General features: G+C 33.4%; 3 protein-coding genes and 1 pseudogene across 8 annotated transcripts; 2 read left to right on the top strand and 2 right to left on the bottom strand.

Moving 5' to 3' along the window:
- Nucleotides 1-9147: 9147 nt before the first annotated feature.
- Nucleotides 9148-10230, bottom strand: LOC138348518 (arabinogalactan O-methyltransferase 1-like). The gene has a single exon (XM_069297930.1). The coding sequence runs from the start codon at nucleotides 10097-10099 to the stop codon at nucleotides 9236-9238; it is 864 nt and encodes a 287-aa protein (XP_069154031.1). The 5' UTR covers nucleotides 10100-10230; the 3' UTR covers nucleotides 9148-9235.
- An 11474-nt stretch (nucleotides 10231-21704) lies between these two features.
- Nucleotides 21705-25570, top strand: LOC138348647 (uncharacterized; annotated as a pseudogene).
- A 14531-nt stretch (nucleotides 25571-40101) lies between these two features.
- Nucleotides 40102-44988, top strand: LOC101245545 (Ran BP2/NZF zinc finger-like superfamily protein). Its single transcript, NM_001346731.1, has 10 exons — nucleotides 40102-40222; nucleotides 40740-40785; nucleotides 40957-41072; nucleotides 42583-42850; nucleotides 43089-43159; nucleotides 43448-43493; nucleotides 43594-43703; nucleotides 44014-44038; nucleotides 44114-44265; nucleotides 44572-44988. The coding sequence occupies exons 1-10, from the start codon at nucleotides 40214-40216 to the stop codon at nucleotides 44572-44574; spliced, it is 846 nt and encodes a 281-aa protein (NP_001333660.1). The 5' UTR covers nucleotides 40102-40213; the 3' UTR covers nucleotides 44575-44988.
- Nucleotides 44989-47206: 2218 nt separating this feature from the next.
- Nucleotides 47207-52431, bottom strand: LOC101246055 (squamosa promoter-binding-like protein 12). 6 transcript variants are annotated; one of them, XM_010322702.4, is made up of 6 exons: nucleotides 52172-52431; nucleotides 51021-51197; nucleotides 49660-50404; nucleotides 49382-49518; nucleotides 48737-49000; nucleotides 47207-47809 (listed from the first exon to the last, which is right to left on the bottom strand). In XM_010322702.4, the coding sequence occupies exons 3-6, from the start codon at nucleotides 50325-50327 to the stop codon at nucleotides 47487-47489; spliced, it is 1392 nt and encodes a 463-aa protein (XP_010321004.2). In that variant the 5' UTR covers nucleotides 50328-50404; nucleotides 51021-51197; nucleotides 52172-52431; the 3' UTR covers nucleotides 47207-47486. The 6 variants fall into 6 exon arrangements, with proteins under 6 accessions (XP_010321004.2, XP_010321006.2, XP_069154033.1 ...); XM_010322704.4 differs by having other exon boundaries at nucleotides 52050-52350; XM_069297932.1 differs by having other exon boundaries at nucleotides 51897-52312.
- Between the last annotated feature and the right edge of the window lie 19658 nt (nucleotides 52432-72089).

Consider the following 72089-nt stretch of genomic DNA (forward strand, 5'->3'; position numbering starts at 1 on the left):
ATATTATTTAATACTATTTATTTAATACTATCTGTTATTACTTTCTATTATCATTATTTTTTATAATAATATTTCACGATAATAATTAAATTCTCTTTCGAAACGACTTTTAAATTATGTTAGTAGTATGTTTTTTATAACAACACTTTGGGATAATGAAAAAAAAGTTTTTACTCTATATATTGTTTTAAATAATGATCACCTCTCTAGTCTTCTCTTCTCTGTCACTTTCTCAAGAAAGTTCACAGTCCAAAAAGGAAAATTTAAAAGGAAAAGTGAAGGACATTAGTGGAGAAACCAGGATAGAAAGCAAATATCTGAGAATTTGTTTTTTTTTTTTATTTTTCACTTTTTAATTTTTTGTCTAAGATTGAGTCCAAAGGATAAAGATAGAATTATTAGCAAGTTTATAATAATTAATTTTGAAAATTGTGAAGTAAGTGAGACCTCATTTGCTGTTTTATACAGAATATGATTATTAAAAAAAGAGAGAGAGAGAGAGAGAGAGAGAGCTTCACCCTTTAAATTAGAGGTCCAGAAAAAAGAGATCATTTTAATTTTTTGTGGCATTGGTTAATAATTATAAGAAAAAGCTTAATGATAGAAGAAAAAAGAATCCAAATAAATATCTTCTTTGACATTTATTATTTGATCATTTTAATTAGTGAAGCCTTATAACACTACAATAAAAAAAATATCTCTTAATTGTATTAAATATTGATATAAATAAAGAATGCTGAAAAATTTATCTATATTAATTAAGTTTCATTAGAATTAATATCGCTAAAAATTTTAGAAACATATACAAAAAATATTTATTATTGCTAAAAAATATATAAATTAATTATTGTTAATAATATTTTTTAGCTCAATATTATTATTGAATAAGGACATATAGCGTGTTAACATAGGCCACGTTACATATTGAATAGATAATTTTGTCGATGTTTATGCTTAGCTCATGGGAAGCTGTGTGAATACAAGTATTATTACTTAAAAGAAATACTCATATCAAGCCATAAGAATAAAACGTCTTTTTTAATTTTTTTTATTCGTTTGGCTCTTTAGGATTTCAAATGTATAGTCTATTTAGTGTAGTGTTATTTTAAGAATTCGAGAAGATAGTAAAAACACTCATATATGCAAATTTGTTTGAGTTTTATCATCAAAGACCTCAAATTTTAACCATAAGAAAGAATATTAGTGGGAGTTTTTTATTCAAAGTATTTTGAAAATTTTTGCAAGATTAGCTGAACAAGCACCATACTTACAAAATATATAATAGCTTAATACTATATAACTATGTTATTATATAATGGAAAATTTTTCAAAATGTCATTATTTTAACATTTAATAAGACCCCTTGTCAACACTTTCAGTATTTATTAATAATGTCAAAATTTTAATTTGTTATGTATCTTATTTATGTTTTTATTATTTGCTTTTATTGAAAGAATACAATTGTTAAGTAATAGAAAGGAGAAATTTAGGGGAGAGAATAATTTAAAAAAGGAACAATCACTAAATATTCTCATCAGTTTCAAAATAAAAGATAAATGACACAGGCATTCACATAATTGATTAAATTTCTCATTATGGATTTTCAATTGAAATCTGATCAATTCATTTGGATTAAAATCAATTTTTTCTTTTTGGTTAGAAAAATTGAAAGAAATAGTTCAAAAAATTGTTGGCAAGCAGCTTTCGAGAAGTAATTTTTTACTGGGAGTTCGATAGAAGTGATGAAATACAATTTGAATCAGTTATTAGTTAATTGCTGCATTCTTAATGTGTTTCTAACTGACTATAAATTTGATTTGAATTTTTTTTACATAATTGTACAACGTATTTATTCACATACAATATTGTATGTATTATGACCAAGTTAATAACAATGAGTTTTGACGAATTCGTTGAATTCTTTTTGTTGGTTGAATACGAAGATAATAATGAATTATTTGAGGTCTGACTTTTTTCTTTGGCTAATTCTTTTTGGTTTTTTGACCAAAATGGTATCCCAAAAATTAAATATTACGACAATTGTACTGTATTTTTATTTTTTCTTTGATTATTTATTTTCTATTTTTGTACTATTTTATATCGCTTATCGAAAAGAATATCCTAAATATAATGTATTTTGTAATTGTTTGACCTGAATACAATTTGATGTTACTTTAATATACATATATGTTGGCTGACATATTATAAAATTGTGATACACACAAAATAATTTGTTCAAAACAAGATAAGAGCCCCATTGTAAATAAATATTATTTTAACTTAGATACAAATAGAAAAAAAAATACAGTTTATTATGTTAGGATTTTTTTGGCGGTCGTAGGTTACAATTGAAGTAGGGATTATGCAGTTTTGTTCAAAAGATGATACAAGTACTATTGTAAATATATACATTTTAACTTGGATACCAAAATACAGTTTTGTAAAATATAATTTTGTTCAATTTTAATTTGAATAGTAATGTGAACATAATATACAAAAGTTGTTCGTATACAATTATGATGAAAAACATAATAACAAAGAAATACAGACTTGTTGGCATTGAAAATTGAGTTTCAAATAAAAAGTGAGATTGAAATACAAAATAGGCACATATAATACTCACTTCGATTGGAATACAAATGTGACTTTGTTGGCATATCATTATGATGAATATAAAATAAAAAGTAATAAAAACTTGTATGTTTACAATGTGACAATAAAATACAAAATGAGCAAAATAAAAATACAAAATTTGTTGTCATTTAATTTGTGTTCTGAGTGATCGATGATTGTGAGGTCGGTGACAAAGAATACCAACGATGCCACCATTCTGCCAACACTGGTTAATAGCAATGGTCAGCCATATATATGCTTGGATGTTGGATACCACTTATAATCCTCTTAGAGGGCCATTAGAGAGGATTCCTTGAGATTTTCATTATCCAAAACACTAAATAAATAAATTTTTTGAAAGATTTAAATAAAAATGAAATAGGTTAACAAATCTAAAAATCAAATAAAGATGCATACCTTAATCAATGAGATTCTTATGAATAGCTTATATTCTGTCATTAGAGAGTAATTTAGAATTTAGAATTTATCAAATCCTAAATATTATTTCAACTACAAACAACAATTTTGAACGATTTAAACAAAAATAAAATCATAAAACAAATCTTAAAAAACAAATAAAGATGCATACCTTAATATGTGAATATCTTTATAATATATATTATTCAATTTCTAAAACAAAAAAAAAAGGAAGAGAGAAGCGTACTTGAAATGAAGAATATGTGAAGAATTGGAAGATGAAAATAAGATAGAGAGAGAGAGAGAGAGAGAGAGAATATTCTATTTCTTAAAAAATATATGAGAGAGAATTAATTGAAAAATATGTGAGATAAAATAAAAAGTAAATTAAGATACATTATCTTTTTTAAATAATGACATTTTTGACATTTTTACAAATTATTTTAAAGTATGGAGGTTTTTTACTTAATATGTTTGATTTTTTTACTAGTTCGCTAATTTTTCCGTGTGAGAGAATGAGAAACGACAAAAAGAGAAACATATAATTTGGATAAAAAATTAGAGAGATAAAAATGGCTAATGAGGTCTTTTATTAGTGGGCCCAATTTGAGAAATAAAAGGAAGGTAAATGAATAATATAAGGATACAATTTATTTGCTAAAAATATTGACATTTTAATAATTATTTTAAAATATAGATATTTTTAACAATTATGTTAGAAATTTTGATTAGTTAACTAATTTATCCTTATATAATACTAAGGGAACGTAGCCCGTGTCAATACGGGCCCAATATGAAAAAATATTAAAATTTGATATCCAGTAAAAGTTAAATTATTGTTTCATATCATAATGTGCAAAACGTATTGAAGATAAACTTTGTACACATTACTTAATTGTTTGATGATATTTACTACGGACCCAAGTTTATAAAATAGGTATGCACATTTCATTTACATGTTAAAAAAATGAATGCTTCGTACGGGAGGATAACTAAGGTTTAGTCTTAGGTATATGTGGTCTTTTGATCCTAACATCGAGATATGTTACATTAGGTTAGAGAAGAGAGATTAGTATTCATGAAAATATTAGATTTAAAAAATGATTAAATTATGATTAGTTGTTACGCGCAAATATAAGTACAGATTTATCAATTTGATTTTTTTAAGTTTGTAAAAAAATACACATAAATCAATCATATTCTCGATAACGTAGCAAAATGTGTCTCTATCCATATTCCACGATGAAATTAAAATACAAAGAGTAAATAGTATTTGTAAGCAAAAAAGTGTTCTGTAAACAAAATAGTTATAAGTTAAAAATTAAATATTCCAACTTCATTTTGGAAAAGATTCGATATATAGCTTGAGAAGTACTTAACTATCGAATTTTCATTTAGCCACCTAAATTTTACTTAGCTGTATTGCAGTGCTAACTACCAATGCAAAGGATTTACTCAACCTTTGATGAGTCATTTTTTACTAAATTGTTAAATTCTTTTGGTGGTGTTTTATCTTCTAATGAGGTTCTTCCTCAAGTCATTAAGGTACTAATTAATTATTTTCTTTGAGTTTTAGCTTAAAATATGACAAGTATTTGAGACGATATAAAAGGACTAATGATTCGATCTCAAATTATACTTTCATTTTAATTTCCTAAAACTGTATTGTATCTTTTTTGAAGTCCCCAATCATTTTCCTTGCTTTAAGTCCTATTCAACTGAGCTTTATTTGTTTGTGCTTCAACAAAGAAAATCTTTTTATTATCGATCAGCTTGCATCGTATTATAGTTCACGACGTTTAGCTTGTTTCATCTTCACTGTTTTTTTTTTTGCAAGTTTTGATCTATTTATTTTGTTTTATTACACATTTTTTAACACCATCTTTTTACCACTGGTTAACATACAGAATTATAAACATACTATATATGTATGAAACCAATTTTGGTATGAAAATAGTACTTATTAATTGGAATATTATATAGTCACAAGAACAGAGAATTAGCCCGCAAAAACTACAATTGCCAAGAAAAAAAAGGGATAAACAACAAAATATCAATAATCAACTTCACAAATTCAAAATCGTAACAATAAAATAATTCTGAGATCAAATAAAAATTACATAGAAAAAAATCATCAAAAATATGTCAATAATATAATTCCGACATTATTCATTACGAAAGTCAAGGGATTCTTGTTCTCTAATGTAAAAGAGGGAAAAATAATTCGGTAGATTTGTATTTCAATCAAGCTTAATTAGAGACACAATAATCAAAGTGGGACTTCTTTCCTAAAAATTATCAAAGATGAAGAGAATCCAAAGAAAATAAAAGTAATTATACGAAAGAGAGAAAATGGAGATGAGAGCGCATTGAGACACACACAGAACACAAAAGTAATACAAATATAAAAAAAAGCTACGTATCCATTAAAAGGATACAATACATAACACGTAAGATAAATTAACACATTAATTATAGGTTAAATAACCAGTTTAAAAATAAATTACATTAAACATACATGTTGAAACTTTGAAACTGTCTCTTCTAAATAAGAGAAAAGAAATAGGTTCTTAGATTCCATGTTCCCCACCAACGCACCAACCCCCATTATAGCTCTTTTATTTTAATTTATATTTTTATTGATACTTTCAAATGCTATTTAAACAATTAGTTTCTCATGTGAAAGAGAAACAACCATTACAATATATATCAAATTAAATTAACCTAAAATAACAATTTATATATCTAGTGAAGGACTAAACCTTAGGCAATAATATAAACAAGTTTTTTTGAGATACTAGAATATTTCCAACACCTCTCAAATATCATCCAAAATTTTCTTAGAGGCCATTTGGATTGGCTTAAAAATTGATTAAACTTATTTTTAAGTCATTTTTTGATTTCTGAAAGTGTTCAACAAATATAAAAAATAATTTAAAATAAATAAAAAATGAGTTAAAATAAGTTATGGAGTGTTTGACAAGGTAAAAATTGACTTAAAGTTAATCAACAATGACTTTCAAATAAGTCATAAACCAAAAGTAGATTTCCTTTACTTTTTATTTTTGGGAAAATGATCTAAAATATCTTTGAAGTATTATAAATGGTACAAAAATACCCTCTATCCACCTATTGGATTCAAAATACCCTTCTCATCCACCTGTTGCCTCCAAAATACCCTTGTCATCCACATTTGGGTTCAAAATTGACTAATTCTTTAACGATTTTATATTTAACATTTAAATATTTTTAATACATGGCGCTCAATTATTTGTTATAATTTAATTTATCAATATAATTTATAAATAAATCTACTACACACCCATTACTAATTAAACAACACCCAATTAATAAACCCGCCTCATTACTAATGCAACAACAAAAAAAGCTATTGCCAATTAGTGTTTCTAAAAATTTGAGGCGAAAATGTCTATAAAAATACCTTATTATACATTCAAGTCCTCAATCAAAATATATTATAATTCAAGTGTTTAAAAAAATTATCGATAAAGTTAAAAGTCTGACTATGTTCATCTTACTTATTCATTCCTCTCAATTATGTGATGTTACTTAATAAATAACTTTTTTAAAAGAAGAACATATTAAAGTTTTAATATTTAAAAGAAATAATAAATATTTATAAAATTATATTCAAAAAGTGCATGAATTAACTCAGGATGTACTACTTCTTTACCTTTAATCATAAAATTCTAATTCAAGTTTGAAAGGGAATCCTATTGAAAGTGTCCTCCTAAATAAGCGGCTCAACCTAAATTTAAGGGTTTCAACTTGGACTGAATAAATTTGGATGTCATTTTCAGGAATCTCTAATTTTTAGTGTTTTAGTAGTGTTTAGGGCGATTTTGATATTAGAATTGGTTTATTAATTGAGTGGGGTTTAATTAGTAATGGGTGGGTAGTGGGTTGGTTTATAAATGATATTAGTATATCAAATTATATTCAATAATTGAGCGCCAACTATTTAAAAAATACTTAAATAGTTTAAATTTGAAACCGTTAAACAAATGATCAATTTTGAATTCAAAGGTGAATGACAAGGATATTTTGGAGATTATAGATGGGTGAAAAGAGCACTTTGAAGCCAATAGGTGGATGGATGGTAGTTTTATACCATTTCAATACTTTTAGGTATTTTAGATCGGTTTCCATTTATTTTTTAACTTAAAAGTTATTTCAGTTTGACTTTCTATTTTTGACTTAATAGCTACAAGGAAGAACTACATGCTAAGTTCAAGATCAAAGACAGGCATTTTGAAAATTTTCTTAGGGATTGAATTAAGCATATCATCTAAAGAAATTTCGATGAATCAGAGAAAGCATGCCTTAGAGATGATGGAAGAATTGAGACTAACTGGTGCCAAACCATCATGGACACCATTAAATCCTAATCTGAAGCTAACTACAACATAACTACAAAATTTTAAGAAATAATTTTCAATGCCACAAATAATTTTTAATTTGCCTTATTTTTTATTTCAAAATTTTGACAAAGTCATAAATTAATAGAACAAGAGATAAAGAGATAGAACCAAAAATAATTCAGACTTTAAAAAGCAAATAAAATTAGTTAATTAACAAGATAACTATGAACTAATTTTGGTTAGAGAAGAAAAGTGGACTCAACTTTTATTTACTAGATTTTGCCGTGAATATAATTATATTCAAAAATATTTTTTTCGTCCGAAATTATTTGTCATATTACCTTATCTAAAGTTAATTCGGTAATTTTCTTTTCAAAGGTAAATTAGTTCATATTAATTTGATATTTTAAACAAAAAAGTTAGATATTCTAAAACTATTTGAAAAATATATAAATTATATTAATATGATGAAAAATACATCATAAAATGTTAGTCAAAATTTTTGTAGTTTAACTCTAAAAATAGAAATCATGACAAACAATATCGAACGAAGAAAGTATTTATCTTAAAAAGTATCTGATATTGTAAAAAATCTTATATACTGACAATGCACTATACTTAAAATCTAATTATAATTCTTGAGATTTTCGTTTACGGTAAATTAATATAGTGCTAGTATAACTTGATATTAACCTCTAAATAGCAATACTTATTGGTTTAAGTAAAGAAGACTCCATGGTAAAAAAGAAATTCCAAACTAAATGAGCGTATATACTTCATTTATATTTCTCATTTTTTAAAAAGATAATGTTTATGCTTTTATGAAATATTTGTTACACGACTTCAAAAACAATAAACTATCATGATTTTCTAAAAAAAATTGTAAATAAAAGGATAGAACTACATTTAAAGATTTAATTAGAGTAAATGTGGAATTTAATTTTTAAAGGAAAATTGAGGGGAAGAAAATTTTGAGTGGTTTAACACTTCATTTCTCTCTAATTTCTTGTTCACTTTTCTTTCTTTTATATCATTCTAGTTGTCCATTTTTCCTTTTCTTGTTGCCCGTAATTACTTCTTTATTTTTTCTTTTTGTTCCTATTACTTGTTATTTTGACAAATCAAAAAAGAATAATTTTTACCTATTATATCATCGGCTAATTACTTTAAAAAAAATAGAACTTTTTACAAAAATTTAATATTTTTTAAATTAATATACGTTATAATTAATAAGAATAAAATAAAAAACTTATTAGGTTAATATTTATTTTCTTTTTGATGTGTCAATTTAAAAACGATTAAGAGCCTGTTTGGCTCAGCTTAAAAGCTGGTCAAACTGACTTAAAAGCTGATTTTTGACTTATTTAGCTGTTTGGCAATACTCAAAACAGCTTATTTTATGTTAAAAAAAACTTATTTTAAGCCAAAAGTTAAAAGCTGGGGTTGCTTTTTTTTTTTAGCTTATAAGCTGTTTTAAGTTGACCACATTTTTATCTTTTTGTGCTTAATATTTTTATACAATCTCCAAATTATCCATATAACCCTAACATTTCTTTCTTCCATTTTTCCCTTTTCACGGTTGACATAACAACTTCAGCGCTTTTATCCAAACGCGTAACTGCTTATTTTAAAAATAAGTTTCAGCACTTCTAAAAGTACTTTTTTAAAGCTGCTTTTACTAAGCACGTCCAAATGGACCCTAAGTAGAATAGTCTAAAACAAAGAAAACTTGGAATTTGTAAAAAAATCAATGCCATTATATAAATAACATTGGGAATGGAAAGAAAGTGAAGAAAATTATAAAGTAAAAGCTTAGATGCATTCTAACAAAAACTATCTCCCACATTAGACGCTGGTGGAATCTCAAAATGCCAAAGCCTTCCTACCCCTTTGACCAAATATTTTCTACACAAGAATAGTTCTGCATAAACTTTCTCTACTTTCCGTTCCACATCATGTAAAAACACATGGGTAACGCCTTTTCCTTTTCTGTTTCTCGCCATAACCGCCGCCGAATAGATGGCTGCCATTCTACCTGGTGCTTCTGCAAAATACCCTCGAGGTGCATCGATCATAATCAAATCCCATTCCTTATCGTAAACCTCATTCGATAGCATATCTAGTGCTAATTTACATTCATGATTGCCGCGTAGAAAAGATTTCTTCGCTGAACAATCTGGCTCTTTACGGTAATGCTCAACTAAATCATCTGCCTCTGATAACATCGTTCGATATTTCACTGTCTCCGCGTGCAGAAACGGGGCGTCTTTTACGATTGTTTCCACCCATTTCGGATCTTCCTCTAAAAACAATGTGTTCCCACGGGAATTAAATGAGGCCCACATCTGTGAATCATGACCCAAACCAAATACAAGGAAATTACAAGGAGTGCGATTTTTCAAAACGTCAAACGATATTCGGATTTCGTTGATGTTTTGTTGAGGTATCACTCGCGATGTGGCATAGTGTAAAATTGCATCAAGCAAGATTTGCTGTGAATTCAAATTTTTGGCATGATCATCAACCAGAAATTTCTCTTGAGATTTATTGTTGTTGCAACCGATCCAATTATTTGATGTTTTGAGAAAAAGAGAAATGAAAAGTGCACTTCCTAATAAACCTACTAATGATATAACAAGGCACCATGATCTCTCTGGCTTGAAATGGCTATGGTTTTGTTTTTGCATAATTTTTTTTTTTTTTTGAAGAGATGAAAATTGATATGTGATTTTGAAGTATGATCTCTATGGAGAAAAAACAAGGCTTTTATAAGAGTAATTTTATGAGACTAGTGACTTGCACGTTATAGACGTGAATAGTCATGGATTATATAGATATATCCTATAATTATTGGCACCCATTATTTTAATATACAACTATCTATATGTATTATTTGTAGGTACAAACCAAATTATATATTAGGCATAATTTGTGGGCAATTAATGAACGCATGGTAAACTTATTCTGATCTTGGTTATTGAAGGGACATTAATAACAGTCAATGTTTTAGTTTATTCATATTTATACGTTACTAATTGTATTTATTTTTTATATCTCAATTTTAATTATTAACTGTCCTTATAATTTTTTTTATAATCAGTCAAAGCAAATTAATTTTTAGAAACAGTCATAAACATTTATGACTATTTCTTAAAAACTAATTTGGTTTGACTGATTATAAAAATTATAAAGACATTTAATATAAAAAGACATTTAGTATAAATGTCCCTTTCTGAAAAACTAATTTGCATGGACTGATATAAAAATTATAAAGACATTTATATTAAATGCCTTTTAACATATATATAATATGTATATCTATATAATATTATAAAAGATGCATTTAATTAAATGATTATTTTCTTTGTCCATTTTTGATAGTTATGTTGCGATTTCAAAGTCAATTTGGTTATTTTTCAAAATTAAATTAGATTACACTATTTTGATATTTTATGAAAAATAAAATTAGATATTTAAAAACTATACAAAAATTACCATAAATTTCAGTTATGTATATTAATATGATGAAATACATTGTAAAACGTTAGTCAAAGTTATTATTGTTTAAATATTAAAATAAAAACATGACAATTAAAAATAGATAAAATAATATTTTTCAAAAACCAATTTGCATTGACTAATTATAAAAAGTCAAAATGGTCTAATTGACCCTTGAATTTACAGGAGCTTATATTACAGACACTTCTACTTAATTTTTCATCAACTAAGTCCTTAAACTAAGTCAAAAAAAGATTATTAAGCCCTCCTACTATGTGTGTAGTTTACTCACCCTTAAATAGATGATATGCCATATAAATCGGTAAAACTTCACTAAATTAATCTAGGTAAAACTATGAAGTATTATTATGTTGTAGAGATATTATTTAATCGATAAATTGATATTATGGATTTAAAGAGTTTTTGAGATTCAATGAAGGTTAATTTTAATTAAATCAAAAGCATTGTATCTTACTAATTTATGTATTGTATTTACTAATTAACATAGAAAATAAATTTATTATATATAAAGAGTACAATGAATACATCAAAGTTGATAATAAAGTTGAAGATGATACAATACCTTTGAAATCAGTTATGCGTAAAGAACATTGTATCTAGAACTCTTCACAATCTTATGGTGTAGTTCAAAAAGCAACACCAGAGCTTTTGGATATAATAAGAAAAGTGATGAGTTTCAACTATATTTAATTTTAATTGAGAACAAAACGCAATAAAATTATATTTCACTAAATTATCTTAGATATATTTGTCTTTTGAATTATTAATTTATAATATTAATGAGACCATATATTTATATAAGGCTCTTTTGAAAATATATTATCTTGTTATTTTATAAAATTGGATTGTTTTTTTCATTAGCCCAAATCTGACCGGAGATAAATATTATCTTAAAAAAATTATTAATTTACAAAATAATAATTTAGTGAGATTTTTCGTAATAACATGTCATAATTATATTCATTAACTAATTCAAAAAAAAATATTAACTAAATATATTAGTAAATATTAATCTTTTAACTCCACACAACCGCACAAAACTTAAGCAGCAGTAGCCCCTCCTCTTCTCCTCTCTCTATTGTGGGGTCCATTCCGATGTGTCAAACTTGATAAATCTCACAATATCAAAGATTGACAGATTTGGAAGAAATTGGATATACATGTGTTTAATTTGCTTGGCTGATTTCTCTTTCGCTTTTCTTAAAGTCAAATGTTGGTAAAATGTGAAGAAGAAGAAGAAGAAAATATTTTTCTTCTGTAGCATATCTGGAGGCTACTACATTTGTTCTCTATAAAAGGGGGGATCACTCTTCATTCTCATATGCACCAAAAAAACAAACAAAGGGAGAAATAGAGAGTGAAGAATCACCGAAAAATGGTTTGTAAGGAAAAATAGAGAGTGTGAGCGATATTGTAGTGAGGTGGGTTCTCATACCAACAAGTGTAAAAATTCTTACTATAGTGATATCAGTTGCTCCTCACGGGTCGTGATTTTTTCCTTATTCAGGAGGAGTTTCATGAAAATTTTGGTGTCATTATTACTCTTTTTGTTCTTGTTGATTAATTGTATTGTTATTTTTCGCTTTTATAGCTTTTATTAAAGCAAATATTATTTCTGTTGCGGGTTTATTCCCAACAATTTGTATCAGAGCACAACTCATTCACAAAAATGTATTTTTGCAACCTATTCAGTACTCAGTGACAAAAAAATATCTGGAGTAAAGTACAAGGTAAGAAAAATCAATGGTGACAATGATTTCTCAATGTGACAGAGAAGGATGAGGTATTTACTCATACAACATGGTTTGCACAAGGCATTAGGCGGCAAATTCAAAAAGCCTGAATTCATGAAACTCAAGGATTGGGAAGAATGAATGAAAAAAGTGCTAGTGCATCAAGTTGCACTAAACTGATGATGTGGTTAATAACATCATTGATAAAGCTAGTGCATGTGAAATTTGGACAAAGTTAAAAAATCTATACATGTCCAAGACGTTGACAAATAAATTTACCTAAAGAAACAATTATACGTCCTACATATGAGTGAAGGTATAATTTTCTTTGTCCCATTTAAATGAGTAAAGATCAGGGAGGAAGACAAAGTCATAATGCTTCTAAACTCATTGCCATCTTCCTACAATAATTTGGCAATAACCATTTTAAATGGTAAGTTTTCTATTGAGTTAAGGGATGTCACAACATCCCTTATGCTTAAAATAAAGATGAGATAAAAGCCTGAAAAATCACGACCACACTCTCATCTCAAAAAGCAGAGGGAAGAGTTATCGAAGAGCACAAGCAACTATGGTAGAGCAGGAGCTCGTGAAAAGTCAAAGAACAAAGCAACTACCAGAAAAATGAGGACAACACAATTGTCATGGTGTAAAATAATGACAATGTTGTTCTCCTCATTAACAAAGAAGTGAAATGCATATGCTTTGCAGGTGTAGAGTCAACACATCAATATCTTACCCTACCACACCGGTAAAAGTTCTTTTAGATATGTAGCAAGTGATTTTGACAATGTAAAAATGGATAACACAAGTTTCTCAAAGATTTCGGGGATCGGAGAAGTTTACATAAAGACAAATGTCTATGCACACTAATTTTGAAAGATGTGTGACATATACCTAATTTGCAAATGAACTTGATCTCAAGAGTTGCTTTGGATCGAGATGGATATGAGAGCTACTTCACAAATAAAAAATGAAATCTCACCAAAGTATCAATGGTTATTACAAAAGGAGTTGCTCATGGTACGCTGTACGGGATAAATGTAAAAATATGCCAAGGTGAATTCAATGCGATTCATGAAGGAATTTCTGCAGAAAAGGATTGCAAATTCTTGTAAAAAAATTACACGTCTCTTTTTCCAAATGTATAACGATAAAACCTTGTAACTATTATTTATTTGATAATAAACATAGCGTCTCATTTCAAACATCATCTAAAAGAAAGTTGAATATATTTGATTTGGTATATTCTGATGTTTGTGGTTCAATGGAGATAGTTACAATGAGCGGTAATAAATCTTTTGTTACTTTCAACAGTTTCATGTTTTGGTATAAAGGGAGACATGTCGAAAGTTAAAACTTCTCTGAACTGACAACCAAGAAGAGTACACTTCAAGAGAATTTGAAGAGTACTGGTTAGACCATGGAATCATACATGAAAATACAGTTCTTGTAACCCCAAAACACAATGGTGTTGCTGAGAGAATGAATCGCTGAGAGAAGAAATGACACAATTATTGAGAAGGTGGAAATCATTCTCATAATGGATCAATTACCTAAGTCATCTTATCAATCGTAGTCCATTTGCTTAATTGGAGTTTGACATTCCGAAGAGAGTTTGGACAAACAAGGTGGTGTCTTACTCGCATCTAAAAGTGTTTGATTGCAAATCTTTTGCACATATATCGAAGGATTAAAGAATCAAGCTAGATCATATATTAGTTCTCTGCATATTCATCAAATTTGGAGATGAAGAGTTTGAGTACAGACTATGGGATCCTCTAAAGAAGAAGGTCATCAAAAGGAGAAATATAATCTTCCAAGAAAGTGAAGTTGGAATTGCTGACAAGAAAAAAAATGGTACAATCTCTAATCTTGTCATCATTCCCTTTACTACTAACCATCTCATAACTACATAAAGTACTATCAATGAAGTTGCTCAGCAAGAAGAGCAACCTAATGAGATTGTTGAGCAGGTGGAGAAACTTGATGACAATACCGAGCAATTGGAGTAGCCGTAAGAACAAGAAAAATATCAACCTCTAAGGAGATCATAAAGACAAAGGGTAGAGTCATCCAAGTAACCTTCCTCGGAGAATGTCTTCATCAATGATGAGGGTGAGCGAGAAAGTCTTAAAGAGATGTTTTCCTATCCAGAAAAGAGTCAATGGATGAAAGCCATACAAGAATAGATGGAATCTCTACAGAAAAATGACATATACAAGCTAGTTGAACTTCAAACGACAAAAGACCACCTAAGTACAAGTGGGTCTTTAAACTGTCGAAAGATGGAAATGATAAGTTGGTCGGATATAAAACTCGATCGACTATAAAAGGCTTTGATAAAAAGAAAGGTATTTATTTTGATGATATATTTTCACCTGTTGTCAGAATGACTTCTATTATAACTATTTTGAGCCTAACAGCTAGCCTTGATATTGAAATTTAGCAATTAGACGTGAAAATTGCATTTTTTTAAAATTATTTATATGGAGCAACCAGAGAGATTTGAAGTATCTGAAAAGAAACACATGGTGTGCAAATTGGTATAGGTGGAAACAGGCACTAGGGCAATGGTACAAAAAGTTTGACTCTTTGATAAAAAGGCAAACATACACAAAGACCTGTTCTGATCCATGTGTATACTTCAAAAGATTTTCTAACAACAATTTTACAATTTTATTGTTGTATGTTGATGAAATGTTAATTTTAGGACAAGACAAAGAGTTGATTGAAAGGTTGAAGAGAGATTTGTCTAAGTCATTTGACAAGAAAGACTTGGGTCCGTCACAATAAATTCTAAGGATGAAAATCGTTCGAGAACGAATAAAAAAATTATAATTATGTCAAGAGAAGTACGTTGAATGTGTACTAGAATGCTTCAACATTAAGAGTGATAAACCTGTTAGCACACCTCTTCTAGTCATCTAAAGTTGAGCAAACCTGTTAGTTGCTCCTTTAGGCTGTAGTTTTTCCCTATTCATTCATGAGGATTTCCACATAAAATTTGGATGTCATTATTGCTTTTTTTATTCTTGTTAATTAATCGTACTATTGTATCGCTTTTATTGCTTTTATTATCACAAATATTATTTCTGTTGCGGTTCATTCCCTACACATATTCTCGTAGTAAATCAGTCAAAAGCCACCAGAAAAAGTTATACCACCATTTGTCTTGCAGGCAGGACCATCTATACTCTCTCCCTCGCCCGTATCCATTTCCGCTACACACACCTCCACCATTTTTCTTTCTTCCTTCTCCAATATTCACATAATCAACACCCTTAATTAGTTGTTGCACCACCAGCTTTTATTGACAAACCTCTTCACACCATTACCTGCCTCGTTCTCCTCTCTACTATCTTTATTTCTCTACACCATCAACGACCCCTACTAACTACCAATAACCGCATACATACCAGCATGCCACTTGCAAATTCCTTTCTCGCCTGGCGAAAAAGAGACTTGCACTGCTTCTTTCTCTCATTTCACTGAGATTTAGTAGACTCCAATGAGCATCATCATGAAACCAACCTCGTTATTCCCCTTCATTGATAATAATCGTGATGTGAAGGAGGTGTCAACGTCAAGGTCTACTAAAGAAAATGACAGTTGGTGTGGAGAAAGAGGAAAAAGTGTTGGACAGGGATAGGGATAACTGCAAAAAATGGGAGTGGTGGAAGAAGACGTTTTTTTTCAAATTTATTCGTTTATAATTTTAATATTTGTAAAATTCAATATGGTATTAGTTGCCTTTGAAATATGTGTAGTCACACACTCTCGCGTACTCATCCATATTAATGTTATATAAGCTTGGTCCATCAGAAGGAGTTTGATATATTGTGTTTTATTGAGTTATAAAGAGTTAAATAAAAGAGTTCATAATACAAACTAGTACAAATAAATGGCCTATTAGATTATTTCTTCTTATGAAAAGGATAAATATATTCTCAAAATATGGTAAATGGTAAGTAGATGTCATTCATCATATTTTTGGGACATTGGTGCCTCTACCATTCAAAACTCGAGCATACATGTTATTCACTGTGACGGAAGACTAAATAGGAATACGTGACACAATCTTATTCGTCTATCCGATATTAAATAAATATTGAATATGTGGATAAGATCATGACACGTGTATCTCTGTTAGTAGAAAGGGTATATATGCTCTAGTTCTCAATAACTGCATTTGCATTGATTGATTATAAAATTAGGGATAATGCACAAGTACCCGTCAACCTATGTCTAAAATCTCAGAGACACTTATATTATACTAAAGTCCTATTACCCCTTGAACTTATTTTATTAATAATTTTCTACCCCTTTTCGGCCTACGTGACATTATCTTGTGGGCCCAACACTAGTTGACTTTTTTTTTTCAAGCTAGTGCCTCGTAGGCCAAAAAGGGGTAGAAAATTACTTATAAAATAAGTTCAGGGAGGTAATAGGACCTTAGTTTAGTATAAGTGTTTCTCTGAGATTTCGAGCATAGATTGAGGGGGTACTTGTGCATTTTTCCTAAAAATTATAAAGACATTTGTATAAAATATCTTTTTCACATCATATATATATATATATATATATATATATATATATATATATATATATATATATATATATATATATATATATATATATATATATATATATAACGTATCATATTTATCACATTTCGTATTAAAAAAAACAATGGCTATTTAATCTATGAAAAGACCCCATATATATATATATATACAACGTATCATATTTATCATATTTCGGAAGTATAATTTATTAAAAAAAAAACAATGGCTATTTAATCTATGAAAAGACCCTAAATTTTTTATGAAACTTTGAATATGAGAAATTGAAAATAACGTCTTCCTTTTTGATAAAAATGTATTCCGTTATATATCAAATAGAAAAATCTTCTTTTCCCGATATAGAAAAAATCTCTCACTTAAATTGTGGACGGATTCCTATAAATTTATAATGAAAAAACTTGTATTCGCTATAACATTACTAAAAAAAGATTAGTAATAAATTTAAAGATTTTACATTCACATGAAAACAAAAATTTGTGAAAGCAAATATTAAAAATAGGAAAATGACATCTCCACGAAAATTATTTTTCCTAAAAAGTGATTTTTCCACCTATCGAAAACCCTCATAAATTTTGCTTTTCTGTAGCCTAATAGCAAATTGAAGTTGTTACAAAACTTTCTCAAATGGGTCTTGTGGGGTAGGAATTTTGTTTGGTAATCTGAAGTTCATAAAAACAAAAAAAAGATCTCAAAGTTTAGTATTTTCTTGAAAAATAATATTTGCATCTTAAGTCATCAAAAAAGTATATAAAATAAAAATGACTACTTACCATGTATATTGTTTTCTTATCATGTATAGTTTTCTTGTAACCTTATCATCTTCATTATAAGAACAAAGAAATCAATGGTTTTCCCTTTATTCATAAACACAAGATCTTTATACTACATTTTGGATAATTGATTAGATATAAGTTTTGTGATCGAGAAATAAAAATTGGAAATTTGGAATTGCGTTTAAATAAAGAGAAGGAGAAAATCAATCTCTTGAGTAAACATCAAGAAATGTAGAGAAAAGAAAAATGGTTACTGATGACAATATAGGACAATAAGAAGATTCTCATATTCCCACCGTTTTAATACATGCGAGATATATAGATTGTAGTTATAAATCTGTCCCCCAAATAAAATAAACACAAATTTTTGCAAATAACTATTATTATAAACTTAATTATATTTCGTAACTCTAATTGCATATAAACGAGCTGTAGTTACTGTTTCATTTGCATAATTTATGAATTTATATAGTTCACGTATATATTTATATAATTAGTTATTTTTGTAATAAATTTATATAATTATAAACATTAAACTATATAAATTATATTATACAAATTTTTTGCGTGAGAAATATAATCCGATAAATATTTTATTTTTTTACTTATATTTATTGAAGAGAAGAGAGTTTCAAAAAATTTAAACATGGCTTCTTCTCTGTAAAAATTATGGGTATTATGGTCATTTCCTTTATCAAACTAATCTAAATGTGTCTTGCCTCTAATTTGGAGTAAACACGTAACAATGCTTATTTTTCTTTTTTTTACCTCAGCCGGGAAGTGTGGGGTCCTGTTTCTCCTTGTTCCATGTTTCCAATTCTTTTTTTATTAATTATTCATCTGCCTTTTAATATATGATCTCACTTCATTAATCTCATTTCCTTCTATTAATTTGTGCCTCACAGCTTCTTCATTAAATTTTCCCATTTTATTTATTTTGCAGTAGATTTGTTATAAACATTGTATTATAGTGAATGTCTAATTATGTAGAGTCCTAGTAGGATATGGTTATGAATCCTACTTGGGGACCAAGTAAGGTTTTCCTTCTAAATAAATAAAGGGTTTTCCTTCATTGTATAAAAAATTGATAAAAGATCTATGAATCCTGAATATACTTCAAGAGAAATAAGAACTCTTTTCTCTTCTCCCTACTTTCTTCTTCTTCTAAATTTATATAATTTCATAACACGTTATCAGCACGATTGTTCTATTCTTTAAAAATGATGAAAAAGCGGAAAAAGTGCAAAAGACATCTTGCATAAGTTATGCAATAAGGTTCTTATATCTTTAAGGTATGGTTTATCTTTATGTTCTAATTATTTATGTAACAGATCTGGAGGTACCATCTAAAATAAGTATTTAAAGAGACTTGTCAACTTTCTATACATTTAATTTTAATCGACTAGGAAGAAAATTCTTTAATTTTTTTTAATAATTAAATAAGCACAATTTAGTGAAAGATATGTTTTCAATCTTTATGTGAGGTACGTGATCTATTAAACTATATCTATTAAATGCTAGTGTTGATTATAAGAAATCAATATTCTCAATTTTGTGTGTAATTATGATATGTGATCATATTAATGGTCATCAAAAGTGATAAATTTGCAATTATTTTAAAGGCTTGAGGTTGAGCCTCATTGAGGGTAAGACGATAAATTTAAGTTTTATCGCACCAAAAAAGATAAGACGATGGATTCAAGTCCAATTGCACCAAGATGGTAAGACGATAGATTCATGTCTAATCGCACCAAGAGGGTAAGACATCAGAATTCTTGATGCTTTGTGATGAAAGATGTTGGATTCAAGTCCCTCATTGATTTATGGCATAAGACGTTGAGTTTGAGTCTCAATGCACCATATTGATGATATTATGATGACTAAGGGAAATAATGAGTTTTTGATAAAATTAGTCATGAAATATATCTCGTTAAGCAGATCCATTCCCTAAAGTGAATGTAGCAGTGCATAAATGTCTAAAAGAAGACAATTGATTGAATGATGCACATGAATATTGAATGAGGTACTAAGTTATCAGAATTTGATGTACTTAGATGATTGTGTTCCATTCATGAAGAATGAGAGCCTTTGATAAATGGTAAAAATACAGCTCCATTCTTTAGAGTGAATGAGGTGATAAGCCACCATGCTAGACGTGAATTTTCTTGTACTCCTTGTTAACAAGGCAAGTTAATTGTGAGACCATCATAAATGAAAGTTGAGATTGAATTCTCTGCGTTCTAGGAACGTATACATATATTTGTGGACCTAGTCATCCACCTAGTAGATTGTTTAATATTTAATGGTCCTAATAAATGTTTCTTCTATATGGTCTCATGTGTGCCTATTATTATCTCGTAACTTGATGTTTGCAAAAATGTTGGCACGAATAATATGTTACATGCACAATTTTCTTCAGTTAGTTCATTCAATGATAGAATCACGACTCACCTAAAGGGTAAAGTAATTGAGAAGAAATAAATCTAAAAATTACTCTTGGAGTAATAATGTAACGACCTGTTAGTTGTTTTGAGCAGTAGAGTTTATTTCTGGTAATAAATGTCGGGGTCGACGGATCCCACGACGGACCGTCATGAGCACGACGGACCGTCGAGGGGGTCTCGTTCCAAAACACTTAGATTCTAAAAATTTAGGTACTGAGAACAACTCGCTGAACTTCGCGACGACATGAAAGGACGGACCGTCATGGGCACGACGGACCGTCACAGACCCTTTGATGAAATTTAGTCTTTGAACTTTGTGACGGAAGCAGCAGGACGGACCATCGCAGGCACGATGGGCCGTCACAGGTTGCGTAACCCTGACTGGGTCGGATTTCTGTTAAAAGTTTTAAGAGGCATTTTGGACTATTCCTGCTTATAATTATAAAGTTAGTGGGTTAAGGTTAATAATTCAATTACTTGGGGGTTATAGGAGATAACCTTGGAATAAATAGTGGGTTACTTTTAGCATCTTTTATACTTAATTATATGGTAATTAGGGTAAAAGAAAAAGGGTTGGAATAAGGAGAAAATTAAAAAGAAAAGAAGAGAGAACGAGCGAGAGAGAAAGAAGAACGAAGAGAAAGCAAAAAGCATTGGAAAAGTAGATTGCTTGATCACGAATCTTCGGTGGAGGTAGGTTATGGTTTATGCTATTTCATAGTAAAACTCTTAATAGCGAATGATATGTATTGGGTAGTATTGTAAAGTCTTCTATATGCTTAATTGTATGCTTGCATGATGTGATTATGTAATTGTAATGGGTTGGAAAGATAAGGTTGTGAAGCTTAAACCTAAAACCCTCTCTGTTAATGATGATGCCTTGGTATAAAAGAAGGCTTGATGAACTCAAAGATTGAGGTTAATGGATCGGGTGTCACGAACCAACACGGAGTATTTGGGGATCGGGTGTCACGAACCGACACGTAGTATTAGGGGATCGGGTGTCACGAACCGACACGTAGTATTAGGGGATCGGGTGTCACGAATCGACACGTAGTATTAGGGGATCGGAGTATCACGTTTCGACACCAGGATAGTAAAAAGAATGGATCTTGAATTATGTTAATGTACTCAATTTAAAGAACCTATTTCCCAAACGAGTATGATGTGGAGGCGTGAGTCCTCATAGATGTGCTTGGGTTGTGGCCAATGGTTATGGTACTTGCTGTTGTTATCTGTTGAGTATTGTAGTTGATTTTATGATATTATTTGATGTATATTGCTTTCTATTTTGAGTTGGCCGATGATACCTACTCAGTACTTGTGCCTTGTACTGACCCCTACTTGTATGTTTCTTTCTTTGTCATTTGTGGAGTGCAGCAAACGTGTCATCGATTCCGACTCAACCGCAACTCTAGCCAGACTTCAGCATAATCAGATTTCAGGGTGAGCTATTGTTCCTAGCTCAGACTGGATTCTTTCCTCGCGTCTTGATGTCTTGAAGTTCGGACATAGACCATTTCTTTTACTTATTTTAGCTTCTTAGATACTCTTAGATTTAGTAATTTGAGGATAGATGTTCTTGTGATAATGACTTCCAGATTTTGGGGGAATGATAAGTATTGAATTTAAGAAGTTATTAATTGATTTCATTAATGAGTTTTAAGTCTTCCGCATTATACTCTGTTTATTATGGTTTAAATGTTGGGGTTTAGATTGGTTGGTTCGCACACATAGGAGGGTAAGTGTGGGTGCCACTCGCGGTTCGTTTTGGGTCGTGACAAACTTGGTATCAAAGCATTAGGTTCGTTGGTCTCATCACACAAGAACAAGTCTAGTAGAGTCTTGAGGAACGGTAGGGGGACGCCTTTACTTTTCTTTGAGAGACTACAATACTTTAGGAAAATTCCATTCTTTCTTTCTTTCATGCTATTACTTGGGTCCAATTGGTATCTAGGTGATACAAATTGGTATCTGACCATCTTCACTCTATTTCGCAGATGGTTAGAACTAGAGCAACAACCGCGCCAACACCAACACCGGCAAGACAAGATGCGTCTGAGCCAGCCACTGGGGCTGTAGCTCAAAGAGGGGCAGTGACAAGAGGCCGTGGCAGAGGTCGCGGGAGGACGTCCTCTAGAGGAAGAGGACAAGCACCTGGCCCATCTAGTACTAGGGCGGTGACTCCTCCACCGACTGAGGAAGTAGTAAGAGAGGGGGAGGAAAGGGAGAACGAGCAAGTGCAGAATGAGGAATTACCACCCCAACCTACCCCAGAGATGATTAATCAGGTTCTTGCTTATCTTAGCGGGTTATCTGATCAGGGCCAGACACCTCCAGTGTTTTCTGCACCAGCACCTCAGGTTCCGTGAGTAAAACATGCAGCTGCTGTGGCTCCCCGCATGGATGACTCATTGGAAATAGGCACGTTTCCTCGGTTGACTACAGGGCCTATAATGACAAGTGATCAGCATGAACTTTTCAGTAAGTTCTTGAAATTGAAACCTCCAGTCTTCAAGGGTACTGAATCTGAGGATGCCTATGATTTTCTGGTTGATTGTCATGAGCTACTACACAAGATGGGCATAGTAGAACGATTTGGCGTCGAGTTTGTGACCTATCAATTTCAGGGGAACGCCAAAATGTGGTGGCGATCGTATGTTGAGTGTCAACCAGCACAAGCACCACCTATGACTTGGGCATCGTTCTCTAGCTTGTTTATGGAGAAGTATATACCCCGAACTTTGAGGGATAGGAGGAGAGATGAGTTCCTGAGCCTAGAGCAAGGCAGGATGTCGGTTACTGCGTATGAGGCTAAGTTTCGTGCATTATCCAGGTATGCCACCCAGCTTTGCTTCAGTCCACAAGAGCGGATTCGCCGTTTCGTGAAAGGGTTGAGGTCAGATTTACAGATCTCAGCTTTACAGGTAGCTGCTGCAGCAAAATCCTTTCAGGAGGTGGTAGATTTCGTGATAGAAGTGGAGGGAGTGAAGCCAAATGACTTCACCATGGCATCAGCAACTAAGAAGTTTCGTAAGGAAGGAGAGTTTAATGGTTCTTATTCTAGAGGGCAGAGTTCAGGAGGTTATCCAGCCCGACCCATTCAATCTTCACTACAGACTGTAGCTGGGGGTCCACCGCAGACCGGTCAACATTTCTCTGAGTTTGGAGGTTATCCCCAGACTCCGTCGTTCTCACAAAGACCTATGCTTGAATCTAGAGATTGTTATGGATGTGGAGAGACTGGACATATTAGGAGAAATTGTCCAAAATCGAGTTACAGACCCCCAATAATTAGAGGTAGAGGTGGTCATGGAAGAGGCCATTATTCGGGAGGACGTGGTGGCCGAGGTAATGGTGGTTATCAAAACGGCCGGGGTAATGGGCAGACAGGTGATAGGGCCCATTGTTATGCTTTCCCTGGGAGGTCTGAAGCGGAGACATCTGATACTGTTATCACAGGTAATCTTTTGATTTGTGATTGCATGGCTTCTGTATTATTTGATCCTGGATCCACATTTTCATATGTATCTTCCTCATTTGCTACTGGTCTTAATTTACATTGTGAATTGCTTGACATGCCTATTCGTGTTTCTACTCCGGTGGGTGAGTCTGTGATAGTTAAAAAGGTGTATAGGTTTTGTCCTGTGACTTTTATGGAGAGCAATACTCATGTAGACTTGGTTATCTTAGAAATGGTTGACTTCGATGTAATTCTGGGTATGACTTGGGTTTCTCCAAATTTTGCAATCTTAGATTGTAATGCTAAAACTGTAACGTTGGCCAAGCCTGGGACAGATCCGTTAGTGTGGGAGGGTGACTACACTTCCACTCCAGTTCGTATCATCTCCTTCCTTCGCGCTAAGAGAATGGTTAGAAAGGGTTGTTTAGCTTTCTTGGCATACCTCAGGGATGATACTACCCAAGTACCTTCAATTGAGTCGGTTTCAATAGTCCGTGAGTTTCTGGATGTGTTTCCTGCAGACCTTCCTGGTATGCCACCGGATAGGGATATCGACTTTTGCATTGATCTGGAGCCGGGTACTCGTCCCATTTCCATACCCCCTTATAGGATGGCTCCCGCTGAGTTAAGAGAGTTAAAGCCCCAACTTCAAGAGTTGTTAAGCAAAGGCTTTATTAGACCAAGTGCATCCCCTTGGGGTGCTCCTGTTTTGTTTGTGAAGAAGAAGGATGGAAGTTTTCGGATGTGCATTGACTACAAACAACTGAATAAGGTAACTATTAAGAACAAGTTCCTCTTTCTCGCATCGATGATTTGTTCGATCAGTTACAAGGTGCTTGTACCTTCTCAAAAATCAATTTGAGATCTGGGTATCATCATTTGAAAATACGGGCAACGGATGTGCCCAAGACTGCTTTTCGGACCAGGTATGGGCATTATGAGTTCTTAGTAATGTCTTTTGGGCTTACGAATGCCCCGGCTGCTTTCATGAGCTTGATGAATAGGATTTTTAAGCCATGCCTGGATCTCTTTGTCATTGTATTCATTGATGATATACTGGTATACTCAAAGAGCAAGAAAGAACACGAGGAGCACTTGAGAATGGTATTGGAAATGTTGAGGGAGAAAAAGCTTTATGCTAAATTCTCTATGTGTGAGTTTTGGCTAGATTTAGTGTCCTTCTTGGGGCATGTGGTTTCTAAGGATGGAGTGATGATGGATCCTTCTAAGATCGAAGCAGTGAAGAGTTGGGTAAGACCTACTAATGTTACAGAGGTAAGGAGCTTCGTTGGTTTAGCTAGCTACTATCGTCGATTTGTCAAGGGATTTTCTTCCGTTGCTTCCCAATTGACAAACTTGACTAAGCAGAGTGTTCCATTTGTATGGTCGGACGAGTGTGAAGAAAGCTTTCAGAAGCTCAAGAATGGTCGGACGAGTGTGAAGAAAGCTTTCAGAAGCTCAAGACTTTGTTGACTACTGCACCGATTCTTACCCTGCCAGTGGAAGGTAAGAATTTCATTGTTTACTGTGATGCATCCTATTCTGGTTTGGGTGCAGTGCTAATGCAAGAGAAGAATGTAATTGCTTATGCCTCGAGGCAATTAAAGGTGCATGGACGTAATTATCCAACCCACGATTAGGAGTTAGCGGCAGTAGTGTTTGCATTAAAGCAATGAAGACATTATCTATATGGGGTTAAATGTGAAGTCTATACGGATCATCGTAGTTTACAGTATGTCTTTACTCAGAAAGATTTGAATTTGAGACAGAGGAGATGGATGGAACTACTGAAGGACTATGATATCACTATCTTGTATCATCCGGGAAAAGCTAATGTTGTGGCAGATGCTTTAAGTAGAAAGGCAGGGAGCATGGGAAGTCTAGCCCACTTGCAGGTTTCTAGACGCCCATTGGCTAGAGAGGTTCAGACTCTAGCTAATGACTTTATGAGGCTAGAAATAAATGAGAAGGGAGGATTCGTGGCCTGTGTGGAGGCAAGATCTTCCTTTCTTGATAAGATTAAAGGAAAGCAGTTTACCGATGAGAAACTGATCCGGATCCGAGATAAGGTGTTGCGAGGAGAGGCTAAAGAAGCAAAAATCGACGAGAAAGGTTTATTGAGAATTAAGGGAAGGGTATGTGTACCCCGCGTCGATGATTTAATTCACATTATTCTTACAGAGGCTCATAGTTCAAGGTATTCTATACATCCTGGTGCAACCAAGATGTATCGTGACCTAAAACAACATTTTTGGTAGAGTAGGATGAAGCGTGACATTGTTGATTTTGTTGCTCAATGCCCGAATTGTCAGCAAGTAAAATATGAACACCAGAAGCCTGGAGGGACACTTCAGAGAATGCCCATTTCTGAATGGAAGTGGGAGAGAATTGCAATGGACTTCGTGGTTGGTCTTCCAAAGACGATAGGTAAGTATGACTCTATTTGGGTGATTGTTGACAGATTAACTAAGTCTGCTCACTTTATTCCGGTTAAGGTGACTTACAATGCAGAGAAGTTAGCCAAACTTTACATCTCAAAAATTGTTCGATTGCGCGGACTTCCACTTTCCATCATATCAGATAGAGGTACGCAGTTTACTTCTAAGTTTTGGAAAACATTGCATGCCGAGTTAGGTACTAGGTTGGATCTTAGTACTGCATTTCACCCTCAGACTGATGATCAGTCTGAGCGAACGATTCAAGTTTTAGAGGATATGCTTCGTGCATGTGTGATAGAGTTTTGTGGTCATTGGGATAACTTCTTACCCTTAGCAGAGTTCTCATACAACAATAGCTATCACTCAAGTATTGATATGACCCCATTTGAGGCACTGTATGGGAGAAGATGTAGGTCGCCCATTGGGTGGTTTGATGCATTTGAGGTTAGACCTTGGGGTACTGACCTTCTGAGGGAATCGTTAGATAAAGTGAAATGCATTCAAGAAAAGCTTTTAGCGGCTCAAAGTAGGCAGAAAGAATATGCAGATCGAAAGGTTAGAGACTTAGAGTTTATGGAGGGTGAACAAGTCCTACTGAAGGTTTCACCCATGAAAGGGGTGATGCGGTTTGGTAAGCGAGGTAAGCTTAGTCCGAGGTACATTGGTCCATTTGAAGTTCTGAAGCGCGTGGGGGAGGTAGCTTATGAATTAGCTTTGCCCCCAGGACTCTCAGGAGTGCACCCGGTATTTCATGTGTCTATGCTGAAAAGATACCATGGGGATGGAAACTACATCATTCGTTGGGATTCAGTTCTTCTTGATGAAAATTTGTCTTATGAAGAGGAGCCTGTTGCCATTTTAGATAGAGAAGTCCGCAAGTTGAGGTCAAGGGAGATTGCATCCATCAAGGTCCAATGGAAGAATCGACCAATTGAAGAGTCCACTTGGGAGAAGGAGGCTGATATGCAAGAAAAATACCCACACCTGTTTACAGATTCAGATACTCCTTTTTGCCCTTGTTTTTCTTCTTGTGATAGTTCGGGGATGAACAATGGGTAAATTGGTATCTATTGTAACGACCTGTTAGTCGTTTTGAGCAGTAGAGTTTATTTCTGGTAATAACTGTCTGGGTCGACGGATCCCACGATGGACCGTCATGAGCACGACAGACCGTCCAGGGGGTCTCGTTCCAAAACACTTAGATTCTAAAAATTTGGGTACTGAGAACAACTCTCTGAACTTCGCGACGACATGGAAGGACGGACCGTCGTGGGCACGACGGACCGTCACAGACCCTTTGATGAAATTTAGTCTCTGAACTTTGTGACGAAAGCAGCAGGACGGACCGTCGCAGGCACGATGGGCCGTCACAGGTTGCGTAACCCTGACTGGGTCGGATTTCTGTTAAAAGTTTTAAGGGGCGTTTTGGACTATTCCTGCTTATAATTATAAAGTTAGTGGGTTAAGGTTAATAATTCAATTACTTGGGGGTTAAAGGAGATAACCTTGGAATAAATAGTGGGTTACTTTTAGCCTATTTTATACTTAATTATATGGTAATTAGGGTAAAAGAAAAAGGGTTGGAATAAGGAGAAAATTAAAAAGAAAAGAAGAGAGAACGAGCGAGAGAGAAAGAAGAACGAAGAGAAAGCAAAAAGCATTGGAAAAGTAGATTGCTTGATCACGAATCTTCGGTGGAAGTAGGTTATGGTTTATGCTATTTCATAGTAAAACTCTTAATAGCGAATGATATGTATTGGGTAGTATTGTAAAGTCTTCTATATGCTTAATTGTATGCTTGCATGATGTGATTATGTAATTGTAATGGGTTGGAAAGATAAGGTTGTGAAGCTTAAACCTAAAACCCTCTCTGTTAATGATGATGCCTTGGTATAAAAGAAGGCTTGATGAACTCAAAGATTGAGGTTAATGGATCGGGTGTCACGAACCGACACGGAGTATTAGGGGATCGGGTGTCACGAACCGACATGTAGTATTAGGGGATCGGGTGTCACGAACCGACACGTAGTATTAGGGGATCGGGTGTCACGAACCGACACGTAGTATTAGGAGATCGGGTGTCACGAACCGACACGTAGTATTAGGGGATCGGGTGTCACGAACCGACACATAGTATTAGGGGATCGGAGTGTCACGTTCCGACAACAGGATAGTAAAAAGAATGAATCTTGAATTATGTTAATGTACTCAATTTAAAGAACCTATTTCCCAAACGAGTATGGTGTGGAGGCGTGAGTCCTCATAGATGTGCTTGGGTTGTGGCCAATGGTTATGGTACTTGCTGTTGTTATCTGTTGAGTATTGTAGTTGATTTTATGATATTATTTGATGTATATTGCTTTCTATTTTGAGTTGGCCGATGATACCTACTCAGTACTTGTGCCTTGTACTGACCCCTACTTATATGTTTCTTTCTTTGTCATTTGTGGAGTGCAGCAAACGTGCCATCGATTCCGACTCAACCGCAACTCTAGCCAAACTTCAGCATAATCAGATTTCAGGGTGAGCTATTGTTCCTAGCTCGGACTAGATTCTTTCCTTCGCGTCTTGATGTCTTGAAGTTTGGACATAGACCATTTCTTTTACTTATTTTAGCTTCTTAGATACTCTTAGATTTAGTAATTTGAGGATAGATGTTCTTGTGATGATGACTTCCAGATTTTGGGGGAATGATAAGTATTGAATTTAAGAAGTTATTAATTGATTTCGTTAATGAGTTTTAAGTCTTCCGCATTATACTCTATTTATTATGGTTGAAATGTTGGGGTTTAGATTGGTTGGTTCGCACACATAGGAGGGTAAGTGTGGTTGCCACTCGCGGCTCGTTTTGGGTCGTGACAAATAAAATTGAAATTTACTCATAAAATAGTAAATCATAAATTTACTAAAGCAAAACGCACATGCATAGTAAACTTGGAGTTTACGAAAACTACTAATTTTATTAGTTGGCATGAATAATTTGGTCATCCCAAAGATGTGCATACTGAGTAATGGACATATATTGAAAAAATGAAGATTCTTTCAGAATTCTTTACGCTGCTTGTTCTCGTGATAAAGTTGATTGGATCAATTAAAGTTGGGACTAAATCCCTAAATTCTGAAAAGTAGAAAAGGTGAATATGAGTCCATTTACCTATCATGTGATATCATAAAAAGATGCATCAATAAGATAATCACATGTGCCTTTGTTGTCAACCAGTAGTTTGACATTCACAAAATTGTTTGTGCAAAAATAATTGAGTTAAGAGCACAATTTCAAAATATGTAATCAAGACAATTTATCTTGGTAATATTGATAAATACTCAAGATGATGTGACACTAAATGTCTCACATAGTGAATCATTGCTTATGAAAATAAAGTTTCATGTGTTGATCTGAAATATGATATTACATACAAACATAATTGTATGAATCAAACCAATAAGTTATGATCAATTTTTCTGTTAATTGGTTTATGGTCAGGGACCAAATAGTTTTCATCTGATAATTTTGATGTGCAATATATGATTAATGAATATACTATGATGCACAAAGATAGATTCTCCAAAAGATTTAGATATATGTTAGGTTGTCTAACATAAGGGGGAGATTAGAAGCAACACAAAAGTTGTAAATACTCCTATTGAATGTCCCTTAAGGATAAAGTCTATGACATACATGAAGCATGATAGACTAATCAATTCTAAATAAAATAATCCTTGAAAAAAGAGGAGGATCAAAGAATTAAAATGATTATAATAAGGAGACAATGTGCTCTTGGAGAGCCTACGACATAACACTTTATGAAACCTCATGAGAGGGGTAGCTACCTAAAAATAATGAAGTGATGAGATCTCAATAAGTTTTGTCGTATTGTGAATCGATACAAAATGATATATCGTTGACGATATCTTTGATACAATAGCGCGCAATATTGTAAAAGATTATGAGGATATGAATTCTACATCTATTAAAGCATACTTATATAGAAATAACTATCAAGTGAAAAGTGGAATGATGCATCTTGGTAAGCGTAAGCTTATTTGACTTGCAATCTAGTCACTATAATATATCATACATTTAATATTGAATGTTATCACTTGACAAAATTAATATGAAAAGTCATGAAGGATTCAAAATCTAAAGTATGTGCAAGTTTTTGGAGAACTTGTTTATAATCTTTATAAGAATTAAATCGATTCAAAACGCATGAAGCATATACAAATATTGTTGTGCAAGTTGATAACTAGAATTGAAACTCTTGAAGAGTTTTCAAAAGGCAATAGATTATTTGCTTAAAGAAGTTAAAGTAAGGGACTTGCAGAAATCTTTGATCTTGAAGAAAAGATTCATAAAAGTAGATAGAAGAAAACATATTTCGTCAAGATTTTTCTACTCATGAGCTCCCAAGAATGGTGATATCAACATGCAAGAGGTATATTCAAGTAACATTATTGTTGATTTATTCACCAAGTCTCTATCAACTACAACTTTCAAGAAGATGATGCACAAGCTTGGAAAACGAAGATTCTAGTCTCTGAATTGATGTTCTCATAAGGGGGAGTTAATACGCGATGTACTCTTTTTCTCTCGCAAGGTTTTGTCCTATTGGGTTTTCCTTGTAAGATTTTTAATGAGGCATCCATAATGCGTATTATTAGATATGTGTACTCTTTTTCTTTCACTAGATTTTTTTCCCACTGGGTTTTATCTAGTAAGGTTTTAACGAGGCACATAATCTATCGACATTCAAGGGGAGTGTTATAAACAATTTGTATTATAGTGAATGTAATTATGTGGAGTCCTAGTAGGATATGGTTAGGAATCGTACTTGGGGACCAAGTAAGGTTTTTCCTATAAATAAAGGGTTTTCCTTCATTGTAAAGAAGATTGATAAAAGATCTATGAATCCTGAATATACTTCAAGAAAAATAAGAAGTCTTTTCTCTTCTCCCTACTTTCTTCTTCTTCTAAATTTATATAGTTTCGTAACAAGATTAACTTTTTCAAAATTTGAATACTCCATTTATTTAATTATTCCAAATAATATGAATTTTCAAATTAAAAATCATAGATTAAATAAGTTGCATAAATTTAAAAATATTATATAGTAATTAAATTATAGTAAAACAAAAGAAATATTTTTTATTTTTTAAAAAAATATACTGAAGCAGAACACGTTAAAAAAGATGTATTGCTTTAGTGTGAATTCTCTTTTATATAATAAAAGAGGATATATATTTAAGAATAGAAAAAAATGCCTTATATATTTTATTAATTATATTTTGAAAATTTTAATTTGACTATTAGTATCTTATATAATTTACCTAACGATAAAGTCAGACAAAAATAATTAATGTTCTTAATTATATTAAAATGAAAAAGTTGAACATGTTGTAAAGAAAGCTCAGAATATAAGAAGAAAAAGACAAGAAGTATAAGATAGAGGAGATAATTTTCTTATTCAAGTATGTATTACAAAAGGTGAATGATATCTCTATTTATAGAGTTGAGATATCACCCCAAAAGCCCCCATGATAAATGTCCAATTAGTAGGTACATAGTTATCCAAATGATTCTTATCACCTTGGGAACATGTATACATGAATACAATTAAGTCTTGAGTAAATCTAAAGGACAATCCACACAATTCAATGGATTTATAACACTCCCCCTTGGATGTCCATAGATTATGTGCCTCGTTAAAACCTTACTAGGAAAAACCCAGTGGGAAAAAGCCTAGTGAAGGAAAAAGAGTACACATATCTCATAATACGCTTTGAATGTTGCCTCATTAAAAACCTTACCAGGAAAACCCAACTTGGGACAAAACCATAGTTAAGGAAAAGAGTACAACGCGTATTTCGCTCCCCCTGATGAAAACTTTACTTGATATCTCGGAGACGGCGCATTCCAATCTTGTATTTCAACTTCTCAAATGTTGATGTTGGCAATGCCTTAGTGAATAAATCAGCAAGATTATCACTTGAACGAATTTGTTGAACTTCTATCTCACCATTTTGTTGAAGATCATGCGTGAAAAAGAACTTTGGTGAGATATGCTTTGTCCGGTCTCCTTTGATGTATCCTCCTTTCAATTGAGCTATACATGCAGCATTATCTTTGTACATTGTGGTTGGTATATTCTTTTTCAAAGAAAAACCACACATTTTCTGAATATAATGGGTCATTGATCTCAACCAGACGCACTCTCGACTTGCTTCATGGATGGCTATTATTTCTGCATGATTTGAAGAAGTGGCTACCAATGTTTGCTTCATTGATCGCCAAGATATTGTCGTGTCTCCACATGTAAACAAATAGCCTGTTTGTGATCGAGCTTTATGCGGATCTGATAAATACCCTGCATCTGCGTAACCAATCAGTTCTGATTTGGATTCATTGGAATAGAATAAACCCATGTCCATGGTCCCTCGAAGATATCGAAGTATGTGTTTAACACCATTCCAATGTCTTTTTTGTTGGGGAGGAACTGAATCTTGCCAGTAGACTTACTGCAAAACAGATATCTGGTCGAGTATTGTTAGCAAGGTACATTAGTGCCCCGATCGTACTAAGATAAGGAGTTTCATCACCAAGAAGCTCTTCATCATTCTCTTAAGGTCGAAATGGATCTGTATTGATGTCAAGAGATCTTACCACCATTGGAGTACTCAATGGATGTGAGTTATCCATGTAAAAACGCTTTAGTATCTTTTCTGTGTACGTTGATTGATGAACAAGTATTCCATTTGACAAATTCTCAATCTGTAGACCAAGACAAAATTTTGTCTTGCCGAGATCTTTCATTTCAAATTCTCTTTTCAGACACTCAACAGCTTCTAAAAGCTCTTTACGAGTTCCAATGATGTTCAAATCATCAACATACACAGCTATTATTACAAATTCAGACCCCAACCGTTTAATGAAAATGCAGGGACAAATCGGGTCATTTTTGTACCCTTTCTTTAACAAATATTCACTCAAACGATTGTACCACATCCTTCTTGATTGTTTCAGTCCATACAGAGATTTCTGAAGCTTTATTGAACAAGTTTCTCTTGAATCTTTGTATGTTTCAGGCACTTTAAATGCTTCAGGAATTTTCATGAAAATGTTGTGGTCCAATGAGCCATATAGATAGGCTGTGACAACGTCCATTAGACGCATTTCAAGTTTTTCATGAACTGCCAGATTTATGAGATATCTAAAGGTGATTGCATCTACCACTGGAGAATATGTCTCCATATAATCAATGCCAGGTCTTTGAGAAAAACCTTGAGCAACGAGTCGGGCCTTATATCTCATGACTTCACCTTTCTCATTTCTTTTTCGTACAAAAACCCATTTGTACCCCACTGGCTTGATACCTTCAGGTGTTCGGATTATTGGTCCAAAAACTTCACGTTTTTCTAGTGAAGCCAATTCAACTTGAATTGCATCCTTCCATTTTGGCCAATCATTTCTCTGTCTACATTCGTGAACAGATTTTGGCTCAAAATCTTCATCTTGTTGCATTATTTCAATAGCAACATTATAGGCAAATATGTTGTCAATCACAACATTATTTCGGTTCCACAACTTTCTCGTCGAGACATAATTCATTGAAATTTCATTATTTTCAGAAGTTCGAACCTCCTCATCATCATGTGTTATGACTTGGGTCTCATCTTGAGAAATTTCTTTCAACCCATGATCATCTTGATCATTTATTCCTTTTCTCTTTCGAGGATTTTTATCCTTGGAACCAATTGGTCTACCACGCTTCAAATGTGGTCTAGACTCATTTGCCTTAACAATTTGTCCCGTCGGGATATCAACTCGAACTGGAGCATTAACAGCTGGAATATGCGATTTAGTAATCCTTGGAAGATTCGTAAATGCATCTGGTAGCTGATTTGCAATGTTCTGCAAATAAATTATTCTTTGAACTTCTTGCTCACATTGGTTTGTTCGAGGATCCAGATGAGATAGAGATGATGAATTCCAATCTATCTCTTTTCCCAATGACTTATGTTCTCCCCCTAATGTTGGGTATACTGATTCATCAAAATGACAATCAGCAAATCTTGCCTTAAATAAATCTCCAGTCATAGGCTCCAAATATTTTATGATTGAAGGAGATTCATACCCAACATATATCCCCAACCTTCTTTGCGGCCCCATCTTTGTGCGTTGTGGTGGAGCAATTGGGACATACACCGCACATCCAAAAACTCTAAGATGGGAAATGTTTGGCTCTTGACCAAAAGTCAATTGTAATGGGGAGAATTCATGATAATTGGTTGGCCTTATGCGCACAAGTGTTGCTGCATGCAAAATAGCATGCCCCCACATAGACACAGATAACTTTGTTCTCATTAGTAATGGTCTAGCTATCAATTGCAGACGTTTAATCAATGATTCTGCTAGACCGTTTTGAGTGTGAACATGCGCAACTGGATGTTCAACAGTTATACCAGTAGACATACAATAATCATTAAATGCCTGAGATGTAAACTCACCAGCATTATCTAGACGGATTGTCTTTATTGTATAGTCTGGAAATTGTGCTTTCAATCTTATTATTTGAGCCAGCAATCTCGCAAAAGCCATGTTGCGAGTTGATAATAAACACACATGTGACCATCTTGTAGAAGCATCTATCAAGACCATATAATATTTAAAGGGTCCACATGCAGGTTGAATTGGTCCACATATATCACCCTGTATACGTTCCAGAAACGCAGGGGATTCAATTCCAACCTTAACTGTTGATGGTTTAATGATCAACTTTCCTTGAGAACAAGTAGCACAAGAGAATTCCTTTGATTGAAGGATATTTGGGCTCTTTAAGGTGTGTCCATGTGAATTCTCAATGATTTTGCGCATCATATTAAATCCAGGATGGCCCAACCGGTCATGCCAAATGATAAAATCATTAAAATTAGTAAACCTTTTGTTTACTACGGCATGTGATTCAACTGTACTTATACTTGTATAGTACAACCCAGAAGAAAATGCAGGTAATTTTTCATGCACAATTTTCTTCTCAACATTAATTGTAGTAATGTAAAGGTATTCAACCTTTCCTTCATTAGCCGTCTCAACATGATAGCCATTTTGGCGAATAACTTTGAAACTTAATAAGTTTCTTTGAGACTTACTACAATATAATGCATTATCAATGCTTAATATTGTCCCTCCAGGTAGTAATAAGGTCGCTCTTCCAGAGCCCTCAATTAATTTTGTACTACCTGATATTGTGTTGACATATGCCATTTTCATAACCAAATTAGAAAAGTATTTCTTTTCTTTTAATATTGTATGCGTTGTAGCACTATCAAGAAGGCATACATCTCCATTACTCATCTTGAATCCAACTGACAACTGGGGATTTCTATTAATTTTCATTAAAATAAAATACATCAAAAGAAGGAAGAAACAAAATTAACAACGAAAATTTAAATACTTCAACATAAATAACATGATAATTAAAAATACATAAGTAAAATATTAACAGACTTCATTCCCCAGCTAAAAGATCAAAATCAGTTTCGATCTCTAAAGAAGTCATCAACTTCCATATGAGTAATGTCACCAAGGCCATCAAAAACATCATCCTTTAAAGCCAAATTTGCTTCAATATCCTTATCATATTTTTGAGATGTTCCCGGCTTATCATCATCTTTAAGAGTCATATGTGACTCAGCTCGAGCATTGGAAGAGGAAGCACCACTTTTATTTCCTTTCTTTTTAAAGGAATTTTGATAGAGCCTTACAAAATGTTCATGTGTGCGACATTCATTCTTCCAATGACCTTTCATGCCACAACGACGACAATTACTTTTTGAGGGGTTATTTTGAGAACTCATGTTGTTCTCCCTTTTATTATGACCACCACCTTGACGATTAGTGTATCGTCTTTTATCTTTGCCACGTCCCCGTGCATTATTATAGCCCCGATGATCATCTCTTTTTACTTCAGATTGATCACGTGCTTCCACCACATTTGCCTCCGGTAATGGAGCAGCTCCAGTGGGACGAGCTTCATGATTTTTCATTAAAAGAGCATTATGTTGCTCAGCCACCAAAAGACATGAAATTAGTTCAGAATATTTCTGAAAACCCTTTTCACGATATTGTTGCTGCAATATCACATTTGAGGCATGGAAAGTAGTAAGTGTCTTTTCCAACATGTCCTCATCTTTTATAGTCTCCCCACATAATTTTAACTGGGAGGTTATCCTGAATACAGCAGAGTTGTATTCAATTACGGTCTTAAAATCTTGAAACCGTAAATGCATCCACTCATAACGGGCTCTTGGCAACACTGTTGCCTTTAGGTGGTCATATCTCCCCTTTAAGTCAGTCCACAATTCAAGTGGATCTTTCACCGTCAGATATTCAATCTTCAGGCCCTCATCAAGATGATGACGAAGGAAAATCATAGCTTTCGCCTTATCTTGACTCGATGCTTCATTTCCCTGAGTAATAGTGGCATCAAGACCTTTAGCAGCCAAGTGAATCTCAGCATCGAGTACCCATGAAAGATAATTCTTTCCAGAAATATCTAATGCCACAAACTCAAGTTTGGATAAATTCGACATAATGAAATTATGAGAGAATATGTGAATCAAATAAAAATATTTATATAATACCTTTGCAAGTAGCAACTTCGTGCTGATAACGTGTTGTAAAGAAAGCTCAGAATATAAGAAGAAAAAGACAAGAAGTATAAGATAGAGGAGATAATTTTCTTATTCAAGTATGTATTACAAAAGGTGAATGATATCTCTATTTATAGAGTTGAGATATCACCCCAAAAGCCCCCATGATAAATGTCCAATTAGTAGGTACATAGTTATCCAAATGATTCTTATCACCTTGGGAACATGTATACATGAATACAATTAAGTCTTGAGTAAATCTAAAGGACAATCCACACAATTCAATGGATTTATAACAGAACAGAGATACTACTTTTTAAAGAAATTATTTTTGCAAAAAAAAAGTTAGTTAACACTTAAAATTTTACCAATATCACGTGAATTTGAATAAATAAAATAACGTATATTATTAAAAATTACGTAAAAAATATTAAAAATATTTTTAAACCATATAAAAAATTTAATAGACTCTCTAATTTCCTATATATCATGTTATATTTGAATAGAATAAGTAACATCGATTTTTAAAAATAAAAATTACACCCAAAGTAGAGTTCCAAATAAATTAATAATTAAAAATATTTGTGATTATTCATGTGAATTGAAATAAAAATAACATATATTATTTAATATAAAAAATAGTAAATCACAGATAAATTAATAATATTAATTATTTCTTTTTTAAAAAAATTCAAAAAACTAATTAATTCTTTAAAATTTATTGAGAAAAAAAATAAATGTGTTGGACACATGCTAGCACAAGCTTATGTTTTCTAGTTTTCCTTAAATATGCTATAATGAAAAAAAATGTTTATCATTTATAACAATAACATTTTTTTCATTTAATTACTTTTAATTCATTCATAATACAAGTTTAATATATATTACAAAGAACAATTTATTATTCACATGTAATACAAGTTTTAATGATGGATAATGAATTTACCATGTATTCTAATACACTTATAATACAATGTGACAATTTTTTACCAAACAAACATAAGATATTTCAAAAACAATTATAATTCAAATATATTGCATACATAATTCACTTTTAATATATATTATAGATTTATCACAATATTATTATAAATGATAATAAACAGAAAAATATAGCTAAAATTAATAATTATTTTTAAAAATATATTAGTTCATGTAATTTTTCCTTTTTTTTAAGGGAAAATTGTATATAATAGCAAACTAATAACTTAAAATAAATGGAATAGCTAGGGTTTGATTTAATTGTGTTCCATAGCAAACGTTGGCTAAAATTTGGCAGCGTCTCTCTCCCAGAAATCTCGCTCGCCACTCTCCATTCTCGCTCGCCTCTCTCGCTTTATACACAGAAGTGTATAATTCTGTTTCTGTTTTGTATAAAGCGAGAGAAAATTGTATTTATACATGCAAAAATATATATCTTCGTGTTATACACTTAGCACAATTCACAAACATTTTACTTCAAATATTGCAGAGAAAAAGGTCAACGAATTATACAATTGCAGTGAAATACAATTTTCTCTGGCTTTATACAACAGCAGTGTATATATTGTGTTTCTGTTTTTGTATAAAGCGAGAGAAAAACATATATCTTCTTTCTATACACTTAATATTGCAGCGAAATAGATAGTGAATTATACAATTGCAGTGAAATAGGATAGCGAATTATACAATTGCAGCGAAATATGCCAGCGAATTATACACTTGTATATGTATAGCGAATTATACAGTTTTTATGTTTGCTATGGAGCGCAATTATGCAAAGTTTGCTATAGCATACAAATATGAATTTTTTGTTTGCTATATGTGAAAGTTGCCCTAACTTTCACATATAGCAAACAAAAAATTCATATTTGTACGCTATAGTAAACTTTGCATAATTGCGCTCCATAGCAAACATAAAAACTGTATAATTCGCTATATATATACAAGTGTATAATTCGCTGGCATATTTCGCTGCAATTGTATAATGCACAACTGTATAATTCACTGCCTATTTCGCTGCAATATTAAGTGTATAGCAAGAAGATATATGTTTTTCTCTCGCTTTACACAAAAACAGAAACACAATATAAAGCTAGAGAAAATTGTATTTCACTGCAATTGTATAATTCCATTATTACGTGATTTAATGAAAAAAATCATATTTGTATGTTATAGCAAAGTTTGCATAATTGCACTCCATAGCAAACATATAAATGTATAATTTGCTATACATATACAATTAAAGCGAATTGTATAAAATGAAGTGTATAAAACGAGAAATAGAAAGAGACTTGGGCAGAGAATTGTATAAAACAAAGTGTATAAGATGAATTGTATGTGTAATTATAAGTGTATATAACGATTATATGCAATTTGAATTTGTATAAAATGAGGAAGAGAGAGACAAAAGAGATTTGGGCAAAAAATATACAATTGAATCTAATTGTATAAAACGAAAAAGAGAGAAACTATATACAATTTAAATTTGTATAAAACAAGAAAGAGAGAAAGACAAAAGCTAACAAAAAATATATGTATTTATACAATTTCCTTTCGCTTTATACAAACACAAACACATTTTATACATTTGTATTTGTATAAGATATATAATTATTTAAAAAAAATCGAATTTGGAGAAAGATTTTAGGAAAAATTGAAAGAAATTGGAAGAGTAAAAATAGCTAACAAATTTGTATTGAGATAGAGGGTGGGCCACAACCAATTAAAAATAATTGATTTGGGAAGAAATTTTAGGGATAGCTAAAGAAAATGGGAGAGAAAAGATAGGGAATGAATTTGAATAAAAATAAATCTTCTGCTTGATGACTGGGTCCGAACCAAATGGCAAAGTTTGTGCAAATTTGCTACGGAGTACAAATGTTTCAAACAGTAGCTATAGGATTTATTTAATTTAAATGTTTGCTATTACGTACAATTTTCCCTTTTTTTAATCGATAAGTGGGAGTATTTCACTCGTTTTATTGGGTTTCATCGATGGGCTTGAAGAGATAACTAAGTGGGCATAGATAGGCCCATCCCATCGCATCGGCTTGACTTCCTTGACTCATTTTACTTATTTAATTCTTACCACAAAACCACCTCTCCTCTCTTGCTCCGCCGTTTCTCCGACAAAATTTTGTAGCTCCGGCAGAAGAGCAAAGCGATTTATCGCCGTCTTTCCTCTCTTTTCGCTACCTCTAATTTGCAGCTGCTATGTCTCAGGTATTGATTTTTCTCATCTTTCAATAATCTTACCTTTCTTATTTTATAATTGATTTGATGAAATTTCAATTTTTTCTGTAAAATTCTCTGTTTCGCGGCGTAGGATCTCTGTCTCTGTGCCTGTCTATTAGATTCCAAATGGTTTTCCTAGATTGTCGGCAACTTTTGCTTCTATTATTGGGTCGATGTATAGGAGCTAGGGTTTTACTTTCTTTTTTTTTGGCGTTTGGGTCTGTATTATCTCAATTTTGTTTGTTGTATGAGTTGTACCCTTATTCTATCTACCTAGAGGTTTTTAACTAATTAAGCTTTTGTATTTTCTACTTGTGATTGGCTTATTTACTAGTGTTGGAATGGAATGTGCTTGAATAGAGTGATGGGATTTAGAGGATTGATTCGTATAGGAGACCCCCCCCCCCCCCCCCCCCCCGGATTAGTTTGAATATATGAGTAGTTTAGTCATTGACTTATAATAGGCTTTAAGGCGCGTATTGATATGCTGTTTGAATGTTTTCAGGTTGATAACAGAAATTCTTCTGCTGCCAAACGTGCCCGAACTGATGGTATGTATGCTGGTTCCTGAAGAGGAGGGAACAATATGGGATCTTTAATATTCTTATAGTCTGTACTTCTTTGTTGCATTCTGTTTTTTTCTGTTTTATATACTCAATGGAGAGGGTCCCTGGGTTTTTCTTCTTATCTGTTAAACAGCTTCTAATTTGTTGACATTGTAGGTGGCCGTAGGGAAGATGACTGGACTTGCCCTAGCTGTGGGAATGTCAACTTCTCCTTCAGAACTACGTGCAATATGCGCAACTGTACTCAGTCCAGGCCTGCAGATCACAACTCAGTAAGATATCAACTACTTTCTTAATTTAGTTTGATGTGTATACTGTTACATTTTGTTAGTAACTTGTGCTGTTTGTTTCTGTAATTTAGCCTCCACCCATGTAGTAAATTGTTGTGCAAAGCTTGTTTGTGTATGTACAGACATCAGTTATCTGATTTCTTTTGAAAGATGGTTTTATATTTATAGCATTGTGGAATTTAGGACAGGGTTTGGCAGTGCCCATAATAGTATTATGAAGTTTGTGCCTCTCCTTATGCTTTCAGTACTGTGCTCAAGACGTTGGATTTATTGAATTTGATTTTTCTCTTGCTAATGAAAGATGAAAATCCTTTTTTTTTAACTAGTATCAAGAAACAACGTCAGAAATGAGTGAAATTCACTGTAGGCTTGGTTTAAAAGGATTGTTACTTCTCCAAAGAGTTGGGCTGGGCAGGCTCAGTTAAAAGTCATATTTCCCAGTCCAAGTTATCATGGGCCCAACTTTTGCTTGAACCGTTCCAACCCTCACATTTGACACCTGCCCTCAGCAAGATGAAAATCCTTTTTTCTAACAAGTATCAAGAGAAAACGCCAGAAATGAGTGAAATTCACTGTAGGCTTGGTTTAAAAGGATTGTTACTTCTCCAAAGAGTTGGGCTGGGCAGGCTCAGTTAAAAGTCATATTTCCCAGTCCAAGTTATCATGGGCCCAACTTTTGCTTGAACTGTTCCAACCCTCACATTTGACACCTACCCTCAGCAAGATGAAAATCCTTTTTTCTAACAAGTATCAAGAAAAAACGTCAGAAATGAGTGAAATTCACTGTAGGCTTGGTTTAAAAGGATTGTTACTTTCTCCAAAGAGTTGGGCTGGGCAGGCTCAGTTAAAAGTCATATTTCCCAGCCCAAGTTATCATGGGCCCAACTTTTGCTTGAACCGTTCCAACCCTCACATTTGACACCTACCTCTTAGTATAAATATTAGCTTATAAGAATCATGCTAGAATTGCTATGTGATTGAACAGGTGAAACTATTGTTGTTACTTTCTTCAGTTGTTGACATTAACTAGAGGTGTTTCAACTTTAATTATGCATGCAGTTACGGTCTTACGGAGTGCTGGAGTATAATTTTAAGATGTATCTTGGGTTATCCTGGAATAGTTTTATTGTGGATGCATAGAATATGATGTAATGAATAAAAGTGGTGTCGAGGATGGAGATATAATTTGAAATTTTACATGACCACACAATCATAATATCTAAGAGGATATATTCCTCAACTCATGTTGACCGAACATATTTATATGGTGTTTGTGTCCTTAAATCTTAATTAGGTGAAATATTCCTCTAGTATGATCTCGTTGACAGTTTAACTTTCTAGTCTGACTGTATCATGTGTGCTCATTGCCCATCAATTGTCTTGAAATTATAGTGCTACGAGATTTTGACAAATCTGCAAATCTTCTATCCTTTTACTGGTATTCCGTAGCCTTGATTTAGTTTCTCTTGCTAATAGCGCTCTGCTTTTGTAGAAATCTGCAGTTAGGCCCATGCATGCTCCACAGAGCTATTCACCCTCAGCTGCATATGTTGGGTCTGGTGCTCCCTCTTCAATGTATATGGGTGTAGCACCATATGGTGGTTCTTTGTTCAATGGACCATCCATGCCAGCCTATGACGTTCCCTTTGCTGGAGGTTCTGCTTATCATTACAATTTTGGGAGCCGCCTTTCTGGGGGGAGCCCGTACCGCCCGGTACATCTCTCCGCTCCACCTCCTTACACTGGTGGGATGGGAAATGGTATGTATTCTTAATCTCAACCAATTTTAAGTTTTAAAAAAATGAAGAATGCTGCTTGCATGTTTATATTTTGGTAATGTAGTGCAGTTTCCAGGTCATTAACATATTGCATAATATAGTGTTCATTTTGTCCATTCCTATTTTGTGTTAATGTCATCCATCCAAACAGCAGTATTCAGTCAAATATAGTTTCAGTTGTTCCATAATGATGTTGTGACTGTACCTTTCTGGCTTACAGGTGGGATGTATGGTGTGCCACCACTAATGGACCGATATGGTGTAGCATTGCCAATGGCCCCTGCTGCCATGGTAGGGTTAAGTTTCAGCTTTTCCTTGGACATAATTGTCTTGTTTTAGTATACTAGACAGTCGGCATTAAGTTTTAGTTTTTTACATTTTAACTGGCTACTTTGTGTTTCTTTAAACACCACCTAAAATTTCTCCCTTCCCCATCATCTTTGACTCAATAGACTCATTTTTTAAATCTCTCTCAATAAAGATAGATGTGATCACCCTTGCAGACATGCTTATCACACTATGCATAATGGTTTTCTGCTCAGTCACGAAGTACTTGGGTAATTTTAATTCTTATTGCAGGCACCGAGGCCAGGATTTTATCCTGATGATAATTCTCAAAAGAAAGGTGAGAGTTCTGCAGTATATATATATATATTCTATTTGTGTATTCTGAATTAATTTCATGGCATCTGTACTTATTACCTTCTTTTCTATAAATTTCCCAGATGGAACACGTGATAATGACTGGACATGTCCCAAGTGTGGCAATGTCAACTTTTCGTTTAGAACAGTTTGTAACATGAGGAAGTGCAACACTCCAAAGCCTGGTTCTCAGGTTTGACTTGCTGACACGTCCCCCAGGATTTACACTTAATAATAATAGATGATTTGTTTCCTTTCTAATATCCAGCACCAACTTTCTAACTATTTTGAATGAAGCTCAGTTTATCTTGGATTTAAAATGTTGGGAGTGTCTCATTTTTTTAAAAAAGATTTGCTATTAAGAGTCTCTGTATGTGCTAAGTTTACATTAGATTTGATTTTGAAATTCAAGTTGGCCTCTTCATTGTCTTCCTGCTTTTTAAAAATCTCGAAGTTATTTTGAAACTACATTCTGATTTCTTGATGTATTTGTATTTAAGCAGGTTCCCAAACCGGTGAAGAACACTAGTAAGTTTTCAGTCTCTAGCATGCTGCTGCCTTTTACTAATTATCATTAACATTCTAACAACTTCCTTTTATCAGAACCAGATACGCCAGATGGAAGCTGGAAATGTGAGAAGTGCAACAACATAAACTATCCTTTTCGGACCAAGTGTAACAGACAGAATTGTGGTGCGGAGAAACCATCTGAAGCCAAGAAGTCTCCTTCACAATCAGCTGATGAGAATGATCAGGTCTGTTGTGTGACAAGTTTGATTTGTATGATGATTTGGTGCGTAAAGTTGTCAATAGCTTGCGAGTCATCTATGTATTTATCGCACAGTTCATGCATAAGAAACTTTCTTAGTATGAAATTCTGTGTTGGAATTATACCTTCTAGCACCCAAAGGGTACTATCTTGTCTAGTTTTCTCTCTTTTTTCCTGTTTGGGTATTTTATATGTTACTTGTTCTTCTTGTTTACTTTATCCTTTTGTCTTTGTGATTGTTTGCATCCATTTTATCCGGCATCTATTAATTCAAAGTTGTCTACTGTTCCAGTGAGTACTAGGGCTTGTTTAAGGGTTGAGAAGGTCCAGAGTTGTCGTCCAGCATTGCTCAGTGTGGGTGTCTGAAAGTCAGTCATGTCATCTTCCTGTTGCAGCGGTTGTCAAGTTACTGTGCCTTCTTAATGTGGTGTCAAAGTTGTACTTAAACTGAAATTGGTATTTTCTGGTCCTTGTGGATACTTGTCGAGTTACATCAGGTGTCTACCAGCTCATTCTGGCTAGATGCTATTGAGGTTGATTTGGTTACAATATTCAATAGGATTTCTTCTGGTTTTTTTGCTTGCATGAAATGTTAGACGGGTTGTTGGTATCCATTGGTGTTGGGTGGTAATATAAAAAAGCCTAATGCAGCCTGTTTATCCTGGTCTGTTATCTTTGTTTCAAATGTATTCAGTATGTGTCTTGACTGTCAAAGTAACATGTCTGGGTTGTACCACATCAAGTTCCATGGTGAAGGATCTTTTGGTTCTCTCCCAAAACAGTATGAGGCAGAGATTTGTTGGATTAGGAGTTGCTGCAGGTAAGTTTAATATGAGCAGTCTTATTGCTCATGAGCGCCTAATGTAGCTTGTCACATCACATTGATGTACTGTTTAAGAATTTAAAAGATCCTAGGTTATGGTTTCACATAGGGGTGAAATTATAAGCGAGTGCGGGTTGTTCTGAGGTACATATTCGTGAGAGGGTCATCCCTATCGTATAGATTTTATAATCCCAGCACAACAAATAAATTATAAAAGAAGAAATAAAATGATTTATTTTGAGTTGAGTGGGGTAGAGTCATGGTCAACTGTTTATTCTAGATATATCAACTCATTTTGATCAAACAATAGGATTTGGGCACTCAAATGCACCTATATTATGCTCCCTTTAATCATGCGTCGCTATTAGAAGTGCTTGTTAAATTAGCTTATCGTAACTGTATTATGAAAATTTTGTTTCCAACTCAAGTTATGAGTTTCAACCAACTTTTTTGAAGTCGTTTTATTCCTTCCTGCTTGAAGGGATGCGACAGATTCATCACCATGGTTGGTTTGTTTAGACCGTCAGTTGAGTGGCATAACTTTTTCTTCTCCCTTTTATGCGTTGCTTTTTTTTTTTTATAAAAAAAATGGCAATCGGTTTACAGGATTTTATTCATTCATATTTGTGTCATATCTATGGGGAGCCATTTTTATTTTCTTCATTCTAATGGTTTAACACATCTATGACCAATTTATTGGTAATTGTCCTTCCCCTATTTGAAACATTTCTTTTGTGGGGTCTTTTGAATAAAAGAAGGGCATCAGTACATGATAAAACAAAAGCAAAGCTCAAGGGTGACACATATTCTATATTTGATGATTGAGATTCAAATTAATTAAAATAAAATCTTAATCAAGACTAGAATGATTAATTATTTTCTTATATTTTACGATCGCACAATCTTAGATCAACTATATTTTAGATCTAGAATATAGCTTTCTTAATTATGTAAACACACTTCTCAATATCTATATCTTGTACCAGATATGCTCACATTTACAGTTCGACAAAAAATATTAAATATTGAAAATCACATTAACAAATTGAAATTGAAATATTTGGTAACTTGGTATTCGGTAGCAGGGTATTTAGTAAAATTTTAAAATTATGGTATTCGGGTTTGGATTTGGTATGAGATCTTAGTACCCGTTTGGTATTTGATATTTCCACAATATTAAATTATTTATTACTTAATGTAGATCATGTATCCCACTCATTAGTGTAAGTTTAAAGAAGAAAAAGAATAAACATTAACTATTCAAATACATGTCTATGGTTTGATCAATCTAATTTTCTTGATCTTTTATTTCTGACTCCACATGAAAAATAAAATAAAAATAGAAATGATTGAACAAATAGTATTAGCTTGTAATATAGTCAGCTATATAATACGGAGTCATATCAAATTGAAATTTAATTTACTTATTTCAAATTCTGATATTTGATATCTACTTTTAATTATTAATTATCAAATTTTAAAATTTGGAATTTGATAATCCCAAACCAAATACCGACATCTCTACTCGCATTCATTCAAAGATGGAAATATTACAAGCGATCATACTACAAATTAAGGAAAGTAATACAATATTATCTGCTAAATAAAACTCAAAAGTATCAAATCTTAATATGTACCTGTTTTTAGTTTTAGAAGCTAAATTTAAGCAATCAACCTAAAACTTTCTGTTAGTCCCAAGATCTATCTTTTGCCTTACATAAGTTGTGGTTCTCTAGATTACTCGATTGGGGAAAATAATTTTTTTAACCTATATCAAGAAAAAAAAAAGTAAAAAGGATTCTTTGTGTACGACTAAAATTTACTCAAGGCAAAAAAGTTTTTTTTTTAAAAAAACATAAACAAAAACAGATCTACAATTATGAAATTGTAACTAACTTCTGAAAGCAAATATATAAAAACAATCAATTATTTAAATCATACTTGCGTTTTCTTTTAATTAATTAGTTATCGATTATGACAATGTGCGCAAAATTTAGAAAGAATGAAGAGGAGAAATAAAATGACGTAAAACATAAGTTTATATAGTCACACATGTGGACTAATAATGTAAACAGAAACTAATGTTAAAATAATAAGTCAAACATTTGATTTTTTAAAAAAAGGATAAACTGTGCAGTTATATTCCAAGTTGCAGAATCAAGAAATTACAATTCTTGGGAATTCATGTCTCACTGCTTAAATAAAGCAAACAAAAATTTAGTGCATAATTCATAATATTAGACTTTCATAATAGTTTAAAAGCCCGACCTATATTATATATAATATATACCAGAACTAATTTGCTTCAAGATCATCATCATACTAACAGACCTGCTTCATCTCGCCAAGTCCTGAAAATACACAAAAGTCATCAGTTGTTGGCTTCAGTTCAATGCATTGAGATAAAAGTCCGTGTCGAAAGGAGCTTTGAACACTCCCATTTCCTGAAAGCTACCACCACTGTTACTATTTGCAGCAGCCAATGTATGGTAACGAGGATCGGATGAATGTTGTCCAGCCTGCCAGTATTGACTGGACATATGCGGTGGAATTGCCTGCATCATCTGCTCGGGCATGCTGGTCTGATTTGCATGGTTGAGTGAAACACTCTCAGGCTCGGATGAACCCCACGAATTAGTTGACAGAAGAGAGAGAGCACGAGGAAATTCCGGTCCTGTAACCATATTGAACATGGATTCCTTGGCACCTGATAGAGAAAAGAAAAACTAACGTACTTTCACAAAACTTTAAGATGTAATTCTACTATCTTGCACTTCCAATCCATACTTCTCCAAAACTTTTCAGTATTCTACAATTCTTTGTAGTGAACATATTAAAGAGCAACTTCCCAAAATTCTAGAGGACACATATAGCATTTTCAACTTTTCAATTCTACTGATACTACTATCAGTTATATATCGGATATGATACTTTTTGTATCTTCCATATCTAACGAAGTATTTCAATTTAGGTATGGGCTGTATGTGGTCAGCTTAGTCTTTCAATTTATTCAATTATGAAACAAGAAGAGAAACTAAGCTATAATATCCAACCCCCCAATGCATAGTTAGTATAGCAAGTCTAGTTCTGCTTCAACCACTTTGAAGTCTCATTTGATAGCACACTTGCAAAATTTCATAATCGACTCCTGGATGAAAACGCCTTTAAAGTCTAAGTCACAAGTACAGAACATCTAACATCAAGCAAAATAAAGGTCTCCTAGATGTAAAAGTGGAGTTTTCAACCAAAATTCTTGCTAGCATCTTCATCACACACGGGCCAGATGCAGAAAAGGCAAAAGTAGACTATGGCACGTTTATTGTTGGGTTATAGATAAGATTGTACTCTGTAGTTCATAATGCAAATACAACGCAGCTATTGTTAACTACGAATTAGCCTTGTCAAAAGAAAAGGATGAGTACTAATTAGGAGGAAGATATACTTTGATAAGAACTGCTGCATTTGGGGGTCTGTATCTACTGATTAATCCAGTAAGCAACTAAATTGATATAACTGCTTTTAAGAGAGAAACAGATAGAGGCAGGCAACAGTAGAGATCTTCTTTGCACAGACACAGAAAATCAAAAAATTGCAATAAACAACAGCTTTGCATTCACAAAAGAGTGAAACAAACCTCGATTAAAAACCTCGGCTGTGGTGCCCTTGGAGGGCAAGAGCAAGCTAGATGCGTTACTGTGTGCACCCACAGCCCGTGAAAACTGGTTCCTCTCCAGTAATGACTTCCCATTTGTGCTGCCAGTTCTTTCAGGCTTTGGAGTAAACTCTCTTGTTATACTGAACTTAGAGTCTTGAGTGCTCTCCCAGGTAGCGTTTGCAGCAGCTCTGGAGTGAATGAGTTGTGCTTCGTTGAGCACAAGATTCATAGGTTGCCTGCTATCTGTAACACAAACCACATAAGATGATACTTAGTAAATTCACACCGACGCCTTTATGGATAAGCAGATGGTCCAACAAAAAATCCACTTCCTAGAAAACAATTTGCTCAATCACAACTAATTCTTATCAACTTTATGTACACGTTATTGTTTTAGATAATAGTGATGTTGCATCTTAAATGTATATGGATTATTAAAATTAATGCCAGTACACAACTGGCGTACACCAGCAAAGAAACATTAGGAATATATATTTGTCAATTAGTCAGACAATATGTTAACTTATTCTGAAATCTCAATAACTATTACTGAAGCATGTCATTTGAGCACTCAAAGCCACATTGCAAAAGGGGGAAGGACAATTCCCAATAAAGACAACATACCATAAAACAACGACGAAAGCCTCGCTGAATTGAACTGGATAGTTTCCTGGTGAGGTTTGCGGCGCCGTGCATTGTGATCAGAGAGCCTCCTACGACAGCTTCGCTTCTTGTCATCAAATTCAGACACGCTATGGAACCTGAAATCAAAGATTACAAATAGAAAGAATGAGAGATGAACTAGTCTACGTATTAGAAGTTATTGCTAAAGGGATAGATGGTGCATTCTAAGGACATCAAAGATCTAATATAAAGAAACCTTAGATTCATTTAACACTTACCTGCTACACTGTTGACAAAAGCGGCGTGCTACACCTGCTACAATAACCTTTGGGCTTTTGGAATGACTGTCACAAACTCTATGCTTACGATAATATTCTTTAGCTGAAGAAAGATCAAGGTTGCAACCTTCAACCTGACAGTGAGGAATTGGTGCATTCTGAGTAGATGATTTTGCTTTCTTTGTTGCAGCAGCAGATGATGTGGGGTTCGGGGGGAAGGATGAAACCTTAGCACTGCTTCCACCACCAAAGGTTTCACATGTCCGCTTACCAATTTTTAGACCTATCACTGGTTCAACAGAGCCTACTGAAGCCTCCATGGGTGGTGAATTTCTAGAGACCTCGGCTTTGGAGGATTCCAATTTCTTACTAGGATCCTCAGGAGAGGCATTAAATGTCTCAAAAGCAAAGTTGGATACTTTAAAGCCATCCTTTGGTGAAGAGTCAGTAGAAGCTGATATTGAGCTTTTGATGGAAGAACCACACTTCAGATCAGAACCATAGCCACCCGTGCCACTACCACCACTTGACAAATTAAAAGATCCCCCATCAAGTTCTCCCTCTTCTTCAACTCCCCAATCTGTTAATTGTAGTTCTTTTGGACTTTCAGAGGCCTTTGAACCAAACATTACCAGATTTCCCCAGTCCCACTTCACATTCCACTCCATCTTGGGAAAGAAACTACGAGATGGCTTTACCAAATTCCCAGACTCATGGAATGCAAAAGAGTAATTAAGACTTGAATCTGCAAAATATTTACACACAAAGTTAAACTGATAGTTTAACAAGTACGTAATTTCACAAAAGGCAAAGCAAGCATTTTGTCGGACAACAGGGAAGCAAGAAGAGAAATGCAAGTAGACAAATTCAGGACAAGAAGAAAAGAAAAGGAGACCTTCCCATCAATTATGTAGATTCACAAATTTGCTGTTCTACCTCTACTGTAGCTCACTAATTCTCTTTCTCACTAGCAGGATCTTTGTATCTTTCCTAATCCAACTTCTTTTCCACTACTACTTGAACAGCTCAAAGCAAAATGAACTAAATTATGACAAAAGTACTGTCCCTCAGATCACCAGTCAAACATCCAAGCCCCATAACATATACTACTTGAATTCTTGAAATCAAGAGAGATTCACCATGATACACACAATTAATAGTATGTCTGAAACTATTCCTCTGCTAGTTCCCACTCATAATCTAACAAACAGCAGCTTATTTTTTTAAAAAGAGAGAAATGAAAAGAAACAAAAAGGGTATAGTAATTACTGCGTCTCGTACTCTAAAGCAACTCACACACAAACTACCGACTACTAGATGAACTTCAATTATTTCAAGACAAGGTAGAAAATGAGATTCACCTCTTTGACAGAGCTGTATGATTCCAGTAACTAGTACGAAGCTGATTAAGACTATAAGGAGACAAGGATAACTATTCAAATACAGAAACAGAGCTCAATCCCTTCCAGTCCAAGACAACAAATGTTTCTCCCATCTGTTAACTCCACAACATCATTTTCAGCTACTTGTTTCATCACCTAATCAATGAAACCAAATAAATAACCAAACATTAAATGGTTCATTAACCCCACAAATGGCACAAACAAATGCTTGCTGACGACTCAGCCTAATAAATATGCAAGTTTAATTATTCTGTTTTCTTTGATTGTGACAGATTTACTGACACCCTTTTTACAGATATGAAACACTCCAAAATTTGTATGTTTTTTTATCTCTTCATCTAATATATCTATGATTGAAAAGAAGATTAAAAAAAAACACATTTTTTTCTTAAGAGTAGAGAGATGGGTAGTTGGTACTTGTTTGGAAAGTTATGGTCCCCCGTCTTAGGGTTTCATTGGAATCCACACCAAAAGAAGAAGACAGACTTTTCCATCCTTGAACTTACGGATGAATTCTTTTCCAAGAAAAATGCTAGTAAACCTCATCGTTTAGGAAGTCAGCATCGTAAATGCTGCAAACTTTACCTCCAATCTCTTTAAGAAAAACTAACATCAACCGAAGCTACAAACGAATTGGGTCAATTTTGCTTCTCTCACATCAGTTTAATTCCAAACCCAGAAAATAAAGAAAGTAAAAGGGTCTCTGAAACCCATAAAGATTTTCCATATTATGCAAGTTATCAGCAAATAACAATATATTCCCTTAATCTGTTTCACCAAAAAAGGATAAAAATTACAGAAATAAATAAAGTAAGCTAAGCAGGTAACACAAACCAAGAAAAGAAAAAGGTGTCCGAATATGGAAGATTTGAGCTAACAAGAACCCATTCCCTCAAGTCTTTAACTCCAAAAGTGCAAAAAAAAAAAAAAAAAGACACTTGTTGTAAAAATAATTATACTTAATTCTAAATCAAGAAATCCCCATACCATTAATCAATTTCTCCAAGAATCGATAAGAAGAAGCAAAACTCAGATTGAGAGAACAACAGGTTGTTAAAGAAAAATGATTAACTTGGTAAATAAGATATAGAATAGAAGAAAAATCTCACCAATTTTTGTTTGAGAAGAGCAAGTTTTTGTGAGTTATAACTTTACCAAATGAAGAAAAAGAAGAAAGAAAGAAATAGGGGATACAGTAGAGGAAGAGTGGTGACTGGTGAGTGACTCTGTCAGTGAGAGAACGACAGTGTGTGAGCTGGTGCGAACGGACAGATTTTATAATATGTGTGCTATTACATGGTAAGCCTCATTTTTAGCACTCTCTTTTTTTGCACTGTTGATATAAAGCAGAAAATACAACGAGATCATTGTTTCTGTAGGTGCCAAGTGTTTACCTATTTAGTGACAGCTTTTATTTTTTTACTGTTGCATAGAGGGTTTATTTTTGGCTCCTTTCTCTTGGCACTTCCTTTTCTTCCCCTACCCACTAATCACTATCCCCCCACCCCCTTTTTTTGTTTTTTAATGGAATACTTTTCTTCATCTTCCGTGAGATAGATTTAGGTTTGTGTTAGATGTGGTGGATATAAATATCTAAAAATTGGATTAATCTAGTTTTTTAGTATTTTGGTTGGATTTTTTTTAGAATATTGATTATTCGGTTTGATATTTGGTGTAAGGGTCATATTTTGTGGTGTATTGAAGAACAAAAGTTTTAATAAATAAATTTAAAATAGTATTTTTATTTTTAAGTTATATTAGTTATACGTTTTGAGTTTTAACCAATCAATTTTACTATGCAAACTTTAGCCCTAATTTTTAATTAATTATTTTTTTTAAAAGGCAAAAATGATTATTACTCCGAAATTTGAAGTTTTTTTTTATGTTGTGTATATTTAAACTTCAACTTGTTTTAAATATTCATGAACTTGTTTATTCGTTAATTGAGTAAATCTGTATTCTCTATCTCCGTCAACCGTGTTTACACACGCATAACATGTTGAAAAAATAGCTGATGTGGATGTCTGGATGGATAAATAGATAACTATTAGGAAATATTCTCAATAAGTCGAGGGAGTGTAAAACTTCATTAATCTTCTCACATCATCTCTCTAAGAAGTGCAATCCACGCAGTAAATGACATATTTTAAACCTTTTGGCTCACTAAGAAGTGTAATCGATAAAGATATTTCGTAAAACTCTTGCTCGATCTGGTTAGTTGCAGTTCTTAGACGCGAATTGTCCGATTTCGTGAAGCTTTTGGTCGATTTTCTTTTGATCTTGTCTGAAATTCTTACCAAGTGATAATCACTCTTATAATGTGTTATTGTTTGTTTTCTTTATTTTTCTTTATTTATATTTTGTCGTATTTTCCGTTTAGATTTCGCCATATTTTTCTACTAAGATTCTCCATAGTTACCTATTGAGCTTCCGATCAGTAATATGATAGTTTTCAACTAGAAATTTTACTTATTGAATTATTGTGAACTTGTTCAACTTATGCATGAGTATTAGGGTTTCTGATAATTAGTTCACAATATTGGGGTGTTTTTATTTTAATTAAAATCAAAATTATAGGGTTTTGATTCTAATATTCTATTATGATATTATTAAGCGTTGGACTTTTTGGTAAATTCCTTATGTATATTTATATGCTTGTGAGTAAAGTCAATATTTAATGGTTTTTTAGGGTTCTAAATTCATCAATTCTACTTGGGTATTATTAAATATTAGAATTTTATATTTCTTGTATAAAGTTATGTTTATGAGGAGAAAATGGTCAAATGACCCCTCAACCTATCAGTTAATTCTCAACACACCTAAACTTTACGGAGTTTCTATTACCTCATGAACTTTTTGTTTTCGATATTTTATAACCCTTAAACGCTTATCTTTTTGTCATACCTAGATATACATTTATGTTTGTATACACGCGCTGGGTGGGCCTACTTTATTTAATTTTATTTTTCTATTTATTACAGTAGACCCCACTTCTTTTAACTTATTTTTGTAATTAGGTTAATATTCTCAATTCCAAACATAACCAACAATATGTATACTCTTCAATTGAATATCAACATTTCTTCTTCTTCTTCTTTTACATTGTTCTTAGCAAGTAATGCAAGTCATATTGATCCAAGAATTGATCTTTTCAAGACTACTTGTTTTGCCACCCTGATAATTTTAACAATGTTATGTATCATGTGATGTAATTTTTTAAAAATAAATAAAATCAATCTTTTGAATGAAAACTTAAAGCTTGAAAATAAATGTTTTCTAAATCTTGAAGGTAAGCTCAGTTATAATGGTGAAGGAGAAAAATGTTCCATGATTCTCCTTGCTGGAGGAAGGTGAAAAGAATGTGTGTACATACATTGTTGTTCTATATTTATAAATTGAAGAGGAAAATAACTTATTTTGAACAATGACATGGGAAGAAATTTCAAGCTCCATAGCAAGATCTAGTTGACCTTGCAATTTTATATTTATGAGTTAAGAAAATAAATTTGAACCTCGAATCTAATAGTTGAAAAAAATTAGAGAACATAAGAAGTCCTAAAGGTTCAAATTTGAAATGGAAGTTATCATTTAAGCTTTGAAATGAAAGATAATTATTCCCAAGCTTCAAGCTTTAAAATGGACACAAGAAAGGAAGCAGATGGAAGATTTATGGGAGAAAAAAGATTTAGAAATGCAACTTGTAATTGGAAGCCTTATTGGAAGATTTAATATGCTTGATTGTTATTGTGGTTATAGGTTGACACTATGCCTACTAAGTACCTCAATTTAAAGATTCAATTGGGGGGTATCTTGGTGAATGAGATACGTCCAATATATGTTAGGGTAGGTTGAATATGTGTTAATGTGGATGAAGATCATTTGTCAATTTCTAAACTTGCATATTATGGTAAATCTTTTAGTATTAGTAAGTTAAGAAAAACTTGTGCAGTTTCATCTTAGGGAGGTTATCAGGTTGAATTGAAAAAATGATAAGACATTTGTGATATTGCATTGTTTTTGGATGATGGAGAGATAATAGATATTTATGTATGCCATGACTCTACTCTGGAGGATGTGAGTCCTACTGAAGGCCAAATTAGTCGATCCTTAAGTCAAATTGGTGAGTATTTTAATGCACTTGAAGAATCTAATAATTCTTTAATCGCACAAGCAAAAAATTAAAATCTAGGGTTAGATTCTTCTTCTACCTTTCTATCGAGTCAAAAAGTTGAAAATAAAGGGGTTATAATTGTCCAACAAGAAACTAATGATGGTTATTCTTTAATAGACTGAATTGATTTTGAAGAAAGTAAAGTTTCTATCCAACAAGAAACTCAGCCTTATATTCAATCAAAAAACTGAATTTTCTGTTCAAGAAGAAGTTGAACCAACTGTATAATAAAATGGAGAGCTAGAAATAGACAATGATTTTTACTTCTGACCAATCTATTAACTACGAAACTGATATGCATGAGGAGTTGAGTATTGTGAAGGAAGATGTGAGAAATTTTAGAAAAAATAGGAGGAAAAAGAAGGAAAAAATCAAAGGTTATTTAGGTGAAGTTGGACTTAATAAAAGGTATGTAGTTATTGAAAAAGACAAAAAAAAAAAAAAAGCTAACAAAGGATGAATCATACTATGAAAACTATGAGTTATGATAGTTTCAAAGTGATGGTGAGTTACTGTCTATTTTTATAATGAAACTGAAGTAGGGAATTTAAAGGGAAGAAAGAAGAGTAGTAGAGTGATTGATGATTCTACTTGTGATGTTGTAATATGAAAGTGATTTGGTATTTGAAAATCTATAGGAATTTAAAGAGACAATTGCAGAATATGCTATAAAGAAGGGGGTTGAGTCAACCTTCCTTCTTCTTTTACATTGTTCCTAGTAAATAATGTAAGTCATAGTGATCCAAGAATTGATCTTTTCAAGACTGCTTGTTTTGCCATCGTAATAACAATGTTATGTATCATAGATGTAGTTTTATAAAAATAAGTAAAATCGATCTTCGAACAAAAAATTAAATCTTGAAAATCGATATTTTCTAAATCTTAAAGGTTAGTTCAGCTGTAATGGTGGAGGAGAAAAATATTTCATGATTCTCCTTGCAGGAGGAAGGTGAAAAGAATGAGTGTACATACATTGTGGTTCTATATTTATAAATCGAAGAGGAATATAACTTATTTCGGACATTGACATGGAAAAGAAATTTCATTATCCATAACTAGATCTAGTTGACCTTAAAATTTTATATTTATGACTGAGGAAAATAAATTTGAACGTTGAATCTAATAGCAAAAAAATTAGAGGACAGTAGAAATCCTAAAGGATTCAAATGGAGGCTTGAAATTCAACGAACCTTAGATTGCTCGAGAGGAAGACTTAAAGAGAGAACTTTAGGAATTTGGAAGAGTGAATGTAAATAGGGAGGTTAGGGGTTTTAGGAACCAATTATACCCACTTAGAGTATGCCAAAAAGGCATGGTATAGGTATTGAATGAGTGAAAAAAGACTAAAAAAACTTGATAAAAAATTACCTAAAACCTTTCACGAAAACCTTTTACGGACCGTAGAACAGATCACGGACTGTTAAGGGTCCTGTCGGAAGTAAAAGGAAAAATTTTGAGATTTCTAAAGTTCTAGTCTATGGACCCTTCCACGATCTCTAGAAGACAACATAGCTAGTACATTCGTTCATGAAAATTGAATTCCTGATTTATGAAGTTTCTTTAAACGGATCCATCCATGGTCTTTGAACCTTTCTAAAAACCATGAAATTTGTCCTTATTAGTCAATAAATTTTTTTCAACTCTCTGAAGATGTTCTACGTCCATGAAATTATATACGAACTAAAAAAGGTTTCGTAAAACCCCAATCCTGAAATATTTTCAACTTATGAGTTTTTCTTTTACGATTGTATTCATGATCCATGAAAGCTTATACGGTCCATAAACACCTCTCATAATAACAATTGTGTAAGTTTTTAATAACAGCAGTTTCCCACTTTAACTAAGTTAGGAACTTTCAGGTGTTACATATATTGTCTTTAAAATAATTTTATTAAAATTAAATAGATGCCTCTATGGCTCGACTATAACTGACTAACTACCCATCATATGAGGATCATATACAAACACTTGATTTCTAAAGCAGCACATAATCACTTGATGACATATTATTCTTCATTATGATGGTAAATCACCGATTTAACTTGGAACTTCATTGACCCAAAAATTCGATCACTACACCAATTATAGGAGATTTTACTACCACATATATTATCATGGCACATTTTTAGATAATACTTTTTTTTATCTACCATTGTTCTTGTCACGATCCAAATCATTGTGATTGGTACCCATCCTAACCCTCCGGTGGGAGAACTACTACTACCATCTAAAGCAATTACTTTAGAACTGAGGTGTTTAAGTTAAGAAAGCAAATTAAAATAAACTAAAACAATGCGAAAAATATGCCTACCTGAAAGTCAATGTACCAAAACTTTAACAACGACAAGTCTAAGAACAAGGGGTACAACCCCGAAATCAACAAGAACTTAACCAATAGTATGAGTCTTAAAAGAGTGGACTTAAACAAAGAGAACTCAAGGCATTCCGAAAGAACTAGCTCACCCTTAAGTTCAAAGCTATCACCGATCTCCTAAGCGAGGTTCGTCAATAGTAGCGTGAAGATGTCATGTGCTCAACAAAAATAAGAGCAAGTGAAAAATCAGTACACAACCACCGGGTCCTGGTAGGATGGCGCAGTTATCCCAGTAGTGTAACATAAACAAGCAATTACAACATTATAATACATGCATAAACATCATATTCAATGCTATCATATGAATCAACATCACAATGACATGCTTCATCACATAGTTGGTCCTCTCACGGAACCCAAAATAAAATTGTTAGCATGCCACAATGTGGCAATCCGATCCAATTTATATGCCGAAACATGGCAACCGATCCCAGTTAGTATGCCAGAACTTGACAATCCAATACAAGTTAGTGCGTCGGGACGTGGCAATCGATCCCAATCACACATCACAATAACACATCGAGATCACCCATTCAAGTCATGATTTCATGGTATCGATATTCATATATCTCAGTTCAATATCTATGATCAATATTACAACATGCATACATATAAAAGTATCACACAATCATAGAATCACAACCATCACCTATGATAACGCTCAAACTTACTTCTCAAATAAAAAGTAAAGCGGTCGTATCAAGTAAAGAACCCAACTGATGAGGTTGGGATAGTTCCCACGAGAAAAATAGTTCAGACTTAACTTCAATCTATTATTACTATTATTTAGTCAATTATTTCCTTAGAAAAAAAAACAATAAAAGGGGGGTTGTTATTTTTAAATGAATGAAAATAACTAACTAAATTAAAGTAGACACCTAACAGATTCAAATGTTGGAGTTTAATCAATTAATAAAAGTAACTAGGGTTTACGTGTTCCCCACAGGTTCCTAACTTGATAATTCTAACTATAACAATTCTTTCCTATTAGATAGTATACACTAAATCTATGTTGTTAATTTTTTTCCTATTATCTACCTCCTTGGTCCGGCAAGTAGCATTAAGGCGAGTTCTAACATTGGCCATCCGTTAAAAAGACTTCTAAGCGAAAGAATTATCAATACATGCAAAACACTATTCTAGAATTGTTATTTTAGTTATGTTTTACCTCATTATTCGCCTATGGTTCCCACAACCCTAGTTATGGAGTTTAGTTTTCCATAGTCATAATCATAATATCCATATATGTAATATAAGAATTCATGCACTTACTTCAACAAGAAAGAATAAAATCTAGAAATTTACTTGATTAATCGACAAAATCACCAACAATCAACTCCAGAGAAAAGTTCAACAATCCAAAGTCTAATATCCAAAATAATCTACTAACAAAGAATCTAATATGAAAGTGTCTGATAAACAAGATTCTAACTCCCAAAACGAGGTTTTTTGAACTATTTATAAAAAACAAAAACCTAATTGAAGAAGGACTCTATTTGCTAAAAATTTGTCAAAACGCGACTGGGTCGACGGACCTCGCGATGGGTCGTCGTAGTCACGATGGGCCGTCATGGACTCCGTTGTCCCATACTTTGCAAATTCTTCTTCTTCTCTCTTCATTACCCTCGACGACAGGTATGACACATCGTCACAGGCATAATGGTTCGTCGATGATCTCTGTTCCATAACACTTAAACTCTTGGAATTTGGGTACTGGGACTACTTCTCAGATCATCATGACGAACCAGCAGGACAGACCGTCATGGCTACGATGGTCCGTCATGCACTTCGTAACCCCACACTTGGCCAGACTTCCCCATCATTCTTCAGCAGCTTCACTACGATGCCACCTACGAACCGTCACAAGCTCCATTAGGTGATAACTTTTATGTATTTCTTGCTCAAAAACTTCCGCGTTCATCTTTAGACAGATTTCCTGCAAATAAAGAGAAACTTACATAAAAATCAATACACAAGGCTTTTGTATACACTAAACTTAAGAAAAAAGTATTAAAAATACTGTGAAACCACGATATATCAACCTACCTCGAATCCAAGCTTGAATTCCCTAAGGCACTTGAATCTTCCCTAGTTTGTTCTAGGTTACAACAAATTAATATACGCAAGGATAAGACAGGGCAATGGATCGAAACGGGACCATCGGACTGGAACGGGATGAGTTAACCAATACCGAGAGGAATCAAATCGGAATTACTCGGACGGATACTCAGTTCCGTCTGTCCCGCTATATACCAGGATGGAACCGGAACGGACCGCAATGGAACGGGATGTGATAAACGGGATGACACATCTAGTTATTTCAAAAAATAATTTTTTTGAATAACGAAAATATGAATAATTTTTTATTTTTCTAAGTTTAAATGAATAGTTTTTAAATTTATAATGTAATTGTTTACTTAAGTTATTTTAAATATATTTTTTATAAAAATTTTACTTATTAAGTTTGCAAGTTAAGTCTAATTAAGTTTTTCAAGATTTAAATTTTTTGAAGTTTACAAGTTATTACTTATTATTTATTAATATGTTAATTTATAAGTAATATTTATAATTTGTAATTTAAATAAATTAAATTTGTAATTTCAAAAAATTAAATAAAAATAAGGATAAAACAATTACACAAATTAAAAAATATCAATTTAATTTTATTTAAATTTGTATTATAAATTACTATTTCAATTTACAACTACTAGTAGAGTGCATAGTGTACGCCACCACCTTCTAGGAAGGAATCTGTTTCAATTAAGTCTCGAATGTAATACTACTTTAATACTAATAGGGGGTAGTTGATTTACTTGGATAGTATTTATTATTTAATGCAAAATATAAATTATAATTTATAAATATATAATATAAATTAATTAATAAATATAATATAAATTAATTTATAAATATTAATTAATCAGAATCAGACCAGAATCGGATCGGGACTGGAATAAACCAGGATAAACCTGTACCAGTATACCGGTACCAAACATTGGTTTCATTTCGTTCTGTGTCCCGGTTCGGGATGTCCCGTTCCGTTCCGTAGACAAACGAATGGGACGAACCGGAATGGTACCGGTACATCCCATTCTGTTGTCCAGCCTTACGCAAGGATCAACAATCAAAGGTCTAATTATTCAGATTATAACAAAATCCTCCCCAATCAATAATAACCCAAGGAAATAGGTTCTACTATTTGAAAACAGATTTTGAGAGTTAAAACCTTATCTTTAGCCTAAAAAATGGTGAAAAACTATTAGGAACTCGTCTGGGGTTGCCTTGTTAGTCCTAAAAGTCAAAAAGTACCAAATAGGGCCATTTTAGGATTTATAAGCGACTTTAAAACGAGTCTGCTCTGCTCTAGCAAACTTATCCCGCACCAGCGGTCTAAATCCCGTTACAGGTGCCTCAGCGCGGACAGAATGTACTCATTCACAAAAAGATCAATTTTGGGAGTTCTACTCATCAAAATTCAAGTTCGTTAGGTGCTACGAGTTAATTATCGTATTAACTATCCAATTATATAATAAATTTATAATTAGATCTTTTATTTATTACTAGATTTTTGCTACGTCTTAATGAATTTGATTTCTTTCATATCTGGACTAGTTGGGTAATTTCTAGTTACTATGAAAGAGTTTTCTGGCCCCAATTCTTTATTAATTGACTTTTCCATAACGATGGAATCAAGTTGTTACAATCGATACCAATTGTCACATCCGGGGATCACCCCATAGAAGTAACATGGCGTACTTGACCTCTTAGAGGTCTTATAAAGCACATAGTTATCATTCATCGCATTGTCATAGTGGAAAATTTAAAACTTTCTTAGCACATCATATGCTAGAACATTACTTCACACACACACACACACACACACACACACACACACACACACACACACACACACACACACACACACACACACATATATATATATATATTATATGTCATAATACATATTTATCCCTTAAGTCTCTTTGCCATCTTAGACTCAATAACATTAGAGTACTTTAGGGACACAACCCTCAAGACATAATATAAAACTATACAATGTTTAATAAACTTTATAGTAACTAAATATTAGGACATCCTTGGACTTAAAGATTCCTTTCCTTTACCTTGGGAATCACATATCAAGCTCCTCAATCAGATAGAAATCCTTTAAGCATCCATTTGTGTAAAAAAAAGAGAAGAATGAGATTAGTACAAAATGCACTAAGTATGGCAACCATGCAAAAACATGCATTTGAAAGGGACATTTTCTTGAAATCATACTTTATGCCTTTTTGAGTAAATCTTTATAAAACCTTTAGACAGTTACATTTATATCATTCACATACTGCATATAAACTTATTCAAAGGCCAAACATCATAGAAAATCACCTTAAGGTCACAAGAAAGCAAACATACAACCTACATAAGCCAACACATATCATCATATAAGCATAATATATCAAAGACACATTTGAGTCAAGACTTTATTGGCTTTACAATAAGCTGCATCAATTTTCATATATATTGACTTCACTTCACATAAATCATTATAAGACCTTGTTCATGCCCCAATGTGAAGCCCCATAACCCCACACATACTTAGTAAACCCTTTATGAGACCACAAACCAATCATTCAATTCATACATCAACATATCAAGTGAAGACAACCTCATTCATGTCAACAATATTCATCATATAGTCATTAAGACTCACATAGTGCATATAGGAATAAGACCACACCACTTAGACTCATACCATGCACATCTCATGATAAATAGACAATTACTACCATACCATGAATAAAGACATACTCATAATCATACCCATTAGATCACCTTCCTAGGACTTCCTAAAGAGCTACTTGTGCAATTTCTAGATGGGTTCATTACTTTCACCTATCCTAAGTAACCTCCCTTAAATCCTCCTTGTTAGGATCCTATTCATTTACTTCCATTGTCCATTTTACTTTAGGAAAACTATAGCCTTAATCGGCACTAAGATCATGGGTGCTAAACATGGAATTTGGTGTTGTAGAGCCTTACACCAATGGAAGGTGTTCTTACCTATCCAAGGTAGAGCATTAACACATGCTAGCATTTTAATTGATATCACATTGCTAGATCCTATGTGGCAAGCATAGTTTATGGAACTAAGAGATAGGTATTCTCCCTCTACATACCACTTGGCAATTGGGGCCTCCTCTCATGGGAATCTATTGGATGAGTATCCCTCTTTGGGGAGTCAAAACCACATAGGGTGATTTTTTCTCTATGGAAAGCCATCACCTCCCATTGTAAAGTTCACTTGGTGCTAAGCTAAGTTTCCTTTATTAAAAGACTTCATTAAAATTTCTTTATAAAATTAGGCTTTAGGATATTTACTCCCTACATGATTAGCTCATAAGTCATAGATTAGAGTTCATCAACCTAAATCATGTGAGAAACCCTTTCACATGGACATAGCATATATCATTAGCACTATCTAGTTTTAGATACACTTGAGCACACCTTTTAAGGCTAATCTATTGACTAGGTCATAATTCATGTGTGTGTGTATATATATAGGTGACCAAACCTTTCACATAACGCATTAAGGACACATATGTTCACATATTCATATCCATACACATAGAAACCAAATCTAGAAACTATCCTATCAAGGCACACATGTGCAATGCATAGGGAAAGCCCATACCCTTTCCCATACTATTACACCTATCAAGTCATACTAGTTAAGGAAACACATATCATACTTTCATAGACATCATCTTAACACGCATAGTAGTAGACACTAGTGAATATGAGAACTACCTTTCATTTAGACACCATGACCTATACTACTTGTAGGCATGCATAATGTGTGAGTGTGTGTGAACATTGGTCAACATGATCACATGATGACTATCCATAACATCTTGAGGCAGCCACCCTCTTAAGACCATAATTCACAAAAAGCATAGACCACACAACACCATTTAGCATAGGAGGCAATATAATCTTCACATTACATTCAAGACTCCAAATCTTAGCTAGTCACACATTCACATAGGGATACATTGGTAGGGGTCATTCATCCTTAATAATTCATTAAAGGCAGAACCTACACATGTTCTTTCATAACCATTTACATGCTCATAACAATAGTAACATAACCTAGATTCACAACTTGAGTAGAAGACTAGGCACAAGTTACACATAAGGTGATCATCATAACCACTCATTCATATATTCATCAATTTGCCTTCAAGTCTATGGTAAACACATATATAATTACAATAAATTAAACACATCCACCATAAGTGGACCATACCACACAATGTCATACAAGGCTTTATCAACATTACCATAAAGAAGTAGAGGGATGAGCCATTCTTACCATTTCATCAATCTTTGATCATCATTGATCAATACACCTTTCTCATCATTAATAAATTACATATCAGTAGCTATATGTACTTAAATCATAAAAGAAAACATGTACAAGTTGTTACAAGATCAGGATACAACCAGTGCACTATATCACATGCATGGTAGAAAGTAGAAGTTATAGATCATCAAGTAACTTCCTTAGTCTTGATCATCAATCATAATGTATCAATAATATACATTTAGGGAAGCTGATAAAGGTATACTAACATAATAAAAAATCATACATTAATCATAACAAGATTGAGATCATATTAGGTCCACTACATCATTAATTTATAGAATGTGATGGGAAGTTGATCTCTTATCAATTCTTTCTCACTTGATTTTTAATTAGTCATGATCAAAATTAATCAATAATACACAAAAAAAAGGCAGTAGTTAAAGATACCATGGCTTAAAGGAAACCTACTACAATTTTCCAAGAGATCAAGATTACAGTAAGCATCATGGAATTACAATAGAGAGGAATTAGGGATCAAGTCTTCAAGCATCAATCCATATTGGATACCAACACATAATTCATCATTATAATATATTATATGCAGTACATAAAGTACAATTAAACCTATAAAAGATCATGAACCAATCATCGTGGAATCGAGATACAATGAACTACATTAGTACTTCATAGAAGATAGGAGGACATGAATCAATACTACATAATCCTCAAGCCTTGATCCATATTGGATACATTACATATGCTTCATAATCTTTATACATGATAGGCAGTAGATAACAATAAATTTAACATAATCGAATTTCAATTTTATACATTGTACTACCAAAGGTTACAGTGAATCATGGAAATCTAAACTAAGCATGTTCAAATCTTCATACATTGATCCACATGGATCCTTCATCGTCAATTCATCATTAATTCACGTAAATAATAGTAGATATAGAAAATTCAACGTAAGGTAATCGTAATTCAACCATTAACAAGTCATGATCACAAAGCCCATGCAAGGGCTAAATCCATTTTGGGAAGGAACATGGGTTCATCATGTAATTGGATTAAAATCACGTTAAAACTAATACATTAACATCAATTCATCATGATTTAACTATTTAAAATGTATTTAGAAAGAACTCATGGCTAGATTGAAAAAGAAGAAATTTGATCGTGAAACCTTCTTTGAAAACTTGAGATTAACTCTCCAAGTGAAAGGTTACTTAGAGACGAAGTATCACCATAACTTTGTCTAGTTGAAAACCTTTAAAAATTGGTAAGAACACATGATAATCCAATCTACAAGTTGTTCTTGAGCTTCAACAACAATGGAGGTTTCTAGGGAGAATTGGTTTTGAAGGGAAAGTCTATTTTGTGTGTATGAGATTGCAAATGGGTTGATCACGTTTTTGATTCCTTATATAAAATCAAAAATAGATAATTAAACCTATTAGGTTCAGATTATTACGTGGGGTGAATTTCCCATTCACCCCTTTAATGAGGCAGTCACATGGCATCAGTTGCAAGCCACCATCGACGGGCAGTAGGTCCATTGACGGGCCGCCTGTGGCTTCAAACGATTGTACCTTGGCCTGTTCTTGGGTCGAGCCTTTCCCAAGATAATTTTCCATAGACGATATCCCACCAACGGTCCGTTGGTCAACCATCTGGGCGTTTTGGTTCAGTTGATTGACACTGTCAAGGCAGTGTCTCGACAACCCTTGGTTCCTTCTTGTGGGCTCTTTTGCGGGGCTCTTTAGAAGTCGTACCCAAACGTTTCCAACGTAAATATTTTAATTTACAATTCAAGGACCTTCCATTAAAGTTTCACCCAAAATGCACACATAAAACACATTCAATCATGCTAGGCCCCATTAAGACATACTTGAACGTCTCAAGGGCTAACTTTCGAATGTCTTAGATGTTCTTGGACTTTTGACCTCCATACTTCATGAAACTCCATATTATGCCTACAAACATCATTATAACTTATTTTAAAACTTCATAATATCATGACATACAAAATATAAACATGTATAGACACATGAGACACATAGGTGCCTAGTCGTCAAACGTCTTGGTCGTCCCTTGATGTTTGACTTCCAAATCACCTCAAACTTTATACACTACCTCTATACCATATTATAATTCATTTTAGGACCTTAGAACCTTAAGACAAACATGTTAATCTCTAGACACCCGAACTCATTTTGGGGGTCTTACACCAATTTATCCATCACTCGTCCCCGAGTTATCAACTAGGAAAGACTTGGGTAAAATAAAGGTAGAATAGTATTTGAAACGTCGAATTACTAAGGGTACTTGTCTCGCATGCCCTTCTTACTGGATCTCATTACTATGCAAACCAACCAATTTAGTACCTACACATCCTTCCTCACCATGCATCAATGAAGTCATCTCAATACTCGAGTGATACATATTGTTTTATGTAAACTTAACTAATCAACAAAAAAAATTCCAACAATCACTTAAGTTGATTGTACACACGTCTAACACATGTCATCAAGGATCTTGATACGATCATAAGGAGTAATCCTTCCTTACATAACCATGATAAAATTTTAAAATCAAAACTCATCATAGTTAGACGTGAACCTAAACCAACCAACACACACTCATGATACCCAAACAATCATAGTTCATATCAACATTTCCATCTCACAACATGAATTTTCATATGCTTAAGTTACAAAAGTTTCAATATTTAGAAATCATATACTCGTCGAGGGATATGTCCAAGCATACCACTCCTCCAATAACACTATCAAAATGCTAGATTTAGTAATTGCAGATTACCTATTAAGAACAACATAATTGAATTCAATGATCCCCACATTCAACAACACATAATCGATACACGGCTCCACAATAAAAATAATATCAAGATTGTCGGACAACCATAATTATGCAAGTTAGATCTTCTATAAATTCTCCTAAGCAAGGTGTTACATGTACAACCTATGAATAATTTAACAACTCCTAGACAACACCACATAAGTCATTTCAATAACCAATTTTCCCCAACTAACCCACTTATTTAAGAGAACATCGCAGTATCGATACACTTGATCCATCACTAGAGATTCACCCACAAAATAAAAATACGCGTGACCACAGCTAGTTCAAAACGCTTCCAATTATGTACAAAACGAAATATAGGTCACATAAGAATTTATCAAATAACGCAAAAGGTTTTTCTTTGCAGAGTTGATACCACTCATTTCCATTCACTCGACTTAAACATACTTTTCACATCCTTCAATTGGATCCAACACTCTTAATACTAACAATCATGATAAACACTCCCACTATTGAATTTATTTTAAACCAACACCTTTAAAATGAAAACCTTCCTCAAATACCTTAACAATAAAAAATGATAAACTTTATGAACTCAAATCAAGTTTAAGTCTATTCAAATGCTTAATATTTGATATAAATGACCATTCCACACCTTGAAAATATATACCTTGAAAAATATATCACCACGAATGTAGATGTACAATGAAAAATCTGAATTGTAAATTTAATCATCTAACACAAGCCCCTTATTTATCAGCATTAGCTTATATGCTTATTTAACGACCTTCAGTCACTTCGAACCCGCCACAGTGACACCTATCCCGTTGCAACGGCGTCGCTGTAGCAACACCAATCCTGCTGCAGCAGCACTTTTTGAACTAGTGAGCTCTCATTTGAAAAGTCCCAAAAAATCTTATAATTTCAATCCCCGCCTCGTTCGCTACAGCGACACCCATTTCGTTGTAACAGCATCACTGCAGCGGTAATAACCTCGCTGCAGCAACAATAACCTAGCTGTAGCTGCACGAATCAAGGCAGTGAGATTTTTAGAGAATTTGAATTCTCCTTTTTACAACACACTCTTAACTCACTACGCTCAGATGATACCCTTAATGCTAAGATCGATTCCCAGAGATCTATTTATCCAATTCAAAACAAAACAAGGCACTTATCATCACTCTCGAGCTAATGTATGTACACTCCTTTCTCGAGTTACTTTCAATAGTTTTAAACCAATCTGATGGACTTGTGACACTATTACCATAGTCAAAACACTACTAAAATTACGCATCTCTGCGCTCAAGTATATACACCTCTAAAGATAACTCTAAAGCCTTTCTAATCCATACAATATTTTTGCACTCACCTCTCTTTAAAGGTTGTTCTACATCCCACTATACTTTGCTTTTTAAAACTCTATATGAGTGGTGTCCCACCAACTCTTAAAACTTCACATACAACCACGTTACTCACTAAATATTAGAAACATACAATCTTAGATATTCACAAGTCATAATTACCACTCCAAATTTGTTTAGTCACAATGTTATTATATAGTTGCATCCCGTCACAATCTACTATAAACTTTTATTACCATAATGCTCACTCAGCCCTATCTGTCTCTACAAGTCAACATCTTCATCGACATAACACCTCAAATTCATGTATACTCATCAATTTAAAAAGACTAACCCAATTTTGATATGCACTTTCTAACTAGAATCATTAATTTCCTTCACCCAAGTATACTCAATAGAACTTTCTTTATCCATAAGCTTGTCATTCCCGTATTAATTCGCTCCCTTTTGGATTAAGATGAAATCACCATTCCTCATACTTCCCTTCTTATTTTTTAACAAATAAGACAAGATCTCCCACAGGGAAACATTAGAATGGATGAAGCCTTTATTAGGAAGCCCTTGAATTTAAGCTTTAAGCTCTCTAAATTCTAACATCACATGAATAGACTCAACAGAGAGGGATTCGACCACAACATCCCTATTATGAACTAATTACGACAAACAATCATTCCCTACCAGTATCTGATACGCTCAAACTTACTTCTCAAATGAGAAGTAAAGCGGTCGCGTCAAGTAAATAACCCAACTAGTGAGGTTGGGATCGTTCCCACGAGGAAAATAGTCTAGACTTAACTTCAACTTGTTATTACTATTGTTCGGTTGATGAATTCCTTAGAAAGTAAAAGCATAAAAGGGGGGTTTGTATTTCCTAACGAGCAAAAATAACTAAAGAACTTGAAAGAGACACTTAACAGCTTTTAATGTTGGGTTTTAAATCAAGTAATCAAAGTAACTAGGGTTTATGTGTTCCCCACAGGTTCATAACTTGCTAATTCTAACTATAACAATTCTTTCCTAGTATCTTGCATGCAAAGTGATAAGTTATGTATTTCTAAATCCTTGGTCCGACATCTAGAAAATCTCACTCCGCACCTTGGTCCGGCTACGTGTGTTGCTTTCCTAACCCTTATCCTTACCTCATATTAAGCATCGTATTCGATATTTGACTAAGTTATTACCTCGTACCAATCAATACTAGCCTATTAGATAGTATACACTAAATCTACGTTAATAATTCTTTTCCTATTATCTACCTCCTTGGTCCGGCAAGTAGCATTAAGGCGAGTTCTAACGTTGATCATCCGTTAAAAAGACTTTTAAGTGAAAGAATTATTAATACATGCAAGACACGATTCTAGAATTATTATTTTAGTTAAGGTTTATCTCATTATTTGCCTATGGTTCACACAACCCTAGTTATGGAGTTTAGTTCCTCATAGCCATAAACACAATATTCAAATATATTAAATAAGAATTCATGTACTTACTTCAATGAGAAAGAGTAAAGTCCGAAAAATTGCTTGATTAATCACCAAAAATCACTTGTAAGAATCTCCAAAAAATCAAACACTAATAAACAAAGTCTAATAATATGATTTCTAATCTAGCAGAGTCTAACCCCAAAAATGAGGTTTTTCGAACTACTTATAAAAAAATAAAAACCTAATTAAACAAGGATTCTAATTACTGGAAATCTGCCAAAACGCGGCTGGGTCGACGGACCACGCGACAGACCGTCGTGGTCATGACAGACCGTCGTGGACTCCGTCGTCCCATACTTGGTGCAATTCTTCTGCTGCTTTCTTCATTCCCCTCGACGGCAAGTGTGACGGACCGTCATAGGCACAACGGTCCGTCGAGGGTCTCGTTTCAAAATACTTCAACTCTTGGAATCTGGGTACTGGGATCACTTCTCTGATCTTCACGACGAACCTGCAGGACAGACCGTCATAGCCATGACGGAACGTCACAAGCTTCGTAATCCCACACTTGGTCAGACTTCCCCATCTTCCTTCAGCAGTTTCTCTATGCTGCCACCTACGGACCGTCACAGGCACGACGGACCTCATAAGCTCCGTAGGTGGTCTCTTCCGCATTTTTCGCTCAAAATCTCCGCATTCAGCTTTGGACAGATTTCCTGCAAAACAAAGAGAAACTTATATCAAAATTAGCACAAAAAGGGATTTCGGACACACTAAACTTAAGGAAAAAGTATTAATTATACCGTGAAACCACGGTATATCAACACCCTCAACTTAAATTCATTGTTTGTCCTCAAGCGACGCACTATGACTCACTACACAATCTTTGTACAATAGTATTCATGTTTTTATCCTTTGCAATCATTTGGCTATCAATCCCGATTAATCTCATCAAATCTATGCATGCTATCACTATTAGGCTTGAATTTTGTGGGATTCGAACATGACACAGACTCACCACGCACTAACACCTATCCTCTTCAATTTCTCACCGAGAGGCTAAGAATTTCGATATAACAACTAGTGTCCTCACTTTAGAATAAAATCCTCATTTTTCACACAATGATTTCAGTTTGAGTATAAAGATTACATTTCAACACTCGCTCTCGGAACAAAGTCACACTCATTCATACCTATTGCCATAAGCTTGCCCTTATTTTCACTGCCTTAAGTTCGCTATACAACCCTTAGGATCACGATAAGACTTTTTTTAGCTTGTAACGTAGGCTCAGAGTCAGGTAGGGTATATTTAGGTATACTTTAGTGACTTTTTGCCCTCCTTGACATATCGGCTAAACCTTCCACTTTCTATCACTTTATCTCGCCCAGTTTCTCCTATTCTTTCACCTTGCTGTTTCCCTTCTTTCTTCATTTGTGTAAGTAACTCTTTTCTTTTCTCGTTTGTAATTCTTGAATATTTCTCTTTTTTTTTTCAAAGAGTTCTTGAGTCACTTTACTTTTGTTCTTTCTCTCTCTTTGTTCTTTCAACCCCACTTTCCAGAGCATTCCTCAAAACAACCACCCTCAACTCATGGCTTTGCCATAAGTCAAGGTACACAATACCCAAAGTCAGGTCAGGGCCATAATAAAGGTTGTTTATACATTAGCCACCCTCAACTTATGCTTTTGGCATAAGCTGAGGTGCACATGTCCAAGGAGGGACCAGGGCCAACATATTGTTCCCAGAAAAGATCAGTTGGGGTGAAAAAGAAAGATCTAATTTTAAGCTCAAATTATTTGGATCAAAGAAGGATAACTTTCATTTGGTTTCTTTTATTTAGGCTAGAAATGGGCTATATTGAATAAGGGCCTATGATCCTTTCCTAATTGTCTGTTACAGCTTACTTTTAGCAGGACTAACCAGGCAAGTTCTAGCTCAGTACCAATAGTGGACTATTCAACTTTCCTCACACTCACTTAACATCTTATCACTATACCAGATTATCAGACACCTAGTTTGATTTGAAGATTTAGGGTAATGCAATGGTGTAACTCTATTTCATGTTTAGAGCCACACAATTATCAGTTACTACGCCTAGTCATGCAACATTTTCCAGTTTTATCGGGATATCATTTTAGCCATCATGCTTCAGAGTTAAACTATGTACAAAAGATATAACGTGCCGGTTCAACATAAAAAATAATCAGTCTTTTGAGGGAAAAAGAACACAGGTAAGAAAACCCCAAAAGAGGATAGTGAGTTGGGCTACTCAGACTTCACCCTAACACTCACTTTCCATTTACCCCACCCCCAACAAAAAAGCATGCAATTGTCCCCAATGCATAAAAAAATTCTAAAGATTAGAGGGGTAGGTGAAGCAAACCTGTGGCGCATAGCGCCATCGATCAACAATCTGGTGGGTCTGGTTTCCCAGAACCCACATCCTCTGCAATCTGGACACCCTCAGTGGTGTCCTCAGCAATCTGGACACCCTCAG

This window comes from Solanum lycopersicum, chromosome 5 (genome assembly GCF_036512215.1).
Source record: "Solanum lycopersicum chromosome 5, SLM_r2.1".
Classification (NCBI taxonomy): domain Eukaryota; kingdom Viridiplantae; phylum Streptophyta; class Magnoliopsida; order Solanales; family Solanaceae; genus Solanum; species Solanum lycopersicum.

Coding starts and splice junctions, on each gene's coding strand:
- LOC101246055 (XM_010322702.4), bottom strand. CDS start 50,327: ATGGAGTGGAATGTGAAGTGGGACTGGGGAAATCTGGTAATGTTTGGT. Junction 49,001..49,381: donor GCTTTCGTCGTTGTTTTATG/GTATGTTGTCTT, acceptor TTTGTGTTACAG/ATAGCAGGCAACCTATGAAT. Junction 47,810..48,736: donor AGCCGAGGTTTTTAATCGAG/GTTTGTTTCACT, acceptor TTTCTCTATCAG/GTGCCAAGGAATCCATGTTC.
- LOC101245545 (NM_001346731.1), top strand. Junction 40,786..40,956: donor CAAACGTGCCCGAACTGATG/GTATGTATGCTG, acceptor TTGACATTGTAG/GTGGCCGTAGGGAAGATGAC. Junction 41,073..42,582: donor GGCCTGCAGATCACAACTCA/GTAAGATATCAA, acceptor CTGCTTTTGTAG/AAATCTGCAGTTAGGCCCAT.
- LOC138348518 (XM_069297930.1), bottom strand. CDS start 10,099: ATGCAAAAACAAAACCATAGCCATTTCAAGCCAGAGAGATCATGGTGC.